The sequence below is a fragment of the Mercurialis annua genome, linkage group LG7, assembly GCF_937616625.2.
Source record: "Mercurialis annua linkage group LG7, ddMerAnnu1.2, whole genome shotgun sequence".
Lineage (NCBI taxonomy): Eukaryota > Viridiplantae > Streptophyta > Magnoliopsida > Malpighiales > Euphorbiaceae > Mercurialis > Mercurialis annua.
In genome coordinates this window covers 6593662-6657991 of record NC_065576.1, presented here as the reverse complement: position 1 = coordinate 6657991, position 64330 = coordinate 6593662, and the positions used below count along the sequence as shown (strand labels likewise).

Here is a 64330-nt window from a genome sequence, read left to right as displayed (position 1 = left end):
TTAAATATATTGTTCCAGGTCTATTTTAGGCTATAATAATAACATCTTTATATATGTATGATATTATACATGTGGTCTATCTTGGTCAAAGAACAGCAGTTTCTATTTGTGAATGTACTCTTTGTTCCCATTCCAATCTCAAGAGAAGCTTCCCTATTTGTCTCCATTTCCAGTGTCATGTCTTTTCATTTTGTTGTTGTTGTTGTTGTTTTTTTTTTTATCATTGAAGAGGAAATTTAGAAAGATTTATTTCCTCGATCTTAGCATAATGCTGCCCAATACATATTTTGTTTGGCAGTTGTGCTAAAAGCTCCTAAATTTTTATCATAAAGTGATATGAAGAATATATTTGAATTTTTTTCACTCCAATTTAAGCAAATGACTAATTGAAATTGAAAATTGAAAAATGAGCTAAAATTTAAAATCTTGAAAGTTATAAATGAAAAAAGTCGAAAAAGATAATATATTTTTAAATGATCAAGCCTAAAATTTTATATTATAAAACTTTTATCACATATCTTTCATTTTTTATTGTAATATATTATTTTTATGTGGTTTGGATTGATATATTGGAAAGGAACATGTCTCACTTTTGAATAATCCATCTAAAAAATCTATATTATGATTTTTGTATTATTTTATATGAAATTCTCTCTTTTGCCTCCTCTTAACCTATACATAAATTAGAAGACCATAATTATTAGACATAAAAGAACACTAATCTATGTGTAAAAGGCACTTGTTCTTCCTTCTTAAACAGGATGGAATGAGTATTATTTTTAATTCGAAATAATTTTCTGTTACAATTGTATAGAATAAAAATAAATAGTGAATTTAAAAAAATAAAAATAAATAAATAAATAGTAGTCTCAAATAACTGAACCAAGTGGAGACTACATATTCACGAACAATAGGACAATATTTCTTTAATATTATGAAGAACTAGTACTATTTAATGTCTAATTTCAAATAAAAAAAAGACATTTATCATCACATCCTTTTAGAAAATACACATTTCTTCACATATACATAACTTATGCGTGAATATATTAAATAAAGAACTTTACAAGACAAATTCAATTAAATGTGTTATTCAAATATAAAATTCAAATTTCTTAAAATTTGACAAGTTCTAACACAAAATCTTTAGAAATTCTCATATAATAAAAATATCAACCAGCTTTGATCAGCGCTTTTCATCATATTATGTAGGATTATGTGCATATTAATTTATTAAATACCAACTTTCACTTTTATAGCTATTTAATTCCATTTTTTAAATGTGGTATCGTATATCCCAGTCTTTTACGCTCAGCCTATAGTCGGTTTTCATCAAAAATAAAATTAAAAAATATGTACAAAAACGGCGCCGTTTTATATAAAACGACGTCAGAAAACAGAAACATGTTACACAACCGTTTTATATAAAACGACGTCAGAAAACAGAAACATGTTACACAGTACTCAAATTTGAAAGATTGGGATGTGGGATGCCACATTTTAAAGAATGATATTAAATCGTTACAAACATGAAAAAGATTTAATATGCATCAAAAGGTCCAACCTATTTTTTGTCATTTACAAAACGGCGAAAACGACATTGCTTTTGTGGTAAAACGCATAAAAAGGTATTGGGATATAAAATGAAATTTTTTAGTATAATGTAGAGTATCACGTTTTATATAATAAACCGCATTGATTTTTTTTTTTATACAAATAACCGATACTAAGATAATCAACAACTTGTGGTTCCATCATAAAAGGGAAATTGAATATCGGAAGATTGTAGTAAATAGAAGATGTGAGGACCATATGGCAACTCAGGGCAGACATTTATAGTTCTACCAACCAATTGATAGTCAACTTCAATGTGTCTTTACTTGGAATATAATTCACCAGCCAAATTTAATTAAACTTATAAAATTTGAAAAAATCACGAAAAAAAAAACTAATACCGGCCAATTTTTTTTTAAAGAATTCGCTTTTGTTAAAAAGTTATAATTTAGCATCTAAAAGTTCCCTCTTTGTCATTCCGTATCCAAGATATATAATACTCCCTCCGTCCACAAAAGATAGGCTTGTTTCATTTACACACATATTAAGAAAATTAGTTTATTTAGTTAGAATAATACTAACTTTCTATAATACCCTTATTAAATAGTCAATGCATTCCTCTTTTCTATGCATTTTTATTGATTAATAATTCAAAATCACCCATAAAGTATATATAAAATTACTTTTAATATTGAAACTATCAAAAATTATTAATTATTGTTGTTATCAAAGCCATTATCACTTTAATTTAGTTGACTAAAGCTAATTCAATTAAGGATATTTTAGACATTTATCTAATTAACTACTTTCTAAAAATGGAAACAAGCCTATAATTTGGGACGCTTAAAATAAAAACAAGCCTATCTTTTGTGGACGGAGGGAGTATGTATCAACAATGTATAATAGAGATATGTATCAACGATGTATCTCTAAGATATATTGTATGTGTCTACAATGAATTTTTTGTAGATAAAAATGAAAATGTTAAAAGTGAAAAAAAAAATAGATGAAAATGAATTTTTTTTGAAATATTATCATATTTTTATAAAATAAGTAATTTGTTTGGGAAATTTTTTGTTAACCCAGTAAAATCACTTTCATTTTGATTGCAAGTCCAAATTAAAATCTAAAACTCTCATGTCCAAATATAACTAATGTCTTTAGTAGTTAGATTATACATGTGAAAACTAAAATGAATATCATTAACTTTTAAGGGTGTAGATTCATTTTTTCAAAAAGATATTTATTTTTTGCTATAAGCCAATTTCAATTACATTTAATTGGATTATGTTAGTCAACTAATTATGAAATTACTTTTATTATATCAGATTAAAAGTCTATTTGGTTCAGTCGATGACTAATATCTCATGATATTAAAGTAGAACTGTTAAAATTCAACAATTAAGAATAATGATTTTCATAATTTATTTTTTTACTTTTTATTTTAATCTTTGATCAACTATGATCTCTAGTGATCTCTGTCACTAAATACATTTATTTTTTTTCTACTAGAGATTTGTTTTTGTGCTCTAGTGTAGATTAATCAATAATTATTATTTACTAATTGTGTACTATAATGTATACTAAAGTATTTGTATTTTTTTATGTTCTCTGATCTGTAGACAATCATTAATGTGAATATCAGCAATTTTTGGAATATTTCATTTTCTAGTTTCTAAGATTGTCTTTCTGTCTCTTCTATAGAAAATCCATTTTTTGCCATCTAAATTAAAGACACTATAAAAAATAAGAAGATAGAACTTGCTTTTATCTTTTAGTTGATTATCTATTTTATATAAATTATGGTCTCACTTGGTTCAAAAAAAATACAATTCATTTTCCGGAAAGTTAATTACCGAGGAAGTTAATATGGAGGATATTAATATTTTCATTGTTTGGTTCACTTAATAATTTTTCGGGAAATTACATTTTATTTTTAATTAATTAAAATTTAAATATAATATTACCTTCGTTAACTAAATTGGCTAATTAAATGTAGGGATATAATAGTAATTTTATTAATTTAACTAGGGAAGATGAACTTACCTAACTTTTGCGAGGGAAGTCATTTCTCTAGTTAAAGGGAAGTCAACCCCTTAAATTTCCGGAAAGTATATTAACAAAAAATGTATAGAATGTGTTTATCTAGACGAGGTCTATATTTTATTTTATAAATTTAACTACTTAGTTATTAAAAAATTAAAATAACTCTTTTTAAATATCTAATAAATGTGCTTGCTTGATTTCTTTTTAGACCTACACTTGTGCATGTTTTCTCTGTGAACCATTCATTATAATGTGATAGGATGGGATTATAAAAAACCTATTTTTTGAGATTTTTTTTATGAAAGGTTAAAAATTTTGAGATTAAATTTAGAAAAGATATTATAGTTATTTTAATTTGGAATTAAGATTTAGATCAACTTGTCACAGTTACATCTCACATTTAATCAATTTCTTATTAAAATAAAATGAATTTAAATTAAGAGTTCTACAAATAAAATCATGGATTTTAATATAATTTATAAATTAAATATTAATTTAAAAAATTATCAAAATTAGTCATTGATTTTTATTTTATAAAATTGGAACATCAATTTATTTTTCATGGAAAAACATTAACATAGACACCATTATTATCAGAAAATAAACACAGAGCAATTATATTGATTTAAGTTTGTAGATTACAAAACTTAGAAAATAAAGCTACAAATCTAATGCTATTTATAAACAAGAAAAATGAATAACTGCCTCTTAACCCAGCTGTAAATGAGCTGGATTGATGAGCTGCAATTCAGTGTTGGAGTAGCCATCGTAAGCATCTGAAGCAGCATATATGAGTAGCAGCGAACCAGCAAGAACAACAACATTATACTCTAATATCCCCCCTCAAGCTGGACATAATCAGTTATGTTCAGCTTGAAATAGTCTTGCAGGACTAGCAAATTTCCAATAGCCTTTATCATTCTTGATTGCATCCATTCACAGCAAACCAAACCAGCAAGAACATCAGAGAAGCAAAACAAAGAAGCTGACAGTAGATTAAAGCATAAGCATCTGAAGCAGTCACACTAGAACCATTGCTTGATAATAGATTTAACAAAATCTCACATTGTACAGGTCATCCACCATTCAAGTCAGGAAACCAAGCAACTCTTCTCAATCACAGCTAGAAGACAAAATCAACTTAAACAGTAATCCAAATCAATTGCATCACTGATTACATCTCCAGCATAGACAATTTCCATTTATCAAAAGATAGAACCATGTAGCATATAATCTTGTTGTGGCCTTTCCCATCACATGCATCAGGTTCATATTTATCATGATATCCATAGCATTTCTAGCACCTCAAAATAAGACATGACTTGTCAACTCCATAATTCACAATTTGCAGAAACGTTGAACTGATCATTGAAAGTGAACGGAAGTGGAATGATATAGGAGATCATTGAATCTGAATAAGATGCTTAACATAACCAGCGCTTTGTCTTTCTTCTTCAGTCAAGTGATATGATTCTCATTGAGGCATTTAATCAAACATAAAGTGTGCATAAACTCAAATGTGATTTTCAATCAAATTGTAGTAATATCACAATCAAACAAACACAACATATGAAGAATCTGAACGAGAGAATCCAAAGGAAATGAAAACTAGAACCAAAAAAAAATATTGATTATAGACCAAAACTCTGATAATAATGAAGCGGAAAAAAAATGATAGAAAGAGATACTGATTTAAGAATTAGAAATGATATCGTGAGAAAAACAAAATCAAAGAATAAGAGAATCGATCTCAATCGATGAACTGAAAATTGATATAGAAAATCTGAGATTAAACTTGAAAATTACCGATAACAATGGTTAGAATTTGAAACCGAATGAAATGAACAATGAAAATCAAATCTGAACTGAAATCAACAACAATGAATTGAACGAATCAGAGATTGATCAAAAGACAAATTTGACAGAATAGAAACCTGAAATCAAGAGTAATCACCGAATAATCGAATAGGAACCTGAAATTGAAATTGAAATCGTTGATAGCAACGATTCAACAAAGAGCTTGAATCTTCAGCACCGATAGCGATGAACTGAAACGAAACTTGAAACTGAAACTCGAGACACTGATAGCAATGCTCGTAAACTGAAATTCAATCCGGACCGCTGGGACTGGACATCCAGTTCGGTACAACGGAGAAGAAACTGAAATCGATAAATCTGAAATCACGGAACTGCTGGGACTGGACATCCAGTTCAGTTAACCGGAGAAGAACATCAAATCTGAAACGCGGCGGCAACTCCGGCGGCAATGCCTGATTCCGGACTCGGACCCGCTCTGATACCATATCAGAAAATAAACACAGAGCAACTATATTGATTGAAGTTTGTAGATTACAAAACTTAGAAAATAAAGCTACAAATCTAATGCTATTTATAAACAAGAAAAATGAATAACTGCCTCTTAACCCAGCTGTAAATGAGCTGGATTGATGAGCTGCAATTCAGTGTTGGAGTAGCCATCGTAAGCATCTGAAGCAGCATATATGAGTAGCAGCAAACCAGCAAGAACAACAACATTATACTCTAATAATTATATAGAGTCACGTCAGTGTTTATTCAATGGAGAATATGATAGTATTATGGTTTGCCATTTTTTTTAAATTAAATGATAAATTTTATCAAATTTTAAAATTTATATTATAATCGCAAAAAATGTAATTTATATAATTGTTTTAAAAAGTTCTAATTTTTTTAATATTAATTTTAATTATAAATTTCAACCTCGATTATTTTCTATAAAATTAGAGGTCCATTAATTTTTCCTGTAACTTACTTTTTTTTTTATAATTAAGAAAGAAATAGTGTTTATAGGAAAATTTAAAATCACGACGTAGAAGTTTTTGTGTAGCGCTTATACCATTTGAATTCTAACTCATCCTTACTCTTGCAACTTACTTACATGGTGGAAGGCGAAATATTCTCACGTTAAATCACCAAATTGAGTTCACAAGAAACCATAATCACCTATGTTTTAGTGACAACAAATGGTCCCAAATTCCTCAAAAAGGCTAAAAATCATCAACACCAATAAAGCCTTAAAAACTACATCAACGACAATTAACAAGAAACTAACATCAACATACCACCCAATGTTTCACGAACCCAAACCTCTTCTTTTTATTTTGAATAACCAATACCCGGTGTCAATATTATGATTTTTAGTGATAAAAAATTTATTTAAATATTATAAATATTTGTTGATTTATTATAAAATAACGGGGCATAAACGTTAAAAACAGCAAAAACTTTATTATTTTACTTATATTTTTTAAAAAGATAATATTATAAGAATTTATAAACTATCTCCGCTTTTTTAATTTAATCACGAACTTTAAAACGCCTCAATTATATACAAGAAGTTTCATTTTTTTTTTCAAATAAAATATATTATTTTACAGGGAAATTTAGGCTAGAAAAAAATTAAATTCTAACTGTCGAGAGGATAAAAATAAACTAAATGATCAGATAATTTTTTTTTTCTGAACTGAATAAAAAATCATGATTCCGCTAGTAGTCTCATAATATAATAATTTAAAATAAAAATTATATTATGCATTTAATTTAATAAATAATTTATAAAAGCCATATTATTAGATTTTTGATAATTTATTTTTATTATTATTGTTTTAAGTATAGCTAATAACAAATATATGCCAAATATCGAGTAGCCCTTGTAGTCGAGAAGCTTTGATCAATTAAATAAAAATAAAATAAGATAGGTATATTTAGAATTCCCTATTTCACTATTTGTTGGGTTAATATTTTAATTTTTAAATATTACATTAATAAATAATTGCAACTTTTTTAGTAACTACTAAGTCAAAAAATTTCAAGTTTATTAATATAATTTGAATTTAAAAACATCACTAATGAAATTCTACTAATATAACAATGAAAATTTAAATAAATACAGAATTTAATCTCACCAATTTTCAAATTTATTTTGAATTTTTTTTAAAAACTTAAATTGTTAATTTAATTTGAACTAAACAATTTAAAAAAACATAAAGTCCTCTCTCATCGATCACACTCGCACATAAAAATTGTATGTTTAAATACCACCGTTAAATCTAATACGCCCATTATCCTTAATCATCTCATCACCCAAATCAAATTAATAAAAAATAAAATCTAACGGTCACTATCACTCCATAACCTTACAGCTTTACAAACACGTACAATACAACACACCACACCACAACACAAACAAAATTTCTTCTTCTTCTTTGCTCCTTCTTCGTCTTCTTCTCTGCTCCTTCTTCTCCCCCTCCGTTACATGGCGTTTACTCCATTACTCACTACACTACAACTATCGTACACCGCCAACCACCGTATCACCCTCTCCGTCTCCGTGGCCGTTTAACATTTCTCTCATTTTTTTATTATTATAAATCAGTAGTAACGTTTTTTCTGCATTTCTTCTCCATAAATATTTGTATTTTTTTTTTCATTTGAAGAGATTCTTTTAAGCAATGTGATTCAGTAGTAATGTGTAATACACACACCGAGTCGTCAATCATCTGTGTTTTTTTTTGCTTAATTTTTTCAATTAGTTTTGTGATTTTAATTCTCTGATGATTTTTTTTGAGTGAGTTAGGGTTTTAGTAAGCTAGCTTAGCACCAGCTGGAGATTTTTTTTGTTTGATTTTTTTTTGATTAATGGTGAGAAAGAAGATAAGGTAAATAATGCCTAGCATTAGAGCTTCACCTACCAAGACAACTACTACTCTTACGGTTAGTAATTACATTATGAACTAATTTTTTAACTTTTTTAATATTTTTTATTTGATTTTGCTGTTAATCTGTTACGCTTTGATTCTGTGCAGGTTGCTGTTAAGTGTAGGCCGTTAACTGAGAAAGAACGGGGCCGTGATATTGTTCGTGTTAGTGATAACAAGGTGATTTTTATTTGTTTTCATTCATATATTTTGTGTTTGATTTTGTTCATTTTTGTTGTGATTTTTTTTTATATTTTGAATGTGTTTTGGAATGTAGGAGGTGATTGTATTAGATCCTGACTTATCGAAGGACTATCTTGATCGTATTCAGAATCGCAGTAAAGAGAAGAAATATTGTTTTGATTATGCATTTGGTCCTGATTCTACTAATTTGGTGTGTGTTTGCTTTCGATCTTTCAATTTCTTTTTGTTTCCAAAGTCCAAATCGCAAGTATTCAATTTCATTTAGTCGATTCTAATGTTTGGAAAAATCATAGTTACTGTATTTTAATTTGTTATAATTAAGAAAAGCAAGACATTTTGTAATAAATCAAATCATTTCCGATAAGTGACATTTGAATTCTTGCAAATATTCTGTTCAAATTTAAATTAGGGCTTACAAACTTTTCGTTCCAATCTAAAGTAGGTTTACTTTTGAGGTTTTAGTGATTTAGTTAAAGATGTTTTAAAAATTATAGGAAATGTGACTTTTTAATGTCCTTCTAAGTTCTACTGGTTAGTAAATGATCTAGATTAAATTCTGGAATTGTTTGTTTGTTTGTAATCTGTTTGAAATTTGCTTTGGTTATGTTCAGGGTGTCTACAAGAAAAGTATATCTTCGATAGTCTCTGGGGTTGTTCAAGGTTTAAATGCCACTGTTTTCGCCTATGGTTCTACTGGAAGGTATTCAGCTGACCTATTTTATAGTTCTCATTTGCATTTTTTAAAGTGCGACTTATTTCCAATGTGGTTAATATCTGGCTTTGTAGATGGCGAAAATCCTTCATTTCGCTGTATTTGTTTTTAGATGTGCAACTTGACTGTGCACCTGTTTTCATAGTTTTGCTTAATTTTACAGTGGTAAAACATATACAATGGTTGGGACCAGAGATGATCCCGGACTTATGGTTCTCAGTTTGTATACCATTTTTGATCTTATAAAAAAGGATAAAAGCTCTGATGAATTTGATGTCTCCTGTTCTTACCTTGAAGTCTATAATGAAGTAAGTTGTCTTCCAATTATGAACATTTATTACAGGCATTTGTGTGTTCAAATGTTAATGTTTTAACCCGACTTCTTATGAATTTAGGTTATCTATGATTTACTTGAGAAATCATCGGGTCATTTGGAACTTCGAGAGGATCCAGAGAAAGGAATAATCATTGTGGGGTTGAAATGTATCAAGGTTCATATATTCCCTCTAATTTATTCAGTAGCATTCGTTTAAACTTAGGTTTGTTTGCTGGCATTGTGTGCTTTTCACAGTATGGGTATGGTTATGGTTGGTCTAACTTTCTTTACTTATCATTTAAGGACATCTCTAATTGGTTTAGATGTCTTTCAAAATATTATTTTCGGCTAACTGTTATTTCTTGGACGGATCTTCAATATAATTGTGCCGTGATAACCTGGTCAACGACCAAAGATTTCGAAATAAGTACTCTAAAGAAAGTTTAACGAAGGCTCCACCAAATTTAGTGGCTTTATTCTACTATGGAGCCTCTTTATTTGCACATTTAGTGACATCAAATGATGTTTTAATTTGCTCTGTTGTACATTGCCCGGAACCACATACTAAATCTTCCAGTTAGAGATTACTTTAAACACTCGTGCATTGCTCCTGCTTATGCTATCTGTTCTTCTTAATTACCTTTTCAACTGAAAACGTTATGTTCATTGTTTCTTTCAAACAGTTTAGTAGCTCTTCTGCCTACCTTGGATGCTTCTGATTCGTATTATCTTCAGGATGCTTATTAGTTCTTGATTATATCTGCTTTTCATAGGTCCAATCGGCTGATAAGATTCTTGAACTATTGAACTTGGGAAATAGTCGACGAAAGACAGAGAGCACAGAGGCTAATGCAACATCATCTCGGTTTGTCAATATATTTTTCAGTCTTGACTCCTGAGTTATTACCACGGATTGACTTTCAAAATTTCTGATATAATTTCACCGCATTGAACACTAAATAAATTATAAAGAAGTTTTTAATCAGTTATATCATCAAGTATTTTTTTTCTGTGTAAATTGTAAACAATTATGAATTATCTTTAAAATGGATAAAGCTTGTAAAATAATCCTTACAAGTCACAAAATTTGTGATGAAATTGAGGAAGAAGAGCTTCTTTGCTGGTGCAGTTGAAGTTCTGTCATCTCTTAACAGTACTGAAAATCATAGTGTCTGCATTGAAACTAGTGTTCACTTATTTAAACTCTTACTGAGAGAGTCACTTTACTTTTCATGCTGCCAGATCACATGCTGTTCTAGAAATAATTGTTAAAAGAAAGCAGAGAAATAAGTATCGAAATCAAGTCATGCGAGGCAAACTTGCTCTTGTGGATCTTGCTGGCAGTGAAAGAGCATCTGAAACAAATAGTGGAGGTCATAAGCTAAGGGACGGAGCTAATATTAACCGTTCCCTTCTCGCTTTAGCAAACTGCATTAATGCCTTGGGGAAGCAACAAAAGAAGGGTCTTGCTTATGTCCCTTACCGCAATAGGTATATTTCATAAGTGTTTTTGTTTGAAGAGCACAATAACAGCTTATAAGCCCGATCCCCTACTGGAAATATAGCTAATTTCAGTATTTTACAGCAAACTAACACGTATACTTAAAGATGGTCTGAGTGGTAATTCTCAGACTATCATGGTTGCTACAATATCCCCTGCAAACATTCAGTATCATCATACAATAAATACCTTGAAATATGCTGACCGAGCAAAGGAAATAAAGACACATATCCAGGTAATAGTTTTTATATGACTTGATTCTTTTCATAAAAAATTCTGTCACAATTTTCTTATATTCTCTATGTTTGAAGTTGGGTTCTCGGTTCTCCTTCGCATTGCAATATAAAGACGTATTCTTAATAGAAGTCATGCATAATTTGATTGCATTGATTTGTGATTGTTCAGTAGTTCTTTTGCATCTTACTCTAATCCTGCGTGTCACAAGCTTGACTAGTACCATCAAGAAGTAGAAACTTTTGCTTGCATATTTTTGATATTTTTGATATTTTCCTCAGAAAAACATTGGCACAATTGACACCCATGTGTCAGATTACCAGAGAATGATCGACAGTCTTCAGGTAAGCTGTTGCATATATTTTGTTTCTGTTGATTTAGTTAGTAGAAAACCTCATTTAGAAAGTAACATATTTGATTGCACAGATTGAGGTTTGCCGTTTGAGAAAAGAACTGGCTGATAAAGAATCCTTACTAATTTTCAAGCCTGCTGAAAAAGATGTCGACGATGAGCTCTCGTGGTTGGATACTTTAAGCCGTGAAACCAGTGAAAATGTGCAGGAAAGAATAAACTTACAGAAGGCATTATTTGAACTTGAGGAGACCAACCTTCGTAACCGCATTGAACTCCAACAGCTTGATGATGCTATTGCAAAGCAACAGGTATGATTTTCCAGCATTCATTTAACCACATGACTATATATAGTAAAGCGAGCACAAAAAATTTAATGATTGCGTTTTCTTAGGTTTGCCCATAATTTTTTACTTTGGTTTGCCCATAATTTTTCATGAAATCTATTATATTTCTAAATGTACTTGCTCAATGATATATACATAGTCTTGTTATGATAGCTAGGAAGCATGCAATGCTGAATGTTTGTTTAATATGCAATTCTTATTTTATTCTTTAAATTATCTTGAAGGATGTTGTTCTTTGGGAACAAAAAAAAAGTAATCTTGTACATGAGGAGTTCAAATTTATATGTCTGCATAGAGACCAGACCGTTAAGAAGAAAATAATAGTTGACGCTTCCATATATTTAATTGGTTGTACTATTAAATAATTTGTTTCAAAGTGTTTGTGCCCTCTGTCGTAGGCTATTGAAAAGGAAGGAGCAGTTGTAGAAGCTTTAAGAGCAAGGCGACAACTCATTCTGGATAACATTCGTGACAATGATGAGGCTGGCATTAATTACCAAAAGGTGAAGTCTGTGCTTGTAGTGGACTTGCATTAGGATCACAAACTTCCTTAGTATTTGACCGTGTAAATAACTAATGTTTTAGGAGATTGAAGCAAACGAGAAGCAGCGATGTCAACTCCAAGATATGATCGAAAAAGCCATTAGTAAGGATGGAAATAAGACATACTTGCGTATCCTTAGTCAATACAGACTTCTGGTGAGTAAATTCTATGTATTATCTGGAATTGAGAGTGTATGCATAATCTAACATAGGCTGGTACTGTTTGCAAATAGATTTATTATGAAGATATATTACCAAACAACATTTTGGAAACTGGTAATTCTGACTATGACATTTACCAATAGGTTTGTTAATATTTGAGCCAAGAAAATATATGTATTCATCCTTGCATGTCACATTTCTCATCTTCTTATTGGTTTTCTGGCTTTGATCATGCTTACCTCTGATTTTGGCTGGGTATTAAACTTTAACATTTTGAAAAAGGGCATGAAAATATAAGAATTAATGTGATCATTCTCTATGCTGCAATTATGGTTTTCCAAGTTTTCTGTCAGAGTTAATGACATGATGGTTTAAATGTGAATATAGGGAATGGCCAACACTGAGCTTCAGTTCGAAATGGCAATGCGTGATCAAATTATCCACAACCAACGACAAGCACAAAAAAACCTGTGGAACTTGCTTATGAGTTTAGGGCTCGACGAGAAGCGCTTATTGAAACTTGCAGCTAAAAATGGAATAATGATTGAAGATCGGACAATGATGCCTCATCCGCGTTTTGCAGATAAGCTGTCGCTGAACTTTTCCTTAGACAGATACGCTTCCATCGGAACTAATCCTCGGAATGGTCAATCAATTTCTCGATCTGGTGTCTTCGGACATGGTTTGAGATCATTTTCAACCGGGCGTCGCGATCCTGGTCAGGCGTTATTCATGGAAGAGCACCACAGTTCCTATTACATGCTGCCTCATGATCACTCCCCTCCAGCATATCTGAGGCTAAGGAAGAGTACTGACCACTGGTTTGGCTCACCTCATCAGCATTCTCAAGATTTACGCAGTTCATGTCCAGATTTCAAAAGCCGCGCTTCTCCTTATAGTGATGGATTCTCTTTCAGTGCTGATTTTAGCCATCAGCTTAAGGTATGGATACAATCATTTATCTGTTATCAGCTGATTTTTATTTTAATAACAGTCGAGGCCTTCTAATTGATTCTGATTTTGCTCAAGTGCCAATCATTAAATGTTATTCTATCTAATTGAATCAAGAAAAGATCAACATCATAGTTGTCATGCGAGCAAAATCAAGCCCAATTAACTTAAATTTTTTCAAATTCAACTATAATTGACAAAATTAGAAAGTTAGTTAGAATTGATAAAAACGGTCAACTTTTGGATTTCCTAAATCCTTACGCCTTAAATTTTTAATTTCATCAATGGAGTATAGTATATGTGTTTTGAGCTTTCATCTAACATCCACTATATTGAGTTTGAATTTGTTATCTAATCTGTGGTAGCGTTGTAACACTGGGCACATGGAGGTATGATCCAAGGCAACATCTATTTGAGTCTCGTCATTCTGGAATCGGTCATGGCCAAGAGGACGATGAATCACGTGTCACTTAGAACTAGACGCAGGGCAGCATAGCTCAAACCATTAATCATCACGGTGAGCCATCTAGTGGACCAAACAAGCTAAAAAATTCAGCTGTCCAATTTTGTATAGTCACGCGTAGTTCTGTGTCTTCTATGGGATTTTTCCCTTTTAATTTTTTGATTTCTGTAACGCAATTTAGTTGTATATAGCGGAAGTAGCATAGAAGTAGTTTCACGTAGGGAGGTGATTCTTTTGATTCTTCTTACAGTGGAGAGAGGGAAACCGTAGATTTAGTTTGTAAAGTTGAACTCGCTAACATGTTGAATGTAGGAGTATCATTTGTGTATATTGTACTACTTTATACGTACACATCTTTGTTTGTCTGTTTAAGACTTTTTCCCTCCTGAATTTGAAATTTATAACTAGGTGTGTGGATGGTTAACTTTGAATTAAATTGTTATATAGTTAAATAACTTAAAATTTATAGTTCGATTTATTAAATACCAAAGAGTTTCAAAATTAATTATTACATTTTCATTTTTAAAATTCAACAATATTCCTTTCGCGCCACTTACAAGTTCAACCATTTCCCTAACTAACTTGAACCTCGTTTGATTGATTTTCGCAAAATCCTGGGATGAGAGGAAAGGTCGATTTAGCTTATATCGGTGGTACTTATAGTTGATGTGGGAGTTGATAAATCTTTTAAATTTAATTCATTTGACACACATTTTGGTTCCATCTATTTAATAGAATTTAAATTTTATTTTAATTTTAATTTGATAAACATTTTTTTTTTGCTTGGATATCTCAATTTCTTCACTCACACTCACTCGCCATCTCACTACTTAAGTTAAAACCCCAATACAAAATTCCCTAAAACCCCAAGAAAACAAAAGAACAATGTCCATGACAGACAGCACCACCACCACAGCAACAACTGAATCCTACAAACCCTACAATCTAACCCAAACCCTAACCCCCCACAAACGCGCAATCTCCTCCCTCAAATTCTCCTCTGACGGCCGTTTCCTCGCCTCCTCCTCCGCCGATAAAACCCTAAAAACCTACTCCCTCTCCCCCTCCAACCCTCCCTCCTCCCCTCTCACCCCTCTCCACGAATTCCACGGCCACGAACAGGGCGTCTCCGATGTCGCATTCTCCTCCGATTCCCGCTTCCTCGTCTCCGCCTCCGACGACAAAACCATCCGCCTCTGGGACGTCACTACCGGGTCCCAAATTAAAACCCTAAATGGCCACACCAATTATGTGTTCTGCGTCAATTTTAACCCGCAGTCGAATATGATCGTGTCGGGTTCGTTCGATGAAACGGTGCGGATTTGGGATGTGAAAAGTGGGAAATGTTTGAAGGTATTGCCGGCTCATTCTGACCCGGTGACTGGGGTTGATTTTAATCGAGACGGGTCGATGATTGTTTCGAGTAGCTATGATGGGTTGTGTAGGATTTGGGATTGTGGGACTGGGCATTGTATGAAGACTTTGATTGATGATGAGAATCCGCCTGTTTCTTTTGTTAAATTCTCTCCTAATGGCAAGTTTATTCTTGTTGGTACTCTTGATAACACTTTGGTATGCCTCGATTCTTTTCTATTTGTCGATTTTCTTTAATTATTTGCTGTAATTTATTCATTAAAATGTGAATTAGAATAGACTGGTTTTATAATGTTGCTCGAATTTGGTTTATTGTTTAATTACTTGTTAGTATATTTGATTGAAATTCATTTGTTTATTGTGGAAACTTAATGGGGTTTTATAGAAGTTTTAAGCTTTTTATTGATCTTTTCAGCATGTAACAGAAAGGCTTAAGCTGATTTTTTTTATTTGCTTTGAAATTTTAAAAATTGAAGTTTAAGTTTGAAATTTGACTTACCATTAAATTTTATTACTGTTTTTAGACTATGCTGGAAGTAAAACAGAGTAATTTTTTTGTGTGTATAAAATGTAGTTTTTGAACTTTATATGTAGCTGTCTTACTTAGGTCACCTGGAAAAATATGCCCAATCTAATATGTATTTGTCGACTATCATGGAAATGACGTGAATTTTTTTATTTTTCCTCTTAGGTGATGGAGTTTCTGAATTTTGTGTAGCTCAGGTTTATTTTGGGTGTATTTGTACTTATACCTGCTCTCTTGTTTCTTAAAATAGTAATACTCTCTTTAGTGGTCAGATCACTTCTTTTTCTTCATGATCAGAATTGGCTTGCAACTTCGATTTAATGCGTTTGACTTTTGAGTATGTCTGCCATTTTGCCTACCTTTCTGCTAGGTGTTAGGGTATGACCTTCCGATGTCATATAGCTATTGATTTGCAGTTCCGTTAGTGACTGTTTTTCTTGGAGACATCTTTGTGTTGCATCCTTATATGTGGTCTCTTTATTTGAACTGAATTCATGTGCTATGTAGTTGAGCCAACAAGTTTTAAGCTTAACAGTCATGTTCTAATATCATGTTTATTTGTTGAATTATATTGTCTTATTATTTTGTTGATATAGTACTCGATGAGTTGCATTCTTCAGATATTCTTAATGGTCTAGTTGTTGGGCTCTTTCTTGCACTTAAAAGGATTTTTATTGAGCAACATATTGAACATAATGGAGTTGTGATTTTGCTAAGCTTTCTATTGACTCCTATCTACATTTTCTATTGAATAGTGCATGCTAATAGAAAATAATCATTTGTGCTCAGGAGTCTGATACATAAACGGTTTTAATTCTCTACCTTTGTTATATCACTGAGGTTAATATAATGTCAATGGAGTTTGAATAAATAAGTCGATTAACTCCTCATTCCCATATTTCATGTCTTCAGTTCCAGGGTTAAAGCGTGTAATGTAAAGATTTAAATACTTCTACATTCTTTTATTTTTTCCCCTAATCCAGAAAACATGAAGTTATTTAGCCTTTTGCTGTATTCCATTCTCTTCCTCCCTGAATAATTTCAGTTTCCGTTATCCGTCATTTTATGTTTGATTGTCAATACCTTTTCTCTTTAACATTTCACCGTTGTTAGTTTTGCTTGGTGACTGACGTGGCCTGTTCCTCTGGATTTGCAGAGGCTGTGGAATCTCTCAACAGGGAAATTTCTAAAGACGTATACTGGACATTTGAACTCGAAATTCTGCATTTCTTCTGCCTTTTCTATAACAGATGGGAAGTATATTGTGAGTGGTTCGGAGGATAACTGCGTATATTTGTGGGAACTTCAGAGCAGGAAAGTGGTTCAGAAATTGGAAGGTCACACTGACACTGTAATATCCGTCGCATGTCATCCTACCCAAAACATGATTGCATCTGGTGCTCTTGGCAAGGATAATACTGTAAGGATCTGGACTCAAGAAAAACAATGATTCATTATATGGGGAGCCATTTACATAACTTGATTTATCTGTGTATAAGTGAAGATTTTGACCCTCGGTGTTGAACAATTGTTGCAATTTCCAGGTGAGATTATGAGATTCCTACCTTGGTGTTGGTTACAACTTGCTGTATCATTAAAACTACCTAACCCGATGTACTTAAAACTTCAGACTTTTATGAGCGTAGAGTAACAGTAGTTTTTCTTTTGGTCATATGACTCATATTGAGCTATAACCATATAGTCTCCGTCTCTGTTGTCTCCCTCTTTAAATAGAGCGACTTTCAAATATGTAAGTTCATATTTCATGAAGAAATTATACTCTATGATTAATTTTTTCTAAAATTTACATTAGAGATCCATAAATGTTTTTTATGTAAAATTTTATCAAATTATTTTTAGAAGTTTACATTTATACCTCAAAATATTTTGTCCTCTTATACCCCACTTTGGGCTTAGAGTTTAGTTTTTAGAATTTTAAGTGTCGTCTAGATGCAGGGTGGTGACCAGCTGTGGGGGCAATGTATGCTGGGGACAGCGCCGGCCGATGATTTCCATCGATGGCCGGCAGTGGGAGAGTTGGGGCCGGCATCCGGCGGTGATGTCGGCGATTGGTGGTGGGGCAGTGATATCTTATTCTGGGTAATACGTATGAGTGCTCTAATGTGTTTTATGGTCTAGTGCAAATTTTAATTTTTTTCAGAGATATTTGCTAAACAAATGTGTTCTTTATGTAAATGAAATGAGTTTTTACTTTTTTGGGTGATTTGTGTAGGACTGCAGGTAGTCCATCTTTTTTTGCTAGGTTACTTGTCGGCTTTCATTGCTCGGACCAGTTTTATTACATTTGTAGCTTAATGAAGCCGGGTCGCAGTGTTGCTAACAATAATCACGACTTACGTTAAAATTTAAAAAGTAGCAATCTTTTTAGCGTCATCAGCTGAGTTTCTTTTCATAGATAATTTCATTTGTTAGCTTTTAGACTGTCCTGCTTTTCATTAATATATCTCCGTTAAAAAAAATATATATAATTAATTATAATCAACCTTAATTAAAATATTAATTAATTCTATTTAATTTAAAATTTAATTAATATAAAATTGAGGGCTTTTCTTTTATCTTTTTTTAATTAAGTCTAATTACTCTTTTAATCAATCATAATTTATCAAAATTAACCACAAGTAAACCCTTAAAATACTAGAAAACCCTAAAATACTAATAAACCCTAACATAAATCATCCACCGTCGCCCGCTCGACCAGTCCACTGTCGAAAACAAAAATATTATGGCCACCCTTGGGATTTGAACAAAGAAAAAAAGAATCCTAGGATTTGTTCTTCATCATGAAGAACAAAACCCCGATAGATGACGAACAGATCGAGAGGTGTGTTCTTCAAATTCCGATTGTGGGGTTGTTAGAAATTTTTTCCGGTTGTTTATGAATTTTTTCTGGTATTCTAATGAGTTAAAGTTAAAAATCATTTTTTTAATTAAAAATTAATATGGTTTTAAACTATTGAAATTATAAAAAAATAATATATTTTTAAAAATAATTAAATGTCAATTTTATGAATGAAATAAATATTAAGGACTATTTTGAGCTTTTAACCATATAAAACCGGAGAGTGTGTTCAATCTCGGGGGTGAGAGTAAAGGAGGGGAATTTGATATGTTTTTGTCAAATTCTAGGGTGATCTGATCCACTTTTTTAAATTTGGGCTCATTTGATACTTCGTGCTACGTTTAGGGGGTGAAATGATTCTTTGTTCATTCTTTTTAAGAAAATAACTTTCATTATTTTAATTCAAAAAACAGCTTGTTTTCACTTGTGGTCCCTGACTTTTGACCTTTTTCTATCACAGACGTCCTATGTTTTATTGACGGCATGTAAACCCTTAGAGTTTCGGTTTAATGATCAATTAAATTCATTCCGTCTAGTTTTTGGTTGACGCCGTTAATATTCGATGACGTAATAAAAAAAATTGAAATATACATTATTCACCTCCACCTCATTTTCCATGTTTCTAAAAAACCTTTAAAATCTAAAATACTCAAAATATCCTTATTCAAACCCTAAAACAAACAAACCCAATAACTAATACTCCCAACAGCTGCCCCGCTAACCTTACCACCGCCACCTAGATCCACCGTCGTGTGACATCTGCCGCCATAACCATTGCGAGGAACCTCCATCTGGATTCGCCTTTTCAGATGAACTTAGAGTTATTTGTCTAACAAGACGAACCTAGATGGGCTCGTCTTCTTAGACGAATCAAGCATGGTTACGGTATGAAGATCCATTGCTTTACGGTGACCTATCTGATCCGTGAAGACGGACATAATATGGAGAACTCATCATGAAGACGAAGGAACCGTTCGTCTTCAGGCGAACCCATCTGAAGACGAACGATTCCTTCGGTCACAAATTTTTGGGTCAACCGGGAGCGGGGATGGATTCAAGCAGCTTGATGATGGCAGTGAGGTAATGAGTTTTAGAGTTTTAATTATTTTGTTTTAGAGGCATTTTGGGTATTCTGTATGATTAAGAGTATTTTGATGACGTATCAGATAATGTGAAGTGGGTTTTAATTTTAATTTTATTTTTTTAAACACCACATCAGTGTTTGTTAACAGCGTCAATCGAAGTTTGCACGGAAGGAGTTTACTGGCTATGAGATCGAAACTCAAAGGGTTTATAGACTGAATTAAAATTTAAGAACGTTAATGATAAAAGAATCAAATATTAGAACAATATGTGCAAATAAGCCTTTAAAAATGTAGCCGTTTTAATTGCAGGATAGAACATAAATTTGAGGACTTATATAAAACAAGACACATGTATGTACTACAACATACACAACCTTAGCGTAGCATCTTACAAAACTTTAAAAAGAATGAATTGCATAACTATTGAAATTAAATAATCATTTAATATAATATTAAACTCGATGTAGTTGAAATCTTTAGAGTTCAATTATTTGTAATATATTTAATTAATTTGATATATAAGATAAAATGTGTCCAGTTCATACTTCAAAACACATAAATGTTCATGTGCATTAATGTATTAGAGATAATACTAATATTGAAGTCTTATCTAAGAGTTTGAATTATTGGGTGAATTGATTATCTAGTCTACATGAGTAATTGAGTAAATTGGTTATCTAATAGTCTCGCCATCCATATCCATTCTAATTAAGAATAATCACTTTTTCTGGATATTTTATTCTAATTGATAATTTTTATTTATAAATTCCTTTTACTACTCTATAGTATATATATATATATATATATATATATATATATATATATATATATATATGCAAAACATTTCTAAAATTAAAATGAACAGAAATGAGTATTATATTAATTTTTTCAAAATATCATCACTTTATTTAGCATAATGAAACATGATGAAGCTGGATGGCTAGGGCTGTAAATGAACCAAACTTCTCGCGAGCAACTCGGTGTTTAGCTCGATAAAAACTCAGTTCGTTTCGTTCGTATTCTAACAAACCGAGCTCGAATTTAATTTTATATTCGTTAATATAAACGAGCCGAACATGTACATAGTGGTGTCTGGCTCGTTTATGTTCACGAACAACTCGATTATTAGTTCGTGAACGAGTTCGAATAAAGTTCGTGAACGAGTTCGAATAAAGTTCGTGAACGAGTTCGAATAAAGTTCGTGAACGAGTTCGAATAAAGTTCGTGAACGAGTTCGTATATAATTCGCGAACAAGTTCGTTTAGATACTCGATTAGGTGTTTGTGAACTAATTCATGTTTAAATTAATTTATATAATTATTTTAAATAATCTAAAAATTATATAGAGTAAACAAAAGGGTTAATTGCAAATTAATACACGAACTTTACCCTAATTTGCAATTACAACACGAATTTTGAAATTTGGCAATTTAATACACCAACTTTCATTTTTTTGGCAAATTAGTACACCGACCAATCATACAACAACACATGGCTTTATATGACAATGTCCACGTTAGTGTTTTTCCAGTTCGGTGTATCAATTCGCCAAAAAATGAAAATCGGTGTACCAATTTGCCAAGTTTTAAAGTTTGTGTTGTAATTGCAAATTAGGGTAAAGTTTGTGTATTAATTTGCAATTAGCCCTAAACAAAATTACATATTTTTGATATAAGAAAACTCATAACCTTAAAAGTAAAAGTGATATACTAAAATATAAAAGTCTAGAAGTAAAACCAGTACAATATATTTCATAAAAAAATGATATACTAAATTTTTAGGTATTATTTTTTATAATTTATTCAGTTCGTATTCGTGTTTGTTCGTTTATATTTTACAGTGTTCATGTTTTGCTTGCGTTCAATCCGTGTTCGTTTAGCCGCTAAATGAATGGGCTCGTTAGTACTCATCGAACTCGTGCACGAGCTTATTTATGACCGAACTCGTTTAGTACTTATCGCTTATTCATGAATGAGCTCGTTTAGTACTTATCGAGCTCGTTCGCGAGCTTGTTCATTTAGCGGCTAAACGAACAAACGCGAGCTGAATACGAACTGAATATAAACACTATAAAATCTAGACGAACTGAATATGAACACTCCGTTCGAAGCTCAACTGAACGTGAATCGAATATGGACACTTTATTCGTTAAATGAACCGAATATGAACATTTTTTTTGGATAAATGATGGTTTATTGAGCTCAACCACAAGGAGGCAATGACGAAATTAGAATTTTTTCAGCCAGGACTAATTAATATATAAAATATAAATAATTTTATCATAAATATGTACATACTTATATTTTTAAAATAATTTCAATATAAAAAATTTTGCTCCTCCAATTGAAATAAAAAATAAAAAAGTTCAAATTTGTGATTTTAGATAAAAAAAAAACTCATGGCTTATTAATTCTGAATGGTTTTACACAAATAATTTTATTTTATAAAAATATGAAATTTGATTTTTTTAAATTGTGTTAAATTAAAGGGGTTAGATGGTATTTTATTGATTCTTTTTATAACTGCAATAAATAAAAAGCGAAAATGATGAATCTAATGTAGCTTTTAGTAGGCTAATAATCACCCACGGACCCTGACTTTATGGGTATCTTACGCTAAACCCCCTGATAAAAAAAAACCTGCCATAAACCTCCTAAACTTTACCTAATGATAAGCTAAACCCCTTTTACCCTAAAACCGCCCCAAAAAACCGCCCCAAGCCCTTTATTTTCTCAAAAATACCTAAAATACCCCTAAGGTCAATAACAAAAACCAAACCAACCTAATCTAACCAAATCTAAAGTCATTATCTAATCAAATCAGACATAAACCATCCAAATCATACTTAAATCACCAATCAACTCAATTAAATCAAACCATCCAACCGAAAACTTCCACCCGCCGCTGCCGGTTTTTTCCGGCCACCACCGTCCATTGCCGCAAAAAAAATTATCCAAATAAAAACTCATTTAATTTTAAAAAATAAATAAACAATTATTTTTAATTTAAATAAAAAAATATTTTTTTTTAAATTAATTTAAACCCACCGTGGTGGGTCTGCTCACCGGTGAGCAGACCCACCACGGTGGGTCTGCAGACCGCAGCAGACCCACCGTCCGGTGGGTCTGCTCTGTGAAGCAGACCCACCGCGGGTCTGCTGCAAATAGCGGTCCCGCGGGGGTCTGCTCTTTGCAGCAGATCCACCGACGCCGGTGGATCTGCTGCAAAGAGTGGATTTGCTGCAAAGAGCAGACCCGCGGTGGATCTGCTCTTTGCAGCAGACCCACCGGCCGGTGGGTCTGCTGCAGATAGCAGACCCACCGCGGTGGGTCTGCTCGCCGGATTGAAATAATTTTTTTTTTAAATTAAAAATAATTATTTATTTAATTTTTAAATAAATTTAGGGTTGATTAGATTTGTTTGGTTTGATTTGATTGGATCGGTTTTAAGTCTGGTTAGATTGAAGTTGTCTGGTTTGTTTGTATTTTTTTACAGATTTGAAGGGTATTTTGGTCAATTTATGCGAAAAGGGGTTTAGCTAATTATTGGGTAAAGTTTAGGGGGTTTACGGCAGGTTTTTTTAGATCAGGGGGTTTAGCGTAAGGTACCCCTAAAGTTAGGGTCCGTGGGTGATTATTAGCCCTTTTAGTAAAATAATAAAAAAATAAAAAAGACATTATATGCATAGGAGTCGAACCTATGAATTTCAAATAAAAAATGAGCATTTAACTCACTGAGCCAAAATGATACCTTTCATTCACCACTACATAGTTTTTATATATAGTAATTTCAGCCCGGGTTAAAGTACACCCGAACTTTAATGTGGTTCCGCCACTGTGAGCAGGCAAATGATCCCAAAAGAAATTAATCAAGAGAAACTATAAAAGTATCCAAACATCATTTTAAAACTCGGCTCGATTCGGTTTATTTACAATCCTAAGGATGCCTAACAACAACATGCCACCATAACAAAATTGAATTAACAAAAACTATGAAACAGACAAAAGAGTACTTGCTTGAATGTCTCCTATTAACTACTTAATGTGCTACGTTGTCCTATGCATAACATTTGTTTTTTTAGCCATAACAGCCAATTATTAGTGTTGTCCCATTCGTGGGAATTAAAAACCCACTTAAAATCTTCCAAAATTTGGAACCTAAATATTCTTCCCAAATTTTATACACACCTATTGGATAATTCTTATTCAATTTAATCAAATTATAATCCAATAATGATTTTCTTACAAATTTTGCATGGCTGGTATATTGACTCCATCATGTGTACATAAGCACTATTTATTTTAATTTATCTCAAATTCACTAATCCTATATGATTACCTGGCCAACATATAATGAGATCCAGATTCTAGATTTTTTAGGTGAGACACTTTAGGTTTGATATTTTGAAATTTTCTTTCATCAATATGTAAATATGTGAAAAAGGTAATTTTTTTTAATTAAACTACATACGTGACTCTAAATGAATTATGAATATATTTGACATAAATCATAAAAATAATAAATCAAAGTGATAAAATTCAAAAAGTATGATATATTTAACAAACGAGATATAGTTGTGTAGATAAAATTATTTTATCTTATAAGAATATTTTTTTCAAAGGTCCAAACTTATACTACTTGATTTACAATATTAGACATGTTGGTGTAATATATACAAGTGAAACATAGAATTTTACTAGGTCTAATGATGATTATGAATTGAATATTGATGTGAACATTTAAATTATTAGTTGCAGTATTATAGTTATAGACAATGATTTTGTCGTCACTTGCCATCAATTTGACCATGAAGATTTAGGAATTGATTTTATTAAAATTAATAATCAAGTTTGAAGATCATGAAAATCTTGGTTTGTTGTGGCCATATTGATATAAGGCTTATCCCCTTAAAACCCCCTCACCTTTTACCCCCAATTCGTTTGCACCCTCACGTTGCAAAACCACCAAATATACCCAAATTACGACCTTTCACTTTCAATTGCACCCTCAAGCATTAAATTGATCTCTTTTCACTTGAAAAAATAGATTTATTTTTGTTTTAAATAAAATATTAAGTCCTATTTTAAAATATATGCTAAAATTTAAAGTATTCATTTGAACATTTTTCAAGTGAAAAGAGGTCAATTTAATGCTTGAGGGTATAATTGAAAGTGAAAGGTCGTAATTTGGGTATATTTGGTGGTTTTACAACGTGAGGGTGCAAACGAATTGGGGGTAAAAGGTGGGGGGATTTTAAGGGGATAAGCCTTGATATAATGTATAGATTCCAGACATTATCATTAAGTTCTCACCTGATTCACTATATCCTGTATTTAATTTATGCGAGAAACTATAATCGCATTTGGCACATATACAAGAAGTAACAGAAAGTAAAAATTACTATATATGCATCATCTTATAAATAAATTCATTTTTTCAATATTATTGTATATTTATGTTATTTATTTGACAATAATTAATAATTTATAACTTTAATTTAATTTAATATTTAAATTAATTTTAATATTTATAAAAAAAAATTAATAGAGACTATTATTATTTCTTATTTGACCCATTATTACGTAATTATTTTTGATTACTTCTAATTTGATTTAAACTATTATTATACTTATATGGTATTATTTGAACAGTTATTATTTACAAGTTGAATAAAAATTTATCTTTGATAATTTTTTTTACTTTTCATAAGACTTATATTAGTTTTAGTATTATAATATTTTAATTTCACTAACATCTTCTTAATATTAATGACAGAAATAGTTTTAGTTCAGGTAGTGAAAAATAAATTAATGCAATAGCTTTAATAAGTAAAATTTAATAGAATGTATTAGTGTAATTTTTCCTTCACGTTTTTATATTTTATTTGTAAAAATGATTGAAACTTAGTTATTTTTTTTAGTACAAGGTTCATGAGATTTTCTGAAGGGATCTCAACTATGAGACGACACCTTTAAACCTTCCACATTTAGACTAATCTCCACCCGAACCGTGTAGGTCCCTTGCGGGAAGCAAACTCTGGCCTCAAGTTTTAAACGGCTGCATACATGAGTACGGTTCGAACCCGCTATTCCACTTAAGTTAAAAGAGCATCTTATCAGCTCATCTACGCCTTGGGGTTAGTTAATTTTCTTATTTGTTAAATTAACATGTTTCTAGATTAAGATATTATTTCTATGCACTTAATTAGTACTATAAAGATGTTCATAAGATTATATTTAGAGGTCAATGATAGCCGAAAACTAAAAACTAAATTGGATTGCTTTCATATTATGGTGGAGACCTTAGGTTATTTTTTTTCAAATAGCTTGTTGCAATGTACAAAAGATGCGCATCAATTCCTTAACAAAATCGTCAATTTCATACTTTGACAGTTCTGCCGATTATTTTCTTTAAAAATTACATTAGCAGTGTTTAAACTTTTTTTAAATATTTTATTTGAGTGTTTAAATTTTTAATATTTTATTTTTTAAAAATGTATGAAATAAGTGCTTTTGACCGTTTATCAGTCATTAATATGATAAAAAGACAAAAATAAACTTAATTTTAATTAAAATTTCATAATTATATTAGTAAAATAATATTAGTAATTTGGATAATTGATGCTATGTTTTCCTATTTGGCATCAAAAAAGAATTTTTTGTTTGTTTTTGGCTTGATTATAGTAGTAATTTGATGATAGAACAATAGTTTAAAAGACACTAATTTGATATACTTTTAAAAAATTAAATATTTATTTAAAAAAAATAAAAATTCAGACACTAAAACATAATATTTAGAAAAGTTTAAACACCTAGCGTCCAAGTATAATCTTTTTTTTTTTTTTTTTTTATAATAGTAGTAATAAAATCTGAGTATATTTTAGGATGTAAATGGAGAAATATAAATAAATATTATTTTTCACTTGGGTTATTGGAGTTATAAATTAATGTAATAGGTCTAATAAGACCTTTTTGGGTACCACATCAAATGATGTAATTTAAAAGTCCTATATTAGGAAATAATGTTGCCAGATTGCCGATGGCCCGTTTAAGCCGTGATTAAGAAAAACTTTTTAGACTAATATGACTAACGTGAATGGTGATTGGCCATTTCTTATAATAAAAATGTTATAGATCCAACATCTTTTAGAAATTTGTTTTTATATTTTTCTATTGAGAGAATTATAATTTTATAAGCTGGTTTATCATATACTATATTTTATACTAAAATCTCTGCGAGTCTGATTCAATATATATACAAATGATGTTGAATATATCCATTTGTCAATCAAATGATCTTATTATTACAAATAAAATATAATCTAGTAATTTAATATTTTTTTACATCAAATTATCTATAATTTGATAATTGTATTAAATTATAAAATTTATATCAATTACTAATGAATAAATATACGTATTTGAAAAACAATTATGTTGATTTTGTTTCATTTGTAGATTAATTTGTTATAAAGTTAAATTAACCGACTAAATGTATTTTATTTTACTAATTAGACCCTTTCACTAACATGTGAATATATTTAGAATAAATTACTGGACAAGATTGACAAAAAAATTCAATACTAAAGTATATATATGGCAAATGACCTCTAGGTAAATATATTTTACTCTTTCAAAAAACTAAATAAGAATTTAATAAGGTAACCCCAACATACAAAATTATGACTAATTAGTAGTATAAGACAAAATGCAATAATTTCCAATTTTTTTGGCAGTTTGGAGGGGTTGGCTAACTAGAAAAATATTACAAATATTTATTTTTTTATAATTCTTGTTGATTCGAAATCTGAACTAAACTTTGTTTATGTTTAAGTGTCGCTGATTCCACCTCAATTTAATATATAAAAAAATAGCTAGACTGCAATTTTCAACTATAGTTGAAGAAGAAGAAGAAGACAAAATAATTTCCCACGTGGGTACAAGAGGAATTTGCTGGATCATACTCAACTCAACTATAAGAATTAAGAGTAGCTTCTGTATAATTTAGTGCACTTGAAGAAAAATAATCTCAATACAATTTTGCATAATTATAAGGTAAGCTTTATAGTATATACTCTGTTAAATTTAGAATATATATATTTTTCTCAGTTTTTCAAGTCTCTAAACAGTTTGAATTTAGGGTTTGATATAATTTATATGGTTTTTTTTCTTCAAAATTTCAAATTTATGGTGGGTTCTAATTGAATTCCAAGTTTATGGGGATTGAGAGACGGTGTGTCTGTCAAGTTTTTTTCTTTGAAACCTAAAATTTCTTCATGAACTGTATAATATATGAGTTGATCCATGAACACTATAGTAGAATTTTTGTTAATTTTCTCCTTTTGTTTTCATGATCAATTTTTTTAAATTTTTTTGAGTTATCTGTATAGGTAAGTTCAAGAACTGAAAAACTTTTGCTAGATTGAAATCTGATTTTTGCTAGAAATGAAATTTTTTTCTTTGGGGTTTGCAGTTTTTCACCATTTTTTTGGAATAGGGTTCATGTAATTCAGATTATTATAATTTCATTAATCTAATTTGGTTTTATTTCACATGCAGCCTCAAGACTTTCCATATATAAAAGATATATATTGCTGTTCTGAGAATAAGTTGCCCTAATGGATATAGCTACATGGTTTTCTGGCCAGGTATGTTTTTCAACCCTTTCATTCTATGTTAATTCTGATTTTAATCAAATATTAGAATTATTCACAACCAAATCCTTTAAAAAGATTGTTCTTTAATCGTTTTTAGATAGTACAGACACTTCATTCGATCAACAATTTCCGTTTCGAAAACGTGTCGGAAACTTAGCATTTCCAAGTGTCCCATATCCCTGTCCATGCTACCTAGATCTTCTTCCATAGTTTCTGATTATATATAATTATGGGTTTATTAATCACAGGATTTGGAAGATTACAAGCTGATCCATGAATATCATATCAACACAATTGCTGAATTGACCACAAAAAACATGGCAAATACACTTTCAGATAATAATAATAATCTTCAGCCATCTTTCTCTTCTGATGAGAGCCATTCTTCATGCCCTAATCCTTCAGTTGAAATAAGTTTTGAAAGACCTAATAAACTTCATAAAACCAACAGCTGGAGCTCAAACATTACTACTGCTGATCTGCACCATTCACCAAGATCTTCTCCTACTGGCCAGCTTCTGTCTTTTGAAAACCCTAAAATTATTTCTTCGCCATCTTTGAAATCCCAGCAGTCCAATTTCATGAATGTTGAATCCATTATTAAGCCAAAAGATGAAGCTGTGTCTCCAACAAATGTTCTCTTTCGACCGGTGATTTCGAAATCGGATTACGAAATGAAGGACAATAACAAAAGATCTTGTTCCATGACCAGAACTCTAGCTCATGGTCAAGATCATATTTTGGCCGAAAGAAAGAGGAGAGAAAAGCTTAGCCAGAGGTTTATTGCTCTTTCAGCCCTTGTTCCAGACCTAAAGAAGGTACTTTTTCTTTTTCAATTATATGATCGGATCCCATAGGATATTCAAAATTCAAATTCGAGATATCATAATGGGTTAATAATTTCTGCAGATATCCAACTATAACATTTTTATAAAACGGTTATCGAATTTTTAGAAGTAACAAAACAAATACCGAATTATATCTTTTTGAGAAAATGATAGACCAAATTATAGAAAGTAACAAAATAATTATCGAGCTTGTACTTTTTTGCAAAATAATAATTACCAAACTAATAATTTTTTACAAAATGATTACTGATCTGATGCTTTTGCTCATCTATATAAGCAAGTTGGTGTCCACGTCAATAAGCCGGTTACGTTTTTTTTTATTAAAACTATAGTTCGTTAACCGCTTCATAACTTTTTATAATTCAGTAACCGTTTTGTAAAAAGTCTATAGTATGATAATTATTTTGTAAAATTTTATAATTCGGTAACTGTTGTGTAAAAAGGTTATAGTTCGATAACCGGAAAAATATTTAACCCTTCCATAATCTTAGAATATTCATATTATATAAGAATAAATTTTGACATAGCATGTTAAGAATTTGAGTGATTTATATCAACCTTTCCTCTATGTTTCAGTTGGATACCAATGTTTTTTTTAATTTCTAGCAAATTGATATCAAATATTTTAACTTAAGTTTCAAATTCTTTTACATCAAAATTAGTCTATGTAACAATTGGTAGTAACAAAATCCTAACGACAAAATGAATTTATCTACCAAAAACCATACAGCTCATTTATACACATGGATTTTGAACCTTGCTAGTCCAGTTTAATATTTATTCGAATATTGCCAAATATACACATAATTCGTTTGGAGATGTTGGGGTATCGCATATGCAAGGTAGGATAAATATTTTGCGCACGTATATTTTTCATGTCAGATTGGCCACACTTTAAACAAGTCATAGATATATTGACAATATTTGAAGAAATATTATATCAAACTAACAAAGTTTAAAGAATATGATATAAATGACCGATAGTTGTGGATAGATAATTTTTTTGATAATTGAAGATAGAGAGAATGTTTGAGTTATAATTTTTTTTTGCGCATTTCGTAACATTCAAACTCTTAAACCTACTTTTTTCTAAGTTTTTGATTGTTTTTACAATTGCATGTAGATGGACAAAGCTTCTGTTCTTGGAGATGCAATCAAATATGTGAAAGAACTTCAAGGACGAGTAAAAGCTCTTGAAGAACAGACCAAAAAGAAAACTATGGAATCAATTGTTATAGTTAAGAGGACTCAACTCTCTGCTGACTCAACATCATCATCTTCATGTTATGAGAGCTTTGATGGTGTCTCCGATACCACCCTTCCGGAGATTGAAGCTCGAGTATCGAATAAAGATATACTCATTCGAATCCATTGTGAGAAACAAAACGGACTTGTTCCCAAAATATTACATGAAATAGAAAATATTCATCATTTATCTGTCATCAACACCAGCATTTTGGCCTTTGGAGATTCCACACTTGACATCACCATTATTGCTCGGGTAAGTAATTGGTTTATGTTCATTGTTTTTAAATAAATAATTAAACTCTTTATTTTAGTTACTTCTCATACATAAATAATTGATTCAAAATGTGAAATTATTATACCAATCTTTCAAATTGTTTTATTCAAAATATATTTGTCAAATTTATCATACTTGTGTGTATAATAATTTTTTTAAATCATTGTTTATCTAATTAGCAAGCTGAGAACTAATTAATCAGTATCCATGATAAATATTTTTGCAGATGGATGCTGAATACTCCATGACATTGAAGGATCTCGTGAAAAATCTGAGAGTGGCTTTTCTAAAAATCATGTAATTAAACTAAATAAGTTGATCAGTAATTTGCATGTGCATTAGACTATGAATTTGATCTTTTGCCACGACATTAATTATATTATCTTGTTGGGTAATTTTTTACTTCCCAAGTTTTTGCGTGGTGAATCTGTCACACCACGTTGTATTACCCACATTCTGTAGAAAACAATCTTGTTTTGTGGCCATTAATCATTATGGTTTTAGTTTTATCTGAAAGTTGTGTTTGAAGGAGTAAACCCTAGATCGATTAGAAATTGTTCATAGGGACACTTTTTTTCCCCTTTCAAGTTAGGGTTTTTCTTTTGTTGTTCTTTTTCCTCATTTTGTAAGGAATTTGTTTTTGTATCTCATGTACTGTAATGTTGATGTAATTATTTGGTTGGTTTGGATTTAATTGGTTTGTGTAATTACACTGATCTTTAATTAAGAATAAATATATGCATATACTAGCATGTTTGAATTAATCACATTAGTGGTGTGAGACAATATGCATGGCAGCTCATTAGCCATTCACAATATTACTAATTGGCAACTATATTGATTAATGATCATTAATTTTTTAAATATTCTTACAGCTGGACAGCTTATCTTTGCTTCCTTGATTTTTGGAACTTATTTTAAATAACTCAGATATTTTATAGTAGTTCATCTTTGGCAGCTCATATAGCTGTTTTTCTATTGCACATAAGTTTCTGGTATTTGAATTGTTAATTTTTGCACTATAGTGCTTATTGATCGATGTTTACCAAATTACCATGGTTAGTAATGATTTTTTCCTTATGCAATTAATTTTTAACATCGACTGATTATTATTTCCAAACAGATGCTAATTGAATAGATAGTTCGATGCTATGGCATTTTTTAGTCATTTGAAGATGAAATAATATCAGTATATCAGTTCGTAGGTGATAATTAACTTTCTAGTCGTTTATATTTTGATTTCTTAATCTATATTTCCTTTCTCAGAGTCGTAGTTTCTATAAGTGACGAAATTCGAATTTTAACTTTAAAAAGGCCAAATTATAGTATATAATAGGCTTAATTACTTAAAAAACCTCCACCTTATAATATTTTTTCGTTTATACCATGACCTAGAAAAAAGTTCATTTGTACCCTTTTTTTGATTTTTTGTTTTCAACTCTACTCTAAAGCACTAAATTGAACTTTTTTTATCTAGAAAAACCTTAAAATAATCCTTCATTTTTTAACTTATTTGTATTTTTTTAAATAGAAAAAAGATGATATAACCCTTCTATTTAATTATTTTTAATATTTTCATCCTTTAATTAATTAAATTGTCAAAAAATAAAATTTTGGGGTACAATTGAAAACGAAAAATCAAAAAAAGGGTACAAATGAACTTTTTCCTAGGTCAGGGTGTAAACGAAAAATTGTTTTAAGATGGGGTTTTTTAAGTAATTAGGCCTATATAATATAGAAAGGGGTAAATATTTAAATTAAGAAGGGCCAGATCGTAAAATTTAAAAACTCTAAATACTAAATTTTACATTTTTAAAAGGCCAGAAGGGGTCATGGCCATTCCAGACCCCCCCCCCCCCCCCCCATTGGTTTTTATTATGCCGTTTCAAAAGTACCACTTGTACGTAAATTTTAAATGTGAAATTTTTTTCCGTCACTTCTTATTGCTTTTCAATATGTAGTTTATTCATAAAAAAACAGTTTAAGGTTTACCATTTAATCTTCAAAATAAAAAATTACTCAAATTTAGTGTAATGTATATTTTTACTCAAAAGTAATAATATCATTAAAATAAACAATTTCGGTATAATATGTGAGCAATAAAAAATTAGAAATAGAATAAATCCCTTTAATAAGTAATCGAACAACTTGATATGCCGATTTTATAATAAAATATACTGGATTACTATTCGCCGCTGCTTTTTACTACTCACCGCCCCCACACATTACCTTTTTGCCCTTTTCTTTATAAAAAACCAAATCCACTGAATTCATTCAAATCTATCAAATGAAACCCATATTCTACGGTGTAAATGTTAAATCTTGGGGGAGATAGAGGTCGGAAATCGCCGGTAAACATTCGATTTTAAATTTTTTTTATCGTATTAATATTTTTTAGCTTTTTTTAATTTTTTTTTTGGGTGTCAAGTAGTTAGGGGCGGCGAATCGTAAAACTCTAAAATATATTGTGACATTTTGTTAATAAAGAAAACAAGAATTGTAATCTTAAAAAAAATAGAGCTGTCATCAACCTCTTTGTATCTTTTATTTTTTGGATAAATGATTATTGAATTAGCTCAACCACAAAGCAGTGGAAGGCAAAAAGTCTTTGCGAGAAAGACAGAGCTACGAATAATTACAGAAGAAAATTAAATTTCTATAAACATCATTAGCTGAATAATCAAAATCCTTGTTGTAGTCCTTGTAGAAAAGAACCGCTTTGCAAATAGACGAATAAGCTAGAGAATCGACGTCCACCGTATCATTACTGAATATTCTCCTGTTTCTCGCTTTCCACAGCTCCCAAATAACGAAAAACCAAATTGTTTGCCATAGATTTTGATATTTCCTGTTAGATAAGCTACTCCAAGCATCGAAGAAATTATGAATAGTGTCCGGGACAACCCAAAGAAGATTACATCTGTTCAAGATCCCATTCCAAGTAAGCCATGCAAACCGGCAATGAAGAATGATGTGAATACTCGTCTCCTCTTCCAAGCAAAACAAACAAGAAGAATTAATTAAAGGAATTCTTCGACGAATCAATACGGCATTTGAAGATATCCTATCTCTTCATTTGCTTAATAACACTATATATTGGAGAGTTCTATAAATATAACTAAATTTAACATCTCGCTTTAAAAATGTAGATCTGGCCATAAAAAGAAAAAAAACAAAACAAAAATTCCTAAAAAAAAACCTTTCAAAAAAAATATATTTATCAATGAATATAAACTTTTATTTATTATAAAAATAAGTAAAATTTAAAATAAAATAGACTTACCTTCCATAAAAAAACTGACAAATATTCCAAACGAAATCAGTTTAAGGTCTGTTAAAAAAAAATCAGTTTAAGGTGAACAACAATTTTGTTTTTTAAAAAAAGACAGCTAGAATTTATTGTGTACGCAATCTACATTTAAATACAAACTAATGTATCTTTTTCACTTGTTGCTCTCACTTCTTCGATGATCTCATAACTTTTGGTTTCTCTCCTAACTTCTTTAATTAATCCGTTTCTCCTATAAAAGATAAAAATGTCCTCGTCGTGAATGTCTTTGAATCTTATCCAAAATAATCACTCTCTTGTGCTAAAGCATCACAAAAGCATCATTTTATTTGGAAGAGACTAAGAAAACCAAAGGATTTATTTTAAAACTCCCTGATCTTTTAGCCTTTTTTTCGATCATACCCCGACATTAGATAATCATCAATTTTATTTTATTTTACATTTTCGTATTTCAATTGGATCCTGAAATATTAAATAAATGTCTTTTTCATTTGAAAAAAATTCAAAAAATTCTCGATGTTTAGCATATATTAATTATATATGTTTTAAATTTAGTTAAATTAATTAAAATATTTAAATTAGTTTTAATTTGATTTTAGTTTATAGTTAGCTTTTAAAGATGAAGGACTTATTTGGATTTTTTTGAATTAAAAAATATCAAATTTTATCCCTTTACTTAGTTATTTGAATAATTACACCCTTAAAGTAAAAAAATTGTCTCATCAAATTGAAAATTTAAGGTATATTTGAAACACTAAAATACAAAATAGGATAAAATTAGTGACTTTTTAATGTTAGGGTAGAATAAAAGAGGACTAAAAGGTGTTTTTTCTTCTAGGCATTAGGCCTGAAAAAACCCAAAGATTTGCCTTATAATTAGACACATTGGTGGAAGAAAAAAATGACATAAACCACCTCCTTGCTAGAAATATTTGTAACAGATTCTTCCAATTCTTTTTTGTTTTATGACTATTAAGTTTTTAAGCGAATTGTTTAAAAACCTTATGCATATCTCATAATTTACACGCTTGTCTTTTTTGTTTGAAAATTAAACGATATATTTTTTTATTTTTGTTTCCGTCAATTCCGCTCCATTTTTAGTGTTAATCAACCGAATCAAAAAATTTAAGTAAAAAAAAGTTAAACTTCAATTTAATATTTAAACTTATAACTATAAAATCACATTAATTTTTTTTTTTCAAATACAATCAACAATAGCAAGCATGCCATATAGAGCTGCTGCAACAAAAGCTTATTCTAATTTATATATATATATATATATATATATATATATATATATATATATACAACACCACAAGACATAAATCATAAATAATTGGTTTAATTACTTAAAAATATCTAATTTCTTTAACTTCTCATTAATAATCCAGCCTTTTAAAAATATTATTTTTGACTTAATTTTAATAAGTACGTTTCAATTATATCCAACTATTCAATTTTTTCGAATGAAATGACAAACTTTTTTATTTTTTCATTTATGATCAAACTTTTTAGTTCCGTTGTTTATAGCCTAAACTAATATATTTCCATTAAAATACTAATAAGTTTGGTCATAAATAAAAAATATCAAAACAATTTGACTTTTTTTAATAAATAGCCTAATTAGCTATAATTCATTTAAAAAATATATCTATAAAATTAAAATAAACATAACGTTTTTAAAAGACTGGATTAAAAATAAAAAATAAAAAAATTCAGTATTTTGAGTGATTAACCTAAATAGTTTTGTTAAGAAAAGCTAATAGATCCTTGAGAAATCAAGAGATTTCTTTCCATCATAGGCATTGCTAAAGAAATTGTTGACATAATCTTCAAATACCACTTCTCTATAATTAGCCACCCCATCGTTCTTCACCACTTCATCCAACGGTCCAATTTTTTCCAATCCTTTTGGAATGGTGAATATTGGAATTGAAACTCTTGATTTTGTGCTTGTAGTCCGCACTCTATGCTCAGCACTTTTATACTTTCCATTACTCACTATCTACAAAATTTAAACCATCAATCGAACAAACTGCATGAAAATCTACTTTTTTTGAAACTACATGAATGTCTATTTATGTAGAAAGTATTGGGCAGGAATAATTACAAGGACATTTGTGAACCCGTTCGTTTGACAGCTAAAATATATAAAACTTTGAGCACAAAAATATGCAATTTTCTTATATCAAAACTATGTAATTTTATTAAATTTATATAGTTTTAGAATTATATAAGATATTTATAAAAGCTAATTTGAATCTGAGTCCGTTTTCAGATATCTAATCGAGTTTCTAAATGAACTCATTCACGAACTTGTCACGAGTTTGTCACGAACCACTAAACAAACTCTTAGTGAACGTAAGCAAGCCGAACACCGTTATGTTCATGTTCGGCTCATTTAAATTAACGAATATAAAATCAAGTTTGAACTCGGTTCGTCTAGAATACGGACGAACACGAACCGAACTCTTATCAGCAGTTCGGTTCATTTACACCCTGCATTTTAGATGAAAAATATTCATTTTGGTGCATAAACTTATATGACATGATTAATAAGGGCCAATCTTATTCATTTAGATCAAATCGATCCAGACATTTATCATTTCCTAATAATTTAAACTCATTTGATCATATTGAACCTTTTTGATTTTGTGATATAAATTTAAAAAACTTTATAGCATATTCTAAATATAGAAAACTCTAAATACCTCCAGGACATTTCCGATGTTGACGACCAAAGCACCATGGAGAGGTGGAATTTCCATCCATTCCCCTTTTTTCTTGCCATCAATATTTTCTTCAACTTTAACATAGAGACCACCAATGCCATCTTGTAGTAAAACAGTTAGGGTTCCCATATCGGAGTGACGGCCGGCACCGACAGTGAGCTCGGGATTCGGACATGTCGGATAATAGTTCATGTTCACCATTTTCGACCCTATTAATGCTTCAATTTTTGCATCATCTACTTTCACTCCTAGCTTCTCCATTAAAGCTTCTAGTAGTTCCTTCACCATCTTACTTGATGTTTTAATATATTCCAGCGCGACATTTCTGAAAAATAACACAAAAAGTATAGTTAGTGTGTTGATAAAATCCAAAACAATTAGTTTTGAATTGTAGACATGAAAGTTGATCATTTATAAAGTTTATCAAGTTTAAAAAGTTTACAGTAATTCTAATTTTAAAAGGTGTTAAAAAATCTATTTTTTTGACTTTTTAAAAGTTTATTTTAACCTTTTAAAAATTACAGTTCTATTGCAATTGGCTAATTCGTTAGAAATTTATTAAATTCTTCAACTGGTTTAATATTGTTTTTAAATTAATCTATCCAAACGGTATGGTATTCCAATTGAAAACTCTATTTTTTTAGTTTTTCTTTTAAAATATTATACATTTAATTTCTACATAGGTACAATTAAATCAATTTTTAAAAAAAATGAATAGATTTATAGCGAATTGGTCAAATTATAATAGATTTACGACTTTTAAAAAAATTAAATAGATTTCAAAAATAACTAAAAAAATTAGTTTTTTATACAATTAGACCATTTTAAAATGGTTTTATTGCAGTGAAGGAACCAGACTTCTTACTCAGGGAGACGAAATTCACTTATCAAAAAATAATTATTGATTTGTCTAAAAAATGTTATTATTCTAAATAGGCCTAATAAAAAAAAAATACACTTTTTAGCCTTTTTTTTAATTTTAATCCGACGTTGCAATTTTATCAATTAGTATCCCGATGTCGTTCCAAACAATTAAATTGATTCTTTTTCACTTGAGAAAAATGTCAGTTTCATCCTTTTTTTTAGTATAATTTTTAAAAAGCACTTAAAATTATAAAAAGAACAAAAGCCCTCTTCCCCATCAATTAAAATATTAATAATAAAATTTTATATCAATATTATAATATCAAAAGTATTCACCGCCACACTCTTCGACCTCGCCGCCTTTTTTCCGCTTCCTCGTATATTCAAAATAATTAATATTTTCTAATTAATGAATTAATATATGCAAAATTTTAATTAATTTTATTAAATTTAAATAATTTTTTTAAAATGATAATAATTTTTTCAAATAAAAGTTAATCTTTCTAAAACCTGTTCGTATTCCTCATGACGATGGAAAACGAATTGAATTCGCCAGTTCGCATCTTGTATCTTCTGAAACAGATCTGATTGGTCTTTCTCGTGACAAATCCAGTGGCAAACCCAGAGCGGGTTCGTCACGAGAAAGACAAACGGGTTTTAAAAAATATACTTTATTTTAAAAAGTTATTAAATAATAAATTATATTATTATTTGAATTTATGGCGAAGAGAAGTTTTCGTTCTTTTTTATAACATTAAGTGCTTTTTAAAAATATGCTAAAAATAAAGGATCAAATTTATATTTTTCAATTAAAAGAATTAATTTAAATTTTTTGGATAGAATTGAAAACTTAAAATGTAAATTTAGGTGAACTGGATAAAATTGTAACGTGCGAGTGAAATTAAAAAGAGTCTAAAAAGCCAAAGGTTTTTTTTTTTTTGACTAGGCCTTCTAAATATCATACGAATACACTTTTTTTTTAATTAAAGAGCCATATAAATACACTTATTAAAACCATATCATCAATTGACGTATTCACAAAAAGAATTCAATTCACTTATGTATTTCATCAAATCATCAAATACTGTATCACTTATATAAAACAAAAAAAGTATAAATTTATGTTAAACTCATTTATATAATTCATTAATCCATCAATAATTAATTCATCAATTCATTTATAAATAATATTAAAAATTAGTAATAATCTAAATAATATCTTACGTAGTTCATCAATTCATGCATTCATTATTTTATTAATTCACTTATATAAAGCACAAAAAAATCATCAAATAAAAATTCTAAATTTTACTTGAAATAGCAAAAAATAATTCATCAATAATCAATAAATAAATTTAAATTATCAATCAACTTATATACAAAATAAAAAAATATCAAACTAACACTTACTATTTGTATTTTTTCTATCGAATCTATCATTTGTAATTGCTAAATATAAATAACCTAACACATAAACCTTAATATAATTATTATATAATTTTATGAATTAAATTAATTTATATAATTAAAAAGAAAGAAAAATTTACTTAAAGTGAAATAAAATTATAATTTTTTAAATAGTTAGAACAGAGTGGACGGCGACACTTAAAATTTTAGTTAGGTGTTTTTTTTAGGTTTGCAATATTAGAATCACGAGTCTTTCTAGGGAGCCGCTTAGACAACTGAAGTATCTCTAGTAGATCCCTGTCCGGCTGAAGGGATGCGGTGTCCACTCAGCTTTGCTCATGCTTAATCGATATATATAGAACAATTAGTAAAATTGTGTTAAAATTAATAGTAATTTTTTTAAACTAAAATTAAATTTTTGAAATTAGAAATTTGGATGAAATAGACCTTTAGATGTCAAGGGCTTAATCTTACTTGCATTCTTGAGGCCAAACTTGAAGTGCTTCATCATCATTAGTGTAAACCATATTAAGAGAGTCTTTCCACTCCAATGCCTTCTCTTGTTCCGGCGCAAAACTTGTACCATACTTCACCAACGGACTAGGGCTCACACCGCTAAGATAGACCGCCTTCTTTTCAGCCGGTTGGCTAAAGAAATTATGAGCCGCGTCCTTAAGTGACTCGAGCAGCTCGATAGGCACGCTATGGTTCACCACTTGAAAGAACCCGAAAGCCTCCGCGGCTCTGGAAATTTCGTCCACTACTTCGTCATGGTTAGGACCGTTAAGTTTCGATAAATCAATCGGCGGATTATCATAAGACGGTACGTTTAGATTGTGTATTCTTTCATGTTCAGGTTGTATGTACCGTTGTGGTACGTTTAATAGTAGTCCTGAATCCACCATGCCTTTGACGCCATTTCCATTTCTTACCACAAAAGTGAAAATTCGATCGTTTGAATCCAAGAAACTTGGAGCTTGAGACATGTTTGTGTTGGTAAAATTTAAAAGAAATTTGAAAGATTAGAAAATTATGTGTGTAATTGGATTAGTCATGGATACCATATTATATATACAATTTTTTTTCAGGTCGCTTTAGTTATTAAATAAAAATAGACATCAAGCTCAACACATTGTTCACCTTCTTGTTTGCCTGAAAAATGGTTGGCAAAATATATTAATCCCACAATTTTATTTTGTTTGACAAATATACAATAATCTATAAATTTTTTTTTTATATATATATATATATATCCGCACACACGTCAGCTCTAAATTAGTCGTAAATATATTTGACAAAGGTCAAAAACATGATGATAATATGGTAAAATTTAAATTTCATGTATATGGTAAGTAGATCAAAATTGTGAATGAATAAATATATTTGTATATGACGTTTTAGTTAATATTTTAACTTTTTACTGAGAGATGATTTGTTTTTGCTAATTCAATTGTTATTTTTATATAATTAGAAGTGGGAGTACTTGTAGAAGAATTGAACTCCCAACTTTAACTATTTATTGTCAAATACTCGTAGAATTTGACCTATAAGTGATGATTTTGCTAATTCAACTGTTGATTTTGCTAATTTAACTGTTGATTTTGAGTCATGTAACAAGAATGATATTTTTAGGGATTGAAATTTCCTCAAAATTTAAATGAATTTGAGGGATCAAATTCACGATCTACACCATTTATTATAAAATGAACGGTGTAGATTAATTTAATTAAATTTATATATTTTTTATCTACACCATTCATTTTATAGTGAACGGTGTAGATCGTAAACTTGACCCCTGAGGAAATTCTAATTCTATTTTTAGTCATTTGCCTATTATAATAAGGAATTACCTGAACCATGCAATCTCCTCAACCTGTAACATCGCCACGAAAAATGCTGATTCATATTGCCATCTTCATTCTTATCTTTCACCGGCCTTAAAATATATATTATTTTAAGGACAATTTTGATCCCAAGTGATTTGAGAATTTACAATTGCTCCAAATCGTAATTGAATAATATTAGGACGTCCCGTAGTAGTTCAAGAGTAGATGAGGTAATTTGAGTTTTTAAAGATTTTTCGAACCAATAAGATAAATTTAAAATATTGTGAAGTTGGAGATCACATGGTGCTCTCACTTTAAAGCGGTCTCTATCCAATTTTTTTAAAAATAAGATTAATTAATTTTAAGAAAAAATAGCATTTATATTCTTAAGATTTAACTTCAATATCAAATAAGCCCTTAACATTTGAAACGATTCAAATATCCCCTAACGTCTTAAAAAGTGAACAACCAGGTCCTCATTTTGAATTATAAATGGGACGTTGGGGGCCTTATTGTCGAAATTGGAGGGTCTGATCGTTCATTTTTCAAGACATTAGGGCATATTTGAACCTTTTCGGACGGTTGAGGACTTACTTGATCCAAAGGCAAATTTTAAGAGCATAAATGACTCTTTTTCCTTCATTTTAAGGTTTTTTAATTTTATGTTTTTGTATATCTGATCCCTTAACTTTATATTTTTTATTATCTAGTCTCTAAATTTCCATATGGTCTTATCTGATCCATGAACTTTGATTTTTTACTTTCTCAGTTCCTCAAATGGATGCCCGTCTATTCCTTTATACGAAGCTCCGTGAATTAATAAAAAGCAATAGAACTATTTTCGGCTAATAATCATGGACGGTCCTCGACCTTTGCACTAAGCTTCCCTAAACCCCCTCACCTTTCAAAAACTTCACTAAACCCCCTGACCTTTATGGCGGCGCCATTCACGGCCCTTCTGAAAAAAAAAAACACAAAATCGCGGCGCCGCCAACGATTTAATCGTTTGCATGCGTTTTCCTCGCCACCTGTCGACCCACGTGACCTGTCCTCTGTCAGTTGCAACAGTCCCTCTCTCTGACATGCCGGTTGACTTTTCAAATTTTAAAATAAAAAAAAAAATTAACCGCTCGGTAACTTTTATCTCTCTTTCATCTTCTTTCTGACATACTCTTTCATCCTTCTCTTCTCTTCCCTTTTTTCTTCTGAAACTCATTCTCTTCCCTTTTTTCTTCTGAAACTCTCATTTTCACACCGCCATTGTCTCGTCGATTGCCTGTTCATCTTCCGTGCTTTCTGTGTTTTTGCATTGTGAAGAAGAAAAAATAACGAAGGAACAAAACATAAATTTAGAGTGAGAAAGATTGATTTTTACTCTTGTTATCTGGTTCATGTGGTTTAGGGTTTGATTAACGTGGTGTATTTACGCTCTCTGTGTGACAGGTTTTTATAGTGAAAGAATTACAAAAATGAGAAAGAAAGGAAAAGGAAAATCAAAGGAAAGAGAACGAACGGGACCACCTGGAACTGCTGGATGGGGTTTAATGGATGAGAGCGATAGTGACGAAGTGGTGGAAGGTATGTAGGACCACATAGTACTTTGGTTTCTGTAAATGTTTGTTATTCTATGCTTTGATTTATTAGCCGCTTTTGGACATAGGACTACAAGTTGCTTTATGTTTGTTTACTGCTGTAGGACCACTAGTTGGTTTGATTTGTTTAATCTTTGTACGAGTTGTTTATTGTTTTCACGTTTCTGTTGGTTGGCATTTACTATTATTTTTGTGTTGCTTGATGGTTGTTGGTGTGTTTAAATATTTGTCTGTTTGCAGTGTCACCAGGTTTTGAATTTTTTCAAATCAACCTTCACATTAATGGGTCATTGGGGGAATGGGGTTACCATGATGGGGAAGTGTCCACCGGCGTTTATTCTGTGTCTGGTATGACTATGAAGAAATTAGATAGATGGATGAAAAGAGAAAAAGTTGAGGGCTTAGTTGATTATTACTGGAAAGAAAAAGACAAGGAATTTCATGATTGGATTAGACCGATAAATCACGACGATGATGCTATGGAAATGGCAAGTGCTGGGAAGAGGGACGGAGAAGTGGATGTCTATGTTAGGAAACTGACCGTTAAAGACATTGAGGCTTTAGTCCCTCCGCCCCCCTCGCCCCCACATGTTGTAATTGAGGAGATACCAAATCCCAAAGATTTAGCTTATGTGTATCCCACTCCCGTGAAAAAAGTAAGGGGTAAACCATTGGCTACCAAGGCTGGTGGGAGTAAACCACTGGGTACCAAGGCTGTTGGTGAAGGTCCTTCAGAAAGTGGGGGGTCATGGATGAGTCCATATGTAAGTGAATATGTAAGTGAAGGGGCTTCTATGGTCCAGGGAAATACGCAGGCTCAGGGGAATGAAGGGGCAGATTTTTTGGGACAAACTGACACTGGGAATGATGAGGTTGCTGGTGAGCGGGCAAATGAAGAGGCAAGCGTTCAGATGACTGATGAAGATTGCCATGATAAGGGGGATGGGGCTGCTGAAGATTGCCAACTTATTGGAGCTGAGGCTGGGGCTGTGGATGGGGCTGAAGCTGATGCTGGGGCTATGGATGGGGCTGAGGCTGAGGCTATGGATGGGGCTGAGGCTGAGGATATGGATGTGGCTATGGATTTGGCTGAGGCTGAGGCTGGGGCTGCTGAAGATTGGCAAGTGAATGGGGTTGAGGCTGGGGCTAGTGAACAGCATGGGCCACAAGAGGAAGAAGTTCCAATTCAGGGGCCACATGAGGAAGCTCAGGATTTGGGGGCTGACGATGGGCCGCACATGGATGAGGTTGAGGGGCTGCATGATAAGGGTCCTACTCAACAAACTCAAGATGTGGACTTCGACAATTTCTTCCAGACCCAACATCAGCCCCCTTTTGAGGGTTTATTTGAGGACCAGAACAGGGAAATACCGCAAAGGCAAAGTGAAGACCAGCCACCGATGCCCACTGAAGAAGAGCTTCATCATTCACATGAATGGGTTGAAGTTGAAGATTGGGATGATGATCTAGATGAGTACATTGTGGATCCTGATTATGACATCTTGGATGGTGATGAAGATTTGACTACCGAGTTGAGGTCAAACGGTCAGTTGCCTGAAGAGAATGAAGAGAATGAACAGGATGAAGAGAACGAAGAGAATATTGGTGCTTCGCAGAACAGGGCTGGTGGGAGACCCAAAGGTAAAGCCCAATTTGAGTCTGGTGGTGTTGACAGAACAATTCACCAGGACACTGTGGGTGGTGATTCAGAGTACGTAGAGTCTGATGGAAATAGATCTATTTCAGATTCAGAAGAAGAGGGGGGGGAGGATTTTAATGTGTTTGATGAAGACCACGACCATGAGGGTCCAACTTTCTCTATTGGAATGTTGTTCACTGACAGGGAGCAGTTTAAGAAGGCCTGCCGTGAGTGGGGGATACACCACAGGTACCAACTGCACTTCCCTGTAAATGAGATAACAAGGGTGAGGGCAAAGTGCTACTCAAAGAGCAAATGTAAGTTCTACGTGTTTGCCTCAAAGCTGCACCTCAAAGATCCCAATGACAACACATTCCGAGTGAAGACCCTTGATCTGCGCCATACATGTCCTAAAGTGAGCAAAAACTTCCACCTGACTAGTGCAGTCCTCGCCGACAAGTACTTAGAAGAATTTAGAAACGATCCTGAATATAAGTCTGAAGTGTTTGTGAAGAAGATTCAGACGGACCTAAAACAATCAATAAGCATTCAGCAGGCAAGAAGAGCAAGAAGGGCAGCATTGGACAAATTGGAGGGTGATGAAGACCGGCAATATGAGAAGCTGTATGACTATAAGAGGGAGGTTTTGAGAACCAACCCAGGCAGCACGGTGGAGTTTAAAGAAGCAAGGGGGAAGTTCCAGGGAATGTATGTATGTTTTGATGGGTTGAAGCAGGCCTTCGTGAATGGGATGAGACAGATTGTCTGTCTGGATGGGTGCTGGTTGAAGGGTAAATACGGTGGTCAACTTCTTTCTGCAACAGGGATTGATCCAAACGACTGTATGTACCCCTTAGCATATGCCTGGGTTAAAACGGAGAACACGGAGACCTGGATGTGGTTTATTGGGCTACTATCAGTTGATCTGCACCTTACGAATGCCGCTGTTTTCATGTCCGATAAACAAAAGGTACAATCCTATCTTGATTAATGTGCTGTATTAGATTTTTTACATTAAGATCAGGGTCCTTTGGTGAATAATGTACAAACTATAGGGTGTGTTATTGATTGCATGGGTGATTATATTTCGTGCGCTTGTGCAGGGTTTGTTGAATGCTGTGAAGGAGTTGTTCCCATATTCAGAGCATCGATTTTGCTGGAGGCATTTGTGGGCCAATTTCAGGAGCACATTTCACACGCAACACATGAAGCCCTTCATCTGGAACATTGGAACAGCAACATACAAAGCAGCCATGGATAGAGCAATGAAAGCTCTGGAAGACAAACATGACGCTGGCTACAAATGGATCAAAGAGAGGGACAGGAAACACTGGTGTAGAGCGCTGTTCAAAGAGGAAGTTAAGTGTGATATCCTCCTAAACAACCTGGCTGAAGCATTCAACAAGTACATACTTGCTGCAAGAGAGAAGCCAGTGTTGACAATGTTCGAAATGATAAGGACGCAGCTTATGAAGAGGATTAATGACAAGCAGAAGTTTGGGGGAAACATGGAGGGTGAGCTGTGCCCAAAGATCAGAAAGAAGCTTGCTAAAATCATTGATTATGGTTGGAAGTTCACCGCAGATCCTGGTGGTAGCCCTCAGTGGCAGGTAGAGGGCCCAGGGGGCCAGTTCGTGGTTGATTTGGCTAACAGAACATGCACATGTCGAAGGTGGCAGCTTAGTGGAATCCCATGTTCGCACGCTACACCATGCATATATGGAAATAATCAACGGCCTGAAGAGTTTGTGGATGATTGCTACAGTGTAGCTACGTATCAGAGGGTATACAGCTATGTAATCAACCCTATGAATGGGCCAGACATGTGGGAAACAGACCCTGAGCCGGCTAATATCATACTCCCACCATCCCCAGTACATAAGAAGAAGAGGGGCAGAATACCAACGGCCAGGAAAAAAGAGGCGGAGGAACTAGAGAAACAAAGGGTTGAAAAAGCCAAGGAAGCCGCTGCAGGTAGGGAAAAGTTGCCAAGGAAAGGAAATATGAGAATGACGTGCAGTTTATGTGGTCAATATGGACACAATAAGAGGGGTTGCCTAAAGAGGAGTGGGGGTCAGTCAACTCATGAGGTTGGTGGTCCGTCAGCTGAAAGAGTGCCTGGTGGTCAGTCTGTTGAAAGAGAGCCTGGTGGTCAGTCTGCTGAACGAGAACCTGTGCTTCATGACTCTCCAGTCACCCTCCGCTGGATGATGGATGTAAGTGAATGTGTGGTTTTGTTGTTTTTAGTTTTTTGGTTTATTATTCCTTTAATTTTATTTTGGGTCTGTGTCTTTCCATGGCAGGGTACAAGTCAAGTCGTTCATAGGTCACCGAGTAGACGTGACACCTTTCCATTTGTGGATCAAGCAGTTCCGGCGGAACCTCCGCTTGCTGACCAAGGCCAACCAGACCAGAACCACCCAGGTGATGCAGAAGAGAATGCCTTCAACAGCCAACGGAGCAGTGTTGACGATGGAGCTCCGTCCCAACCTATCCCGACGCAAGCTGAAAAAGGAAAAGGGAAGCGGAGAGCTAAAGATGTTCCCTCTAGATACATGAACATCCTGAGGAAGAGATCCAAAAAAATGTAGTGCTGGAACATGGATTAGTGGTAGTTATTTTGCTAATTATTATTGTGGTGCACATAGGCAGTATTTTGAACCATGCTTTTGATTGTTTTGAGCCACAATGTTGTGGTTGTTTTAGGAATGGAATGTTATGAAACTTAGGAATGTTATGTAATTAATTCTTGAATCAGTGTACAGACATGAAAATTCTTAATATAAAAGTACTCTACTAAAGACTTCGGAATCGAAATTAACACCAGAAAAGTTGAGTTACATAAAAAAACGATCAATAAGACAAGTTTCACAAATGATTTATAAGCCTTCAGTTCCCCTATTATTTTCTCTAATCCGAGCAGCTGTGAGTTCATTCTTCAATTCTCTAATCTCCATCTGCAGTCCCCTATTTGCAGCATACAAGTCTGTTAGCTCCAGCTCCATCCCCTCAATTTTGTTAGCAGCTTTAAGAAGCTCGTCCTCCACTTCAATTGCATCAATTATACTTGCTCTGTCAATCAAATGCTTCAGCTCGAATACATCTCCTCTGAGCTTTTCCCCTTCTTTCTGTAGCTCTCCATTTGATCTCTTCATAGTATACAACATGTGCTTCAGGTGAGGAGCATATTCCTCGTCATACCACATGAAGAAGGGGCATCGATTCACCCGCATCTATACACAACAGTTGGCTTTAGAAAATGCCATATAAAAAATACAAACACATTGAATAAAACCCTAATATCCAAATGACTCAAATCAGAAACCCCAAAATTACCGTTTTACAAACCCTAATATCCAAATGACCCAAATCAGAAACCCAAAAAATTGTCGTTTTACACAAGAAGAAGAATTTCATACAACTAACCTTAGCATTTGGACATCGAAAGAATCGCCTCCCAGGATGCTTTTCAGTCCAACACACCATGACCTTCGCCTCCAATCCGCATTTGCATTTAGGAACATTGCACACAGGGAATCCATCTACATAATCCTCTTCTGAAAATCCTTCGGCCATAATTAGGAGATCGACACAAGAAAGAACCCTAAAATCGACACAAATGGAAAGGTGTCACGTCTATAACAGTTTATAACAGTTTATGTTTGTCTATTGTTTTTTAGCAACGATAAGGTCAACATTTTACATAATCACCTAAGGTACTTATCCTATGTTTTAAATATCATCCACGGTACTCATTCTTTTATTTCAGGATCAACCATGGTACTTCAACTTTTAATGAACTATCACTTAAAGTACTTAATCTTGATAATTAAAACAATAAAGGTTCGTTGGTAATTAAAAAAGGGACATCTGTCACACCTGACAACGAAAAGCAAATCTGAACCCTGCATAAATGAAGGTGCAACACATTATTCAACTGAACACTCAACCCCTTTCTGAAAACCCTCGTCTCATTTTTTTTCTTACCAGCCTTCCCATAGATCTCCACTCCCAAGACACAACGACAATGGAAGGACAAGCTAAACAAGTTGTGTGCGACTGTGGAATTCCATGCCGTATGCAGATTTCCTCCACCGAACGAAATCCAGGACGGAGATTTTACGGCTGTTCGAAGAGAAATGTAAGTATTTTTTTAAAACTTAATCTTCATTTGTTGCCATTTAACTGTCGTTTGACCTACACTACACAGAATCAATGCGATTTTTTTGCGTGGGTGGATAACGACATGGCCTATCAGATGACGATGGTCAGGAATTTGAAAAGTGAGGTTAATGGCATGACTGAAGAACGCAACAAAGCTCTACTGGAACTAGTTCATGCCCATACTCAGGTGGCGGCTAAAACTGACGAACTGGAGCAACTTAATGAGGCCTTCGAGGGATTGAAGGAGTCCATTGAGATGTACCACGAAGAAAATGTGCTTATGATCCAGGATAGTGGTCTGCAACTTATGGAGATAAACACTCTGAAGAAACACGTCAAGCTGATGGAAGTCAAGTGCTCAGACATGGAGAGGAAAAACAAGATCATGAGGATTAAGTGGTCATGCATGAACCATACGTATTTCATTTCTCTAAAAATAAATTTATAAAATTTCCAACATATAAGTGTCTTTGAATAAGATAACAACATATCAGGAAATAATAAACAATGCTAAATTATGAAATAGCACATATAAAAAACATATAAGTGTTTTAAAATAAAATAACAACAATATCCGGAAATACAAAACAACGCTACATTTATTTGTTCTTTCGTTTTTATTTGTTCTTCTGTTTTTTGCTGCACCCTTCTTCTGGACCTTCAGCCACATCAGATGGGCCTTCAGCAGCAGCAATCTCCACTTCCAAGGCTTCTACTTGGCCCTCATCTTCAGTGCCGTACCACTCTAGCAACAATAATTCATCACCTGGACCTTCTTCAACTCCCGCGGCATCTTCAACTGCCTCCACTGGACCATCTTCAACTGGCTCAAATGGACCATCTTCTTCAATTTCTTTCAATTCTAACTTGGGTCCACTCTCAGGCACCAAATTATGCACATCATCAGAGGTTAAATATCGAACGTAGACATCAACCACACCTTCTTTTAGTGCAGCCCTTGCCATCTCCTCAACATCTCTATCATGTTCAAGAGGTTTTATCCCTCGATGATAGTCCAACTCTGGCTGCCTCCAATAATACATAACCAGCCCCTTCACTCCAATTTTTTTGGCCCACAAATCAAGCCTATTCAGTGACAGTTGGGAAATGTCAAAACATCTTGCACACACGTCGCCCCACAAATAACCACCTTCTCCAAATTCTCCATCATAGTGCAGAACAATTTCCAGGATCTGAGAATCCACTTCCACAGTACGGGCTGTTCAAACAAACAATATGGAGACATTCATTCACAGACATTATGCAAAACAAATCAACAAATTTTACAACCAACTTGAGAATAACTCCCCCCAAAAAACATACCCATAAACCTAAAAATTTACAATAAACCTAAAATCACAATTTCAAGTACCCAAAAACACATACCCAAAAACCAACAAAATTACCCTAAACACTAAAATTAAAATTCGAACCTGGCCGTTTCTTCCCTTTCGTCTCATCACTGCCGAAGAAGATCTTTTCTTTTCCCATTATCTTCTTAGCCTGTTTTACCATATAAAGATATCAATACCAAAAAAGTGTGCACATGACACTAACTTTACAAAAATTGATCAACCATTTTTTTTCATACCCGGATTTGTTCTTCCTCGAAATGCAACGCAGGCGAACTACAGAACGAGAGAAAATGAAGAGCAACCAAACGACGATGACAAACGTCTAGGTCAGAGGAGATGGGAAATAGAAAAAGACTGATTTCAAAAACAAATATAATGAAGAAGAAAGAGTATGTCAGAAAGAAGATGAAAGAGAGAGAAAATTTACCGAGCGGTTAATTTTTTTTTTTGATTTTAAAATTTGAAAAGTCAACCGACATGTCAGAGGGAGGGACTGTTGCAACTGACAGTGGACAAGTCACGTGGGTCGACAGGTGGCGAGGAAAACGCATGCAAACGATTAAATCGTTGGCGGCGCCGCGATTTTGTGTTTTTTTTTTTCAGAAGGGCCGTGAATGGCGCCGCCATAAAGGTCAGGGGGTTTAGTGAAGTTTTTGAAAGGTGAGGGGGTTTAGGGAAGCTTAGTGCAAAGGTCGAGGACCTTCCATGATTATTAGCCACTATTTTCACATATGAAAAGTAATAAAATCATTTTGTGAGACGAGAGAATGAACGGGCATCCGTTTGAGAACATGGGGAATCGAAAAATTAAAGTTCATGGATCAAATATCAAAGTTCAGGGACTAAATAAAAGTTTAGGGACAAATATAAAATAAACACCTTAAAATGGATTAATGAAAAAACTGTAATACCCCAAAATATTTAATTATTTAATTGGGTCACGTGTCCAATTTCGAGTCGCCAGAGTGGCGACATAGGAAAGTTATCCGATAAAATTAAGATAAATAAGTTTTAGTAGGTCGGTTTTGGAAAAGATTATATACGAGAATTTAATGTTATATTTCAATTCTAAAGTTGGAATTGGAATTAAAAGGAAAAATGTCAAGTAAAGCCCAAAATAAAGTACAAGGACGAAAGTGGTAATTTAGCCACTTTGTGTTGAAAATGAAAATTTCAGATTTTTGGCGGTAAAATATTAATATTGAAATTCGTATTGTCTATCGAATATAAATAATACGTATAAGTTATGATTAAAGAGTTAATTGATTTAGTTATGGACTAAATCGAACAAAAGAAAAGTTCAAGGTTAATTTGTAACAAATAAAGAAAACAAGGATTTAAGTGGTACATTGACCATTACATATATAAGAATCAATATGAATAAGGAATCAGAGAAGCATCCAGAATCCTCACGTTTTTATCGTTCCTCTTACGCTCTCACCGTCGTTCGCTCGCCGTTTCGCCGTTCGGAGTCCGTTTCGAGCGATTTTCGCGGTAAACTCTTCGGAATTGAATGCTCTACTGATCTTAAGCATCATATCAAGGTAATATTTCGGTTTTTGGTGGTGAAAATGGTGTTTTGTAGGCTGTTTTGTTAAGAAATTACGTTTGAATCGATACGTCAAGAATCAAGTCGTTTTTCATCGTTTTTGTAAGGATTATTGATAGATTTTTGTGTTTAAATGATGTGGGTATGTATTGGTATGAGTTTTGGAAGTTTTGGAGCCCCGGAAATGGTCTGGAGGCGCCGGAAAAACGTCGTACACGTCGGTGCACGACGTGCTGCACTTCAGCACGTCGTGCTGGCGCACGACGTGCACCACAAGGGGTGCACGACGTGCACCACGAAGGGCACGACGTGCACCACGAAGGGCACGACGTGCCCTTCACAAAAATTGAAGGGCACGACGTGCCAAGCTAGCACGACGTGCCCTACCTCGACCAAAACCTCCGTGGGACTTCCGGGAGCGAAAATGAGCCTCCGATAGCTTGAGTTGAGTGTGAAACTCAGTCAAATGTCCTGAAATGGATGTAAAACATAATAGAAGTGAATGTTAATGTGATAAGTAAGAATTCAGTTAAGAAAGTTACATAATTCTCGAGTACGAGGAATAGTACTCGATAAGTCGCAAGTACGACTAAGGATCATCGAGTTTACAAGCAAACTAGAAATGGAATCTAATCAACTTAAACTTAGAACTTAAAATTATTATACATATAAACATGAAATCTACGTCTAACTATTAAACGTTTCATCAGACGTACGAGAAAGCAGTGAGGGCACTAGAGGTGGTCTAATACGAGCATACCACCACATCGACTTCATAATTGATTGGATAGCGGTTTCTGTGAGTTGCACTTTACTTTCGTGTATTATATATTAAAGTTATTTTATATAGATATATATATACTGTTTACACGCATCGCATTATGTATAATTGTTTGAAATGTTATATGTTTTATTAGTTTCTATATATGAGAACTAGTATGCGATCCGAAGAAACTAGCTACCTATTGGGTGTCAATAGGCTGTGTCATCACCAGTATCGAGTCAGTCTAGTATATTTGCATTTGAGAAATGACTTGACACAGCTGGGAGCTGATGATGATTATAAAATTTACGTGGCCGGGCCACCAGCGAGTTAGACTCGCGATTGATATTTACGATTGAGTTTTTGATACGAGTGAGTACTCGGCTACGGTGTAGTCTGGAGTCCCCGTATCTAGTGGCTGGGCCACCAGCGAGTTAGACTCGCGATTGATATTTACGATTGGGTTGAATGATAATGATTATTCGAGAAATGTGTCGCATGCTAGGATATTAGTTTCGTACGGATCAAATACATGTTTATATGTTTTATATTATTGTTTCTTGAAATGCGATGCTATGTTTTTATGATAATACCGTTAGTAAATGCACACTCACTCAGTATTTTCCCAAATACTGATCCCTTACCTTTGATGTCTTTCAGGTGCTTAGCTTGTGGACTTAGCTAGAGGCCAATTTTTGAAGTCCAGAAGTCAGCTGTATATGTTAGTTTCTGACTTCTGTGAATGCTGCAGTAGTGGTCCTGTGTTGATAGAACAGTAGCCTAGACAGCAGTTCATTTTTATTGTATATACTAACTGTTGTTATTGTTTTATATGCATTTTGATAGGCTACGTGTTTAGTATATGATCCACGGCCCCAGATGCCGGTGAGATGTTTGAAACACTAACTGATGTATATAGTACCGCGAGGCCAGTTCGTACAGGGTACGGTAACTAGAGCCCGCGAGGTTTTGAGACAGTTAGTGTATATGTTTGATTATATGATATATGTATAAATTGTTTCTTCCGTTGTTTAATGTTAAATGTTTAGTGTATTCATTTATTATTTGCGAAAAAAAATTAATTGTGATTTTAGGCTTGCTACGGGTTCCGGAGCTACCACTCCCGTTCCCTAGCGCCGGTTGCGGCTCAATATTTTGGGTCGTGACAATGTCGGTATCAGAGCAGTTTGGTCGAGTTACCACTGCCAGATTTGTCTGATTGTCTGTTTGACTGGAAGTATTTGTCAGTATGTATACCTAGGAACTACTGCAGCAATGAGTCGGACCTTAGTTGTCTGTAATTGTGTTATATGTGTGTTAGTAGCAAGTGACGAGGCACGCGCAAATCAGGGTTATTACGATTAATTAGCATATGTATATACGAACGACTGAGATAATTAAGTGTTTATTTTTCATGCTGAGATTATTAAATGGTTATCTGCTTGCGAACTACGTGCGGCTGGATTAAGTACTAAATGGTTACAGCATTTTATAAGATGATATTAGAATTGCGTGAGGAAATGGGCTCAGATGGTCGCTTATGTTTGAAATTGTTTCTTTTCAGCATGTCTGGGCAAAACGGAGCTCAGTCGCATGCTGAGGAAGAACGGGAGGAAGCGCCTCCTATATTTCAAAACGGGTTTCATAATGAAGTAGGCGAACCATCTGGGATCCATCAGAATGGATTCCACGCAAATAATGGAGCATCGCCAGAAATATATCAAAATGGTTTTATGTCTGTGTCGGAGATAGGTAGTTCTTCTAGAAGCAGAGTTAGAGTGCATTCACCGGAGATAGAATACAGCGAAGAAGAGGAACTGGAGGAAGATCCGGAAGAGGATCCTGAAGAAGATCCTGAGGAAGACCCTGAGGAGGATCCTGAGGAGGATCCAGAAGAAGAATTAGAAGAAGAAGCAGAGGAGGAAAATCCTCAGGAAGAAGAGTATGAAGAAGAAGAACAGTTAGATGAGATAGATGTCCAAGAATACAGAGGTGACTATTTCTGGTCAAGTGTGCGGAGATACCGCAATTTGAGGGAAGATGCGGACATAGCTAACGGCCAGGCGCAGATAGCCCTAAACCAGGTTAGGAGGCAGATGCGTTCTTTTTCTAGAGGGATGTTAACTGTAGGAGCGTATTCTACTGATTTTCTGCGGATGGCTGAAGGAGTCCCTGATCTGAACGAAGATAATAGGACTATTAATCGCTGGTATGTCAGGGGTTTAGGACCTCAGTTTGATGAGCTGTATGAGCACGTGGACGAACATTTTAGCACACTTACTACAATGGCCCGTAGGATTGAAACAGAGCATGAGTGGGCAGGTGATCCGGTACGACCCTATTACTTTAGACGTGAGTACCACCCAGATTACGTTAGTACGTCCTCCAGAATTAGAACCAACCCCTATTTTGTGCAGAGAGGTGGAAGAAACTCCGGTAGAACAATTAGGGGCCGACACACTGGCGTAGTTATTAGGGAACCTAACGTTCCGCACCAGGCACCTCCAGGTATTAGTAATTTACGTGCTTTAAGTATTGTGTTTATGTATTTGCATTATTGTGTTTATATAATTGCTGCATTGCATAGTAGAATGTCAGTAATAGGTTTTGCCTTTAGAATAATACCTCAGAAAGTGAGAACCTATAGGAAGCGCTGTTATTAAATATGTGTCTAATGAAAGAAAATATATATAAATATAACTTTCAGAAACAATGATACAATAAATATCACATCATACATTTATCGCGAACGTAATTCCTGTATTACGTTCTAGAAGTTGTGAAGAAAGAGATGGGTTACTTACAGGAAGTCGATGTGAAACATCGGTATCTGCGTCTGTATATGATGTAGAATAGAATGTTGCAGAAACGGATGTGGTGAGTACAACAGTAGAAAATTTTGAATTAAATTGAGTTTTCGGAGATATGGAGAGAGAAGGAATGTGACAGAAAATGACAGCAGTACAAAAAAATTTGACAGCAATACAAAAATTTGAAATATACCCAATAAGTATAAAGAAAGCCGTTAATAGTCGCAGAGTGTATAATCTAGAGTAAGATTTATAATTTTATAAATTTTTTGAAAGTTTTTATGATTTTCAAAGTACAGTTGTGCTCAGACATCGCATGTAACATTACATAATTACGATAGGAATGCATAAGAAACTGATTTTCAAAATGTAGATCATGCATCATATCTTTACAATGATAAAAAAAAATGCGATTTTGAGCAACTCCTTGGTGATGAGAGGTGTCATCACTCTGAGCTACAATTGTACTAACGATTTTAAATGATTTATGAAAAGTGGTTTAGAAAGAGCTGCGCAGCCAAAAGAAGTTTTAAAGATCATTTTGTTCAGTGAGTAAACTCGGATATAAAGCCCTGCGACGAATAGTAAAAGATTCTTAATAAATAAGAATAAGACTTGTAAAACAAACTCCAATAACAGAATAAAGCCATGTTAATAATTATTGCAATAAAGCTAGTGGAGCTAAAGAAGAATGTGAATAAGGAATTATCGCCGGAGAGCATACGCAGTTAAGATGCGATGCGCTGACAATATTTAAGGATACGATGTTTATTCTTATGATAAAACGAAGAATGAAATGCCAGAGAGTCGTGTTAGACAAAAGAAACGTAACGAATACATAAGAATGATAAATATAATGATTATTCTTATGTTGAGATAAACGAAGTAGCAATCGAAAGTCATAATTGAAGGAGAGATTAAAAGTATGAAGGACGAGAAGATGGTAATATGAATAATGAACATTAAGTGAATGTTCTAGAAATACGTCATAAGGATTGTCAGAATAGAACAGCAGCAATAGAACTGCTATAAACGAAGGAAAGACGTAACGAATATAACAAGTAAAAGACAAGACAAGAGTCGATACTAGTACAAAGAGATCAAGTTATTTAAAGACAATTAGAATCAAGATATAAGTGCTAAGGAAGCATAAAGCGTATAGGACGACAGTGAATTGAAATTATTCCCTGACTTTGGGAATTACAAAGTAAGTACAATATAAATGTTAAAAACAATCGGAAAACCCTTCAAAAGAAGACGAGATATAGAATAAGAATAAGTTAAGGAACAATTACAATCAGTATCAAGATTGTATTGTAAAAAGTGAAAATAAAAATTGACAGTAAGAAGCAGAAGTTAAGCGAAAGCTGATTAACGAGAAAAATTCTCGAAATAGTTAAATGCTAGAGAAGCATGTAAGATTCTTAAGAGGTCATCTTGAATAAGGAACTGTGACGTAAAGGAAGAACATCATTGAATGAAAAGTCAATAAGAGATTCGAGGTAAACTTCAAAGGAGCAATTAGGTGAAAGTGAAGGGGATAAGAATATGAGTAATATTAGTGAACAAGGGAAACTGTACAAGCCATACGATCAGAAGTAACGTGAATTACGTGTCTAAGATAATGGTAAAGAACAAAGGATCACGACCAATAGAATGACGTGAAGCTCACGATAGCTTAAAGAAGCAAAGGAAGGAGAAATGGAAGATAGTGAAAAACGTATCAAGTTTAGTTACGTTAAAAGAAACTGAATATATTAGACATAGTCCAAATTGAGAAGGATTGTTTAATGAAGAATAAAGTGTCAGACGATGATAGAAAGGAGTGAGAAATAACAAGAACCAGCTAAGAAAGGAAAGTGATAACTACAGACGATAGTAAAGACCATAACTGCAGATTATGATTATGAGAGAAAATATTCATAGGAATACGCATAAAGTAAGTACGTCATAAAGGATGTAGATAACACGTTGTTGATTATCCATTTATAAAGAGGAACAAACAACAACTCAATGATTACTAAGAATGAAATTATGAATCGAGGAGACATTAGTCAGTGATTAACGACAGTCAAGAAGGGAAAGCCTGATTAAGTGGTGATGACCCAAGGATTGCGATATCAAAGAAACTACGACTAATGCGTAGTAATGGACGTAAAGAAAGGTATAAGGACAATTATAAGGTCCTAACAAGTTTTATGAAAATTCGAGGATGAATTTTTATAAGGGGGGAAGAATGTAATACCCCAAAATATTTAATTATTTAATTGGGTCACGTGTCCAATTTCGAGTCGCCAGAGTGGCGATATCGGAAAGTTATCCGATAAAATTAAGATAAATAAGTTTTAGTAGGTCGGTTTTGGAAAAGATTATATACGAGAATTTAATGTTATATTTCAATTCTAAAGTTGGAATTGGAATTAAAAGGAAAAATGTCAAGTAAAGCCCAAAATAAAGTACAAGGACGAAAGTGGTAATTTAGCCACTTTGTGTTGAAAATGAAAATTTCAGATTTTTGGCGGTAAAATATTAATATTGAAATTCGTATTGTCTATCGGATATAAATAATACGTATAAGTTATGATTAAAGAGTTAATTGATTTAGTTATGGACTAAATCGAACAAAAGAAAAGTTCAAGGTTAATTTGTAACAAATAAAGAAAACAAGGATTTAAGTGGTACATTTACCATTACATATATAACAATCAATATGAATAAGGAATCAGAGAAGCATCCAGAATCCTCACGTTTTTATCGTTCCTCTTACGCTCTCACCGTCGTTCGCTCGCCGTTTCGCCGTTCGGAGCGTTTCGAGCGATTTTCGCGGTAAACTCTTCGGAATTGAATGCTCTACTGATCTTAAGCATCATATCAAGGTAATATTTCGGTTTTTGGTGGTGAAAATGGTGTTTTGTAGGCTGTTTTGTTAAGAAATTACGTTTGAATCGATACGTCAAGAATCAAGTCGTTTTTCATCGTTTTTGTAAGGATTATTGATAGATTTTTGTGTTTAAATGATGTGGGTATGTATTGGTATGAGTTTTGGAAGTTTTGGAGCCCCGGAAATGGTCTGGAGGCGCCGGAAAAACGTCGTACACGTCGGTGCACGACGTGCTGCACTTCAGCACGTCGTGCTGGCGCACGACGTGCACCACAAGGGGTGCACGACGTGCACCACGAAGGGCACGACGTGCACCACGAAGGGCACGACGTGCCCTTCACAAAAATTGAAGGGCACGACGTGCCAAGCTAGCACGACGTGCCCTACCTCGACCAAAACCTCCGTGGGACTTCCGGGAGCGAAAATGAGCCTCCGATAGCTTGATTTGAGTGTGAAACTCAGTCAAATGTCCTGAAATGGATGTAAAACATAATAGAAGTGAATGTTAATGTGATAAGTAAGAATTCAGTTAAGAAAGTTACATAATTCTCGAGTACGAGGAATAGTACTCGATAAGTCGCAAGTACGACTAAGGATCATCGAGTTTACAAGCAAACTAGAAATGGAATCTAATCAACTTAAACTTAGAACTTAAAATTATTATACATATAAACATGAAATCTACGTCTAACTATTAAACGTTTCATCAGACGTACGAGAAAGCAGTGAGGGCACTAGAGGTGGTCTAATACGAGCATACCACCACATCGACTTCATAATTGATTGGATAGCGGTTTCTGTGAGTTGCACTTTACTTTCGTGTATTATATATTAAAGTTATTTTATATAGATATATATATATATACTGTTTACACGCATCGCATTATGTATAATTGTTTGAAATGTTATATGTTTTATTAGTTTCTATATATGAGAACTAGTATGCGACCCGAAGAAACTAGCTACCTATTGGGTGTCAATAGGCTGTGTCATCACCAGTATCGAGTCAGTCTAGTATATTTGCATTTGAGAAATGACTTGACACAGCTGGGAGCTGATGATGATTATAAAATTTACGTGGCCGGGCCACCAGCGAGTTAGACTCGCGATTGATATTTACGATTGAGTTTTTGATACGAGTGAGTACTCGGCTACGGTGTAGTCTGGAGTCCCCGTATCTAGTGGCTGGGCCACCAGCGAGTTAGACTCGCGATTGATATTTACGATTGGGTTGAATGATAATGATTATTCGAGAAATGTGTCGCATGCTAGGATATTAGTTTCGTACGGATCAAATACGTGTTTATATGTTTTATATTATTGTTTCTTGAAATGCGATGCTATGTTTTTATGATAATACCGTTAGTAAATGCACACTCACTCAGTATTTTTCCAAATACTGATCCCTCACCTTTGATGTCTTTCAGGTGCTTAGCTTGTGGACTTAACTAGAGGCCAATTTTTGAAGTCCATAAGTCAGCTGTATATGTTAGTTTCTGACTTCTTTGAATGCTGCAATAGTGGTCCTGTGTCGATAGAACAGTAGCCTAGACAGCAGTTCATTTTTATTGTATATACTAACTGCTGTTATTGTTTTATATGCATTTTGATAGGCTACGTGTTTAGTATATGATCCACGGCCCCAGATGCCGGTGAGATGTTTGAAACACTAACTGATGTATATAGTACCGCGAGGCCAGTTCGTACAGGGTACGGTAACTAGAGCCCGCGAGGTTTTGAGACAGTTAGTGTATATGTTTGATTATATGATATATATATATATATATATATAAATTGTTGCTTCCGTTGTTTAATGTTAAATGTTTAGTGTATTCATTTATTATTTGCGATTGTTATTTTAGGCTTGCTACGGGTTCCGGAGCTACCACTCCCGTTCCCTAGCGCCGGTTGCGGCTCAATATTTTGGGTCGTGACAAAAACAAAAGGCTAATAGTCACCGATTACCCCTTATTTTTGAGTCTGTGATCACTAAACCCCTCATGTTTAAAAACGATCACTAAACCCCCTAATTTTTGCGGCGGCGCTCGCTAAACCCTTTGAGCCCAAAATTCTGCGATTTATCCCCATATCAGGTGTCAGCTGACACCTCACTAAAGAATCCAAAATACCCTAAAAGTCTAATTAATTTTTTTTTAAGAATTTAAACAACCGAATCCAATCCAATTAAATCCAACTAAGCCACTTCATCCTAATTTTTTTTAAGAATTTAAACAACCGAACACAACCCTAGCTACGAAGAACAGATTCATGCCCTATTCTTCAACGAAGAACAAATTTAAGTCTGTTCTTTGTTGAAGAACAAATCAGAGAAGACGGTCGAAAAAAATTACGACCGTGGAGGCGGCGGGCGGGCGTCAGTGGCCGGAGAGCAGTGGGCGGAGAGCGGTGGGGTGGCGGTTAGGGGTGAAGTGGTTTGGTTAGATTTAATTAGCTTGGATTTGATTTGATTGGGTTGGGTTGTTTTAGTTTTTAAAATTTTTTAATTGAATTTTTGGAGTATTTTGGCGAACATCTGACACGAGGACAAATTTATGTTGGGTCTGACATGAAAAAGTCGCCGCCAGGTCATCTTTTTTAAAAAAAATCGCTGATTTTTGGGATCAGAGGATTTAGCGAGCGCTGTCATAAAGATCAGAGAGCTCAGTAATTATTTTTAAACATTATGAGACTTAGTAATTATAGACCCAAAAGTCATAGTACATGGGTGATTATTAATTTTTTTTTTCCAAATTTTGGTGGTTTTAATGGGAGGCGGGCTGAATTTTGATCTTTTTGATGGAAAAACCTCCTTTTCACCCATATATCTATATAATAGCCTTCTTCTTTTTTGTATTTTTGAATAAATTATCTAGACTTCAGAGTTTTGCTGTATGTTGATGATTTTTTTGTTGTTTTTTTAAACTAGTATGAGTGGATTTTTTAATTGGGTAAGGGTTTAAAGATTGGAAAATTAGTTGTATAAGTCGATTGATCAAGATCATTATTTATACACGTTTTGGTACCATGTATTTGGACTGTATTTACAGTTTTGCCCTAGATATTTAAATGGGAATGAGGTAATTTAGTACACATGAAGTCTACTAAATGGTATTTTGACCTGTGGTTCAAGGGTGTAACTGAGTCGAATCAGGTTGGAACACTGTGAAACTTGATTCGATTCGACTCGAAAATCTGAAACTTGAAATTTGACTCGAACTCGATTGAGTTTCATTTTAAAATTTCGAGCTCCATATTGGTAGAATAATTAAAATTTAAACTTAACTCGACTCTATTATCTATATAAATATTTTAAAAATTAAATTTTAATACAAAAGAATATTATTATAAATATATATCTATATCTATACTATATATAAAAGTACGGATGGGGGGGGGACAGGAAAATTTACTGAATAATCCTTTTCAGTTTACTACTAAATAAAGATTTTATAGTCATTCACTAATAAGTTATTTAATTAATCACTATTGTAATTAAAGTCCTAATTAGAATAGGTAGCTAAATTATCTCCAGTTAGTTTTTAATATGTAAAAAATAACTAAATTGTCTTCAAATTAGTAGGAATACCAATCTTTTAGTTTGATTGAACTACACAATTATAATACTGTATTTGGTCAATATAATATTATTTAAATTTTTATTTTATTATTTTTAAAGATATTATTGTTTACGACAAAATTAAAAATATGGCCTGAAGGCCATAAAAGTCCATATTCTTTTAAAAAAGATAGAAAAAACTACGTGGATAATTTCAAAGATCTCAGAGGTTGGTTTCAGGAGATTTGATTTTTGAGAAGTTAATTTCAGAGGTTTGACCATTAATCTCAGGTTTTAACATTGACCTTTGACAGAAAAAGATTAATTTGGTTTCAGAAGATTTGACTTTTGAGAAGTTAATTTCAGAGGTTTGACCGTTAATCTCAGAGGTTTTGACCTTTACCTTTGACAAAGAAGATTAATTTGGTTTCAGGAGATTTGACCTTTGAGAAGTTAATTTAAGAAGTTTGACCACTAATATCAGAGGTTTTGACCTTTACCTTTGACATAAAAGATTAATTTGGTTTCAGGAGATTTGACCTTTGAGAAGTTAATTTCAGAGGTTTGACCATTAATCTCAGAGGTTTTGACCTTTACCTTTGACATAAAAGATTAATTTGGTTTCAGGAGATTTGACCTTTGAGAAGTTAATTTCAGAGGTTTGACCATTAATCTCAGAGGTTTTGACCTTTACCTTTGACATAAAAGATTAATTTGGTTTCAGGAGATTTGACCTTTGAGAAGTTAATTTCAGAAGTTTGACCATTAATCTCATAGGTTTTGACCAAGATTTGACCTTTGAGGAAAAGAAGATTTCAGAGGTTAAGTTCAAACAATATAACTCGGGGAGCAGAAGTTGAAGCTCAAAAGGCCGAAGCCCAATGATATTTTTCAGAAGTTCAATTGGCCAAAGTCCAGGAAGTCACGTGCTTTTTGTAAAGCGAGCAGTTTTTAGAAGTGGGAAGTGCTGTGAAGACGTGGGCAGTTAAAGAAGCAGTTATCACCTATCAGCTTTTGCAGACGCTATAAAAGGGAGAAGAAGACAAAGATTTGAGACCCCAGCCAAATTCAACAAAAACTCAAAAACTCAATTGCTACGGGATTTGGAGCTACCACTCCCATTCCCTAGCGCCGGTCTTGGCTCAATAATTTGGGTCATGACACCCGATTCGTTTAAACAGACATAAATTCAATTAATAATCCCAATGAAGGGTTTACCTTCAAAGAAAGTTCAACAATAATGTGATAAGAATTTATGGCTGAGTAAGAAACAATAACATTAATCTCTTAATAATAATCGTACCTTAGTCGACAATAATCCCAAAACAATAATGTAGAAAATCCAGAATACAATATAAAACGATGAACGAATATCAAAAACTAAGCTAAACTAATGTAAAAACTAATGTCTAATGTGGCGAACCCTTGCATCGATGAGATAATGAGGTATATATACGTCTTTCAGCTCAGAGAAGGGTTTTGACTTGCACCCATGTGTATTTTCGGAGTTACCCTCAAGTTTAAATGAATTCGGGTGATGTGGAAAGGTCAAAACGACCTTTTTTAACCCTAAAATCGTCGGGTGTGCGTTCACACACTTTTTTGAGCTTCTAGGGGTGTGCGTTCGCACACCCATGCACTTAGCCAAAATTTTGCTTCAAAACTCACTGGAAAGGCTGATCTGCTCGCACACTCCTTTGCACTTTAGTGTGCGGCACACTTCAAATCTGCTGCACTATGTCAACTTCAAAATATCATAACTCGATGTAGAAACGTCAGAATGAGCCGATTCTTGATTCTATGAAAATCTTAGAATGTCTACTTTATTTCTTGTGAAAAAACATAAAATCAATTGAAATCTCTAAGTATTTCAAAATATTCAATCAATGAAGAGGGGTCAATTTCACAAGTAGAAACTTGTGCTCTCGGGCCTATTTTTATCGGATCTTCGAACAACTTTCCTTTAAACTTTAATTATGATGCCAATGGCTTACAAATGTGAATATCATGAAATACTCCCACATTATGCCTGAAATACTCATACACAAAAATGAGTAGAAAGAAACTCGAAATTGACGTCAAATGCACATATATGACATATAAAACACATAGAATATAGGAGTATTTTTACTCCTATCAGGTACGAATGTTTTATTATAACTTTGGACTTGTTACATTGGATTATTATATATGAGGCATGTTTTGTACTTTCGAATTGTTATTAAATAATTATATTAGAACTGATATATAAACTGCTAGACTTATGCAGAAGTCTCGGTTGCCCCTGAGCATTGGTTTTCTTGCAGGTTTATGTTGAATGTATGTTATCTGCGAGGCTTACTACGGGTTTTGGTACGACCATACCCATACCCTAGCGCCGGTCGTGATCCATGAAATTGGGTCGTGACATATTTTTACATTAAATTTCGCTTTTTACTTTTTATTTAGTTATTTTAAAGGCTCTATTCTTTTACTATCATTTATGGGAGTAAAACACGAAAAAACATGAAAAGATAAAGATTAAGAATATTATTTTAATTTTTATGTAAAAGAAAATAAGACTTTTAAAATAGGACAGAAGAAATATAATTTATTCACGTTGTAAAGGTTCATCTAGTTATGGGAATAAATTCAATAGCTACGAGCCAGTTTTTTTTTGCATAGTACATTTGATTTTTTTGAACGAGTCTCAACTATACAATAGTACTTTTAAGTTTTTTATATTCAGCCTAATTTTCACTCGACTAATGTAGGTCTCTTGCAGAGTTAGAGGGCCGAAATAACTAAATTTTATCTTTAATTGACCTAAAAATAAATATAATATTCTCAATTGATATTAATCATTTATCCAAGAACATATCTTTAATTGACTGTAAAATAAAGAGTATCGATTTTAATTGATTAAAATAGA

At 32.9% G+C, this 64330-nt stretch overlaps 7 protein-coding genes across 7 annotated transcripts; 4 read left to right on the top strand and 3 right to left on the bottom strand.

Annotated features, from left to right (window-relative positions):
* Positions 1-7794: 7794 nt before the first annotated feature.
* LOC126655279 (kinesin-like protein KIN-8B) lies at positions 7795-14449 on the top strand. Its single transcript, XM_050349396.2, has 15 exons — positions 7795-8352; positions 8445-8516; positions 8614-8730; positions 9152-9240; positions 9416-9560; positions 9648-9743; positions 10342-10433; positions 10811-11059; positions 11154-11304; positions 11585-11647; positions 11730-11966; positions 12401-12505; positions 12588-12701; positions 13095-13649; positions 14024-14449. Exons 1-15 carry the CDS (start codon positions 8305-8307, stop codon positions 14051-14053), a joined length of 2163 nt encoding a protein of 720 aa, XP_050205353.1. The 5' UTR covers positions 7795-8304; the 3' UTR covers positions 14054-14449.
* A 521-nt stretch (positions 14450-14970) lies between these two features.
* Positions 14971-17830, top strand: LOC126655286 (COMPASS-like H3K4 histone methylase component WDR5A). The gene is made up of 2 exons (XM_050349403.2): positions 14971-15693; positions 17178-17830. Exons 1-2 carry the CDS (start codon positions 15007-15009, stop codon positions 17469-17471), a joined length of 981 nt encoding a protein of 326 aa, XP_050205360.1. The 5' UTR covers positions 14971-15006; the 3' UTR covers positions 17472-17830.
* Positions 17831-27902: 10072 nt separating this feature from the next.
* Positions 27903-31686, top strand: LOC126655284 (transcription factor bHLH18-like). The gene is made up of 5 exons (XM_050349400.2): positions 27903-28020; positions 28525-28613; positions 28871-29440; positions 30594-30971; positions 31219-31686. The coding sequence occupies exons 2-5, from the start codon at positions 28584-28586 to the stop codon at positions 31291-31293; spliced, it is 1053 nt and encodes a 350-aa protein (XP_050205357.1). The 5' UTR covers positions 27903-28020; positions 28525-28583; the 3' UTR covers positions 31294-31686.
* A 4201-nt stretch (positions 31687-35887) lies between these two features.
* LOC126655283 (scopoletin 8-hydroxylase-like) lies at positions 35888-40305 on the bottom strand. Its single transcript, XM_050349399.2, has 3 exons — positions 39759-40305; positions 36993-37338; positions 35888-36286 (listed from the first exon to the last, which is right to left on the bottom strand). The coding sequence occupies exons 1-3, from the start codon at positions 40268-40270 to the stop codon at positions 36041-36043; spliced, it is 1104 nt and encodes a 367-aa protein (XP_050205356.1). The 5' UTR covers positions 40271-40305; the 3' UTR covers positions 35888-36040.
* A 1654-nt stretch (positions 40306-41959) lies between these two features.
* On the top strand, positions 41960-47142 carry LOC126655277 (uncharacterized). Its single transcript, XM_056103721.1, has 5 exons — positions 41960-42464; positions 42554-42688; positions 42943-45311; positions 45445-46557; positions 46645-47142. The coding sequence occupies exons 2-5, from the start codon at positions 42580-42582 to the stop codon at positions 46930-46932; spliced, it is 3879 nt and encodes a 1292-aa protein (XP_055959696.1). The 5' UTR covers positions 41960-42464; positions 42554-42579; the 3' UTR covers positions 46933-47142.
* A 2-nt stretch (positions 47143-47144) lies between these two features.
* LOC126655292 (uncharacterized protein At4g04775-like) lies at positions 47145-48259 on the bottom strand. Its single transcript, XM_050349412.2, has 2 exons — positions 47768-48259; positions 47145-47574 (listed from the first exon to the last, which is right to left on the bottom strand). The coding sequence occupies exons 1-2, from the start codon at positions 47915-47917 to the stop codon at positions 47221-47223; spliced, it is 504 nt and encodes a 167-aa protein (XP_050205369.1). The 5' UTR covers positions 47918-48259; the 3' UTR covers positions 47145-47220.
* A 736-nt stretch (positions 48260-48995) lies between these two features.
* LOC126655289 (uncharacterized) lies at positions 48996-50553 on the bottom strand. Its single transcript, XM_050349410.2, has 3 exons — positions 50097-50553; positions 49939-50008; positions 48996-49724 (listed from the first exon to the last, which is right to left on the bottom strand). The coding sequence occupies exons 2-3, from the start codon at positions 49994-49996 to the stop codon at positions 49123-49125; spliced, it is 660 nt and encodes a 219-aa protein (XP_050205367.1). The 5' UTR covers positions 49997-50008; positions 50097-50553; the 3' UTR covers positions 48996-49122.
* Between the last annotated feature and the right edge of the window lie 13777 nt (positions 50554-64330).

Coding starts and splice junctions, on each gene's coding strand:
- LOC126655279 (XM_050349396.2), top strand. CDS start 8,305: ATGCCTAGCATTAGAGCTTCACCTACCAAGACAACTACTACTCTTACG. Junction 8,517..8,613: donor TTCGTGTTAGTGATAACAAG/GTGATTTTTATT, acceptor TTTGGAATGTAG/GAGGTGATTGTATTAGATCC. Junction 11,648..11,729: donor GAATGATCGACAGTCTTCAG/GTAAGCTGTTGC, acceptor TTGATTGCACAG/ATTGAGGTTTGCCGTTTGAG.
- LOC126655286 (XM_050349403.2), top strand. CDS start 15,007: ATGTCCATGACAGACAGCACCACCACCACAGCAACAACTGAATCCTAC. Junction 15,694..17,177: donor GTACTCTTGATAACACTTTG/GTATGCCTCGAT, acceptor CTGGATTTGCAG/AGGCTGTGGAATCTCTCAAC.
- LOC126655284 (XM_050349400.2), top strand. CDS start 28,584: ATGGATATAGCTACATGGTTTTCTGGCCAG. Junction 28,614..28,870: donor CTACATGGTTTTCTGGCCAG/GTATGTTTTTCA, acceptor TATTAATCACAG/GATTTGGAAGATTACAAGCT. Junction 30,972..31,218: donor ACATCACCATTATTGCTCGG/GTAAGTAATTGG, acceptor ATATTTTTGCAG/ATGGATGCTGAATACTCCAT.
- LOC126655283 (XM_050349399.2), bottom strand. CDS start 40,270: ATGTCTCAAGCTCCAAGTTTCTTGGATTCAAACGATCGAATTTTCACT. Junction 37,339..39,758: donor GTTTGGCCTCAAGAATGCAA/GTAAGATTAAGC, acceptor GTTATTTTTCAG/AAATGTCGCGCTGGAATATA. Junction 36,287..36,992: donor ACATCGGAAATGTCCTGGAG/GTATTTAGAGTT, acceptor TAAATTTTGTAG/ATAGTGAGTAATGGAAAGTA.
- LOC126655277 (XM_056103721.1), top strand. CDS start 42,580: ATGAGAAAGAAAGGAAAAGGAAAATCAAAGGAAAGAGAACGAACGGGA. Junction 42,689..42,942: donor TAGTGACGAAGTGGTGGAAG/GTATGTAGGACC, acceptor GTCTGTTTGCAG/TGTCACCAGGTTTTGAATTT. Junction 45,312..45,444: donor TCATGTCCGATAAACAAAAG/GTACAATCCTAT, acceptor GCGCTTGTGCAG/GGTTTGTTGAATGCTGTGAA.
- LOC126655292 (XM_050349412.2), bottom strand. CDS start 47,917: ATGGCCGAAGGATTTTCAGAAGAGGATTATGTAGATGGATTCCCTGTG. Junction 47,575..47,767: donor TTCGATGTCCAAATGCTAAG/GTTAGTTGTATG, acceptor TGTTGTGTATAG/ATGCGGGTGAATCGATGCCC.
- LOC126655289 (XM_050349410.2), bottom strand. CDS start 49,996: ATGGGAAAAGAAAAGATCTTCTTCGGCAGTGATGAGACGAAAGGGAAG. Junction 49,725..49,938: donor GAAAGGGAAGAAACGGCCAG/GTTCGAATTTTA, acceptor TTGTTTGAACAG/CCCGTACTGTGGAAGTGGAT.